The following is a 72,089-nucleotide window of genomic DNA, read 5'->3' as shown; positions in this document are numbered from 1 at the left end:
GTGTCACCTCACTATCAATACTACTCAGCCCTATATAGGGCCTGGCGTACCCGTTACCTCAATATTAGTATCAATACGGTTGTACGGCCCCCAACTCAGTCATTAATTCGCCCAGATCTCAATATGCCAACATCTCACAACATCAGAATCAATATACCGCACGGATTATACCACATACCAAAATCTACTCAAAACCATGTCAGACAAGTAAAGACTCTAACAACATGTAAGAAGTGTACAAAGATGGTGATATTACATGCGACTATAATATCATGACTGAAAAGTGTGACTACGGCTAAGGCAAGCAGTTCAACATAGAAAAAATGGCCCTATCATGTCTCAATAGATAATCACATAACCTAGATATAATTTCTAGCATGAATAATAGCCAATGTAGTCATACAAGTGGAAACAATACGATATCAAATAAGCATGATAGCAAAATCAGGCATTTAATGGCCTAATAACTACATGTATCATGAATAACTATGGTGCACACATATACGCTCATCACCTCGCATATACGTCACCCCCAACACATAACAAATATCATAGTCGACGGGGACATTACCCTCAAACCAAGCTTAGTCAAGATACTTGCCTCATTCGGCTAGTCTTCAACCTCGAATCGCATCAAAAACCTCGATCTAGCCTTCCAATCACACAAATCCAAGCCAGATAACATCCAAGGAAGTCAACAATGCCATAAGAAGCGATCCCAATCCATAAAGCTTCGATCTTTGGAGAAGTTCCCAAAGTCAACCCTGGCCCACATGCCCAAAATCTGAAACCAATATCAAAATCCGATGACTCATAACCTGCAGAGTCCAAATGTGTAATTAGGTTCCCAAACCGAGTCCAAATCGGTACTCAAATTCCTATAATACACTCTCTTAAAGTGTAGGCAACCATTCCCAATTTCTCTTCCTTAGATTTACCAATAAAATGCCAAAATTGAAGATAAAATCATGAATAATAATCCGAGTTAAGAACACTTACCCAAATCAAGTGGGTGAAAATCCCCTCAAAAATCTCCTCAATCTGAGCTCCTAGTCTCAAAATATGAAATAATGATCCAAACCTTTGAAGATATAACCCTGTCAGTCGTCCTCGCATTTGCGCTCATTAAGCCGCAGGTGCGACGTCACTTTTGCAACCTCAACCTCGCTTCTGCAAACTCAGTCCACATGCCAAACATTGCTTCTTCGATAAAACCTCCGCAGGTGTGACCCATCTCACACATTTGCGGTCCTCCCCCTGTGCTGATGACAACCTCGCATCTGCGGTCTAGCCTTCGCAAATGTGGCACCGCATACGTGACAAAAATGCCGCATTTGCGACATTCTCCAAGCATGGCCAACATGCGCTTCTGTGTACAAGGCACCACAGATGCGACTCTCTGCATCTACCCAACCACTCTCGAATGTGTGAATGCACCAAAACCAGTTATGCCCTCATCTCCCAAAATAGTCGAAAATCAACCCGAAATGCACCTGAGTCCCTCGTGATCCCGTCCAATAATACCAACAAGACCAACTACAATACTAACTTATCTAAAGTCTCGAAATGCCACAAATAACATCAAAATCATAAATCAAAGATCAAGTTCGTTCTCTTAACTTCAAGAACTTCCAACTTGCAACCAAACGTCGTATTCATGCCTAACCTATCCAGATTCCAATCAAACTATGCACACATATCCCAAATAAAAAAATGAACCTATTTCAACTTTCAGAACCACAATCCGAACTCGATACTAGCAAAGTCAACTCTCGGTCAAACTTGTAAACTCTCCAATTTTTCAAATTGCCAACTTTTGCCAAGTAGAGTCAAAACCTTTTAGGAACATCCAAATTCAAATACAAACATACGCTCAAGTCCAAAATCATCAAATGAACCTATTGAAACCATCAAATTCTGATTCTGAGTTTGTTTACTTAAAAGTCAACTCTTCCAACTTAAAGCTTTCGAATTAAAAATATTCTTCCAAATCAACTCTGAACCTCTCAAAAGTCAATATCAACTATACGCACAAGTCATTACAAAAATGAGATGTTATAGCTCAAAACGAATAGTCGGGTCATTACAAAAATGGCTCAAAGTCGTCAAAAGTTCTATTCAGATGTTCGACGTTGTGAGTTGACCTTTAAGGAGAGTGACTATATTTTCTTGAAGGTTTCACTAATAAAAGGTGTGTGACGTGTATTGAAAAGAAATAAAAATTAAATCCAAGGTTCATTGGCCTTACAAAAGTTTTAAGAAAATAGGAGAGGTAGCATTGGTTAAAGTGTTATGGTGGAGTCAAGATATTGAGGAAGCAACATAGGAATAGGAGGTGGACATGAAGAAAATATATATCTATTTATTTCAAGAGAATAAAGCTTAGGCTTGAATTTTTTACTAATGTATTTTGTATTTCATATTGTGACTTTCCTGAATCACTTGTGATTTGGTAAGGTATATTAAGATTTGTTGGTATATCGAGATGCATTGTGTTGAATGCGAGTTGTGTGGGGTGTGTGTGTATATATATATATATATATATATATATATATATATATATATATATATATATATATATATATATATATATACACACACACACACACACACACACACACACACACCTAATAAGAGGCCATATGGTGTCGAGGTCTAGGAGGGTTATGGTTGGATCTTTGAACTTGATTACGGCTTCAGCTTGATATTCGAGGAAGAATGTTTGTAAGTGGGGGATATATCCTAATTCAAGCTTAAGAGAATAATTAGTGATATCTCGAAGTACGTGCAGATCCACAAAAGGGTAACAGGATTATTGTGATACTTGGACGTGAAGGTCATGAGAGTTGAAGATCCCCAAGTTGAATGGATAAAGGAATAACTTGGAATGATAGCTAAAAGAGGGAGGAAGGGATTCCAGCACACTTTGTATAGCCTCCTAGCCTCAGCCTTGTGTTATCAAAAACTGAATGTATGTGAAGGGAAGGCTTAAGCTGCGTAGGCTAAGCAAGACTACATAGTCAAGTTGCGTAGGCTACACAAGTTGAGCAACTCTTGACTCATGTTGGATGATGTTGGGCATACTTCTACATGTTTTAAAATTACTTTACCCATATTTTAACTGCTTTTTGGTGCTATTTAATTTAGTGTTAAAAATGTCCAACATATGTTAATTATTATTTTTTGACTAAATAAGTTGTGTGTGATGATTTAGAATATTTGGAGTGCAACAGTATAAAGAAAATATGCCCCAGCTATAGGAGAAGAGGGTGGATGCGTCGCATGCAACCTTGGAAAATAGGCTATTTGGAGCACCCTTAGCAGTGAAGTCTTAAGAAGGCATCCACCTTAGCATCCACACTTGGGCGCAGTAAGGTTGAGGGAACAGAGTGTGATGCTGAGAAATTCAAGTTGAGGCGGACGCGAAGCATCCAGCTTAGCATCAATCCCTGAAGCTGATTCGGAAAAGGTAAAGGAAAACTTTGGCCCACGACTTTTTACGCAATATATAAGCCAAAAACGCCTCTTTTAGGTCATCTAACATACTTGGAAGCGAAAAAACGCCATCACAGAGTACGGGAACCGTGGAATTCGTCTTGAGTTCTTCTTTTTCCCTTCTTTTATTGATTTTTATGTATTCTTGGGAATTAAGTGAGATTGCTACCATGACTATGTGTGGCTAAACTCGTTTATTCTAGGGTTATGGTTTTACATGAATGTTGATATTCGAATATTGATTTGTCGAATTAATTTGTCATATTGGGTTGTTTATTCATATCCTGAGTTTAATTATTTTACTGCCTAGCTAGCAGTGAAATACTATATATGAATCTTGAGTTGAATTTGAAAGAGGTAATTCTTGATTGCAATAGGATTGAATAGAGCGCGATCTCGAACCTAGTCATTGGGAATTGATTTGCGAATACGGATAGAAATATACCTATTTGTCGTGCTTAGCCAATTGTGCAAGAGATTATTAATGCGTTCTTTTTATCTCTAATCTCATAGGAATATAGGGTTTATAATAAACTGAATAGGCGAGTAGAAGTTGTCAAATTTCTACAAGTATTATTGTCCTTGCAGGTTAATAACCCAGATAAATTAATAAGTTGAGTCGATTGAAGAATTCAATAGGATTGTTAACCTGCTATAACCCTGGAATATTATTTCTCATTGAATTAAAATCTTTGTGATAAGTGTTCTAGTTAATTAGTTTTTCTATTAATTGCAATTATCATTAGTAGAATTAACCCAACAAAAATCACCATGAAATTGTTCTTGACTCGATAAATTAGAATTTGCTTGATTTAGTTGATAATTGATCACAAGTCCTCGTGGGAACGATACTCTACTCACTCTTTATTATTTGATTGACCGCATACACTTGCGTGTACGATTTAGGGCAACATATTTTTGGCGTCGTTGTCGGGGACTTCGAAATTAATTGTTTCACCAGACCAAGCTTTTATTACTTATCAAGTCAAGTTTTAATTTTTATTTTTGTATTTTCTAGTTTTAGTATAGTTTAGTATTTTTCTACTTGTGTTAGATGGCATCTTTTAATAAAATTTGGTTGAATATTGGTTATTCTTATTTTGGTGATCCCTGTCCATATTGTGGAGGACCACACTTGTGGCAAAATTATAAAAATAATTCCGAGAGTGAGTTGGAGGTACCATATCAATCTTTTGAGTGCAATATTTGTAATGTGTGTGGTGGTCAAGCTGGACATTGGGACGGTTATCCTAATTCTTATTATCCTTCTCCGAGCTCTTACTATGATTTTTCTAATAATATTTGCGAGTTTGATAGGAGCAATGAAGTAGGGGATGTTGAGCGTGCTTCCCGTATTATGGACATGGTGAGGCAAGTAGCTGAGCAACAAGATGAAAATCAAAAGGCTATAAAAAGAATTAGTGCAACAATAATGATAATGAAGGCCAAGGTGGAGGAATTAGCTGAAAAGAGCGAGTTCCCACAAGAAGATAACTTTGAAGAAGCAGATATAGTGAGCCAATCTTTGCTAGAGGAGCAAGCTCAACTGATGAAATTTCATGAGTTTCTCTGTAATGGTGTTTCAAACATGGCAAAATAGCTGATAGAAGGAAGAACTGAGCTTAGGCAAGAGATAGACCAATTAGGCTCAGATATCCATGACCTGCAGGCTCAATTGAATTAAAAGGTTGAGGCGTTTGATGCCCAACAACCAATTGTTATGGATACTGGCCATCTTGTAGAGCAGAAAGAGGAGTTCCAACCATTCCACCAAATTATTATTGATGATGCCAAGGTTGAGGGAGTGTGCAAAAGTGAGGATGTCAAAAGTGAAGCAATTTTAGAGTTGGAGCGTATTGGACCTCATTCTAACCAAATTTCAACATTGTGTTGGGATGATGACATGGGAATCGATCCTTTAGATCCTATGGAGGAGTCAAGGAATGAAGAACAAAGTGCATAAACTTTAAAATTTTCTAGGCCAAGAAGACAAAACGACATTCCTCACTTAAAGGCCAAGTAGTACAAAATGCGGCATTATTTGCTTGGTTCTTTTATATTCATAGCACCATCCCGGAACCATAATCGCAAGATTGACTCAAATTTGGGGATACACTTCATATCTTCGAGGTGGAAGAAACAGTAGTGAAGTTGGTATAAACGGGCCACCAGTATAAATAAGGCGCTTGTTGGGAGGCAACCCAACTCTACTATTTTTTTTTATTGTGTTATTTTTGTATTTTATAGGAGTAGCAGCATGGAATCAAGCCAGTAGGCTTGTGCAAAAGCGAACAGGTAGTTGGAACTAAGTGTGGGGTACCCACACAAAGGATCATATCTGGGAGAAGTCTGAGTATCCCGTGAGCTGCTAATGCTTCGGTCTTTGGCCTACCATGGAGTCTCTTTTATCCTCTTGTTATTTATAGTATGCATTGAGGACATTGCATAATTTTAAGTGTGGGATTAGGAGATTGTCTAGGTAATATTTTGTGAAATCTTTAGCTTATTTATAGTACTCTTCCGTTGTTTAATTTGTAAAACAAAATCAGAAATATTTTGGACTTTTGCCGACGATAGATTTTGTGGGAAGCTTTCTTGAGGGATTAAAGTCCAATGAAAAAAAAATCTTTTTGATTTTAGTTAGTCTTAGCAGACAATAATCGCTCTTGGGTTTTCTTTGGCACTGGTTCTTTTTCAAGAGATGAATTATTGAACCGGGTACTTTTAATTTTTAGAGTAGTATAGGATATAGAGACTCACACTGAATTCGGCATACTTAATGACTTGTGTCACGACCCAAAATCAATTAAAGATCGTGATGGCGCCGGACACCGCTGTCAAGCAAGCCAAAAATAAATAATTAATTTGGTTCTCATTTTAATATTTTTGAAATCATATTTCCTTCAATTAAATAGTAAAAGATAAAATTTACAGAGTAAATAATAATATTTTTAACAATTTCAATACAGGACAATCCAAATCACCCCAAAACCCGGTGTCACAAGTGCATGAGCCTCAACTAGGAATGTAAAACAAAATACAACATCTGTATGGAATATAAATTCGGATAGGAGATATATAAATACTCTGAAGGAGACTTTGCTGGCTGCGGACTCATAAAGTGAAATGCAACTCACCTAAGTCCCCGCAATAACCGCGCCTCTGCGCCCACAAGGCCACTAGACATATATGCACCTGCACAAAATATGCAGCAAGTGTAGTATGAGTACGTAAATTAATGCGTACCCAGTAAGTATCCCGCCTAACCTCAAAGAAGTAGTGGCGAGGGGTCGACTCCGACACTTACTATGTGCTATAAATAAAATATCAATGATATAATTAGGATTGGATTATGTAGAACGGCTGTAAGCTCAATATCATGAAATAAGTAAACAATTCTTTTGTTCAAAAGAAATTTCCAAATTTATTTTCGTCATTTAACATTTTTTTGTATCTCGGGCCAATGAAAGCAATATCAATTATTATCAATTCCAAAAATATATCATGCGCAAATCATGCCGAGGTTGTACAGCCCGATCCAATATAATATTTAAATTGTGCACTACCGAGGGTCGAACGGCACGAACCATAGATGCATCTACCCGCTACCGAGGCGTTCGGCCCGCTCCACAAAAGAGAAAACACATTAAACAACCAATTCAAGATTTATTAAGGGGCAAATATTCCAAAATTTCAAATTCTCATTTAACTATCAAGTAAATGAAGTTTAACCTTTTTTATAATTCCTTTATCGAGTTTCTAAATGTCTTGAATAATTAAATTAACAAGTAGGACGCAAACATCACAAGTACAACATGATATGGGTCCTAGACTACTCAAACATAAGCATAATAGTAGCTACGCATGGACTCTCGTCACCTCGTATGTACGTAGCCCCACAAACAGTAACACATAATGATTTGATTCACCTATGGGGTTAATTCCATCTTACAAGGTTAGAAAGGAGACTTACCTCGCTCTGAAGTCCCATAATCGGCTCCAAAGCCTTTCCAACAACTCAAGCCGATGCCCATCGCTCCAAAACTAGTCAGTAAATGTGCAAATCCATAAATGTATACTCAAATACTCATTATAATTCAATTTACAAAAAAATTCCAACTCCGCTCGAAAAGTCGATAAAAATCACCCTCGGACCCACGTGCCCGGATTCCAAATATTTTTGAAGACAAACACTACCCATAGCAGTACGAACTCAAATATATAATTTATTCTCAATTTCATTCCCAAATTCATGATCAAAATCCAAGAATACCAATTTTTAGGTTTTTCTTCAAAATCCCAAATTTCTACAAATTTTCATGCTTGCATCCATGTATAAATCTTGTATTTAAGTCACAATACGCGGGAATCACTTACCTTGACATAGATGATGAAAATCCCTCCTTGAAGCTCTCCAAAATCGCCCCAACTAAGTGAAAAGTGAGAGAAGAAGAGCCAAATCCCGCTCTTTAAAACGATTCTGCCCAGCGACTTTTCGCACCTGCGACAAAATCCTCGCAAGTGCGCATTTCCCTTACCTGGCCAAGCTCTGCATCTGCGGACAAAAGGGACCGCTTCTGTGAGCCCATCCATTCCTGTGACTACTGCTCTCGCACCTGCGGTCACGCAGGTGCGCCAAAACTTCCGCACCTGCAGTGGCTGAGCTGCCTCGCACTTTCGCTTCTGCGGCTCGTAGCTCACACCTGCAGATGGCCAAACGCAGGTGCAATTATGACAACAACTAGGAGCTTCAGTTGTTGCTCCCAATTTTCAACTTGGTTTGAGCCTCGTTCGATTGCCACTCGAGGCCTCCGGGGACCCGTTCGAACATACCAACAAGTTTGGAATCATAAAACGGACTCGCTCGAACCCTCAAATCACGCCAAACAACATCGAAATCATGAATCGCACCCCAATTCAAGCTTAATGAAGTTTAGAACTTCAAACTTCTACATTCGATGTCAAAACCTTTCAAATCACCTCCGATTGACCTCAAATTTCGCACACAAGTCACATTCGATATTACGGACCTACTCCAACTTCCGGAATCGGAATCCGACCCTGATATCACAAAGTCCACTCCCGGTCAAACTTTTCAAAAAAAACTTTCAAATTTCTAACTTTCGCCAAATGACCTACGGGCCTCCAAATCCACTTTTAGACGCGCTCCCAATACTAGAATCACCATAAAGAGCTATTCCCAGACTCGGAATCCCAAACGGACATCGACAACATTGAAATGCACTTCAACCCAAATTTATAAAATTCTTCCAAATGCCAACCCTCCAGAATAGGCACTGAAACAGTTCCGGGTCATCCAAAAACCGATCCGGACATACGCCCAAGTCCAAAATTATCATACGAACCTATTGGAACCTTCAAATACCAATTCCGAGGTCGTTTACTCAAAACCACACTTTAGTAAATTCTTCCAACTTAAAGCTTCCGAAATGAGAATTTTCTTTCTAAATCAACTCCGGATTTCCCGAAATTCAATTTCGACCACACGTACAAGTCATAATACCTGAAGTGAAGCTACTCAAGGCCTCAAAACGCCGAACGACGTGCTAGGACTCAAAACGACCGGTCAGATCGTTACAACTTGTTTGATACCAGCAAAGTTAGACCTAGGCATGTGGATTACCAGCAGAGTTAGACCTAGGCATGTGGATAATAACTTTTCTTATGAGTTTTCTAAAACTACTTGTACCGTGAAAAATAAAATAGCTTGTTTTGTAACGCTTAGGCTCATTTTTTGACTCTTGTGCTAAATGTTGTGCCTTGTGCATTAAAATTGTGGCTTAACTCTGTACTTGCTTTGATTGAGAGTTGGAATATATCCATCTTAATTGAATCATGTGCCATTGTGTGGTAACATTTTTGTATAGTTTCATGTAGTACATTTGTGTCTAGAACTTGCCCTGCATGTGAGTTGAAACGAAATCCTAGATTTTTCTTTGTTTGATATGATTTTAGGCATTCTTTGATCCTTTTTGAACTTTAATACTACCACAAATAAAATTATCCCTAGTTAGTCATGTTGAGCCTGTAAACCTTTTGTTTGGTACCCACATTACAAGCCCATACCTTTTTTTTTATTCTTAATCGATATTATGTTGATCATTTTACCTCTTAAAGCACTTAACTTGTAAAATAAGCGCTAGAAGAAGTAGGGAGGAAACTTGGGTGGATTTCAAGTGAAAGCAATGAAAGGAACAAAGGTGCACTTGTTTTGTAAGAAATACACCACTAGTAGAAATCGTAAAAAAAATAAAAAAGAAAGAAAAATCTGAGAGAAGAGAAAACAAATTAGCAAAAGCAATAATACATCTTGTCCTTGCTAGTGAGTGTGAGTCAAAGTAGTGCTTAATGAAAAATGGAATGTTTTGGGGGTGATGTTTGGAGTTGGGTTGAAGAAAGTTGCGCTTAAAGTGATTACTTGACGTGTTAAAGTGCTTAGGAGGGTTAACCACTATTTTCTATAAATATCCTACCCGTTCCTTAGCCCATGTTACAACCATGATAAAGTCCTAATTAATTTTAGACTGAGCAGGCCTACATTAGCAGAGACTTACATAACGGGCAAGCCTATGGTACCTTTTGTGCACATGTGAACTTCTTTGAGAGAGTGAGCGATTTCTTCCACTGTTTGAAGTCCTTAAATTACGTTCGAATTTTATTTGAGTGTGTCAACTATCTCTCTTTGATTTGTGATGAGGGCACATGTTTCATGATGGAAAGGTGACTTTATTAAACTCTTTAGTCAGAGTAAGTAAGTTGGCCTGAAAGTAGTTATGCCAGGGAGTCAGTTTCTGAGGTTGAGATGTCCCGAATTTCCTATTTGATTGTTTTGAACTATTCAATATTGTGCTCGGCATATTTTAAATATGGGGAAGTAAGTTAAAGAATGCATATGCAAAGGTCTAATTGTGGTATCAACCAAAGTCAAGGTATGCTTGTGCTTAAGAAAAAAATTATAGCTTGATAGTGATAAGCTTAATTTTGTTCGGCCTATTACAGGTTGATTTTACTTTGCTCGAGGACGAACAAAGGTTTAAGTGTGGGGTGGTGATGTTGGGCATATTTCTATATGTTTTAATATTACTTTACCCATGTTTTAACCACTTTTTGGTGCTATTTGGTGTTAAAAATGCCCAACATATGTTAAATTTTGGTTTTCGACTAATTAAGTTGTGTGTGATGATTTAGGATGTTTGGAGTGCAAAATTATGAATAAAAGATGCTCCAACTATAGGAGAAGAGGGTGGATGCGTCGCATCCATTGGCATAATGCTACCCATTAAATTTAAAATCACATGATTTTGGTTAAACTGAAATGCTAAAGGAAATGAGTTTGAAATATTTTTTTACATTATTATTTCACTTTCTTGTTCAAACTGTGAATTGATATAAATGCTTCCTTGCTATATCAATATTTTACATGTCGCCTGATCTTTATTTCCTCTCTTGTTCAATTTTTTAGAAAAATGGTTCATGATTCATACTAGGCATGTGGAGCTTAGGCCAGTTGGCCAAATTTATATTTTTGTGTTCAGGCACCGGTCCTAAGTAGTGCTAGCACTGCGGATAGAAAAACTCCACATCTCCAACTAATACTTTTGGTGAGGCTCCAGTCTTACTATCGTGGAGTAACATTTATTTTATACTTTTGAGTCATCGGGGTCTTTCACGGTTGACTATTTTTATTCTGTATCATCAAGATCCCATAGATAAAAGTAGTTTATTCTTTTGGTTGTAAGCTATGGTTACTCATATGACATGCATGAATGAATAATTACCTTTATGTCTTTTGTTTAATGAAAAAAAAATATTTTAAAGGTTAAGTTTCATGCATGGATTTTATTGTTTAAAAATGCTTATGTTTCGAAAGGCTTCTGCATGCATATAAGAGAGGGTATATATATATATAGGTTTGGTTCGCTCGAGTTGAGTAGTATGTTAATGCTAGTCACATGGATCTTGGGTCGTGACAGTATCTTTAAAATAAATGTCTGACCAGAGTACACGTCCCCCCTCTATTTGCCCCTGGCTCATGCTTATATGTTTGCGTACAAAGTTTACATTAAATTGTATATGTATTTATTTGATCAAAATAATTCCACATCTTACTTCTTCTTTGGGTCTAGGCACGTAGGAGGACTATCCATTATGTCAATAGATTTTTGAAAGCAATATAAAAGAGAAAGAGGGGGAAGAATTAAAATTGAGAGAGAGTTGTGTGTGAAAAATAAAGAGCGGAGGCTATTTATAGTTTTTCAAAGGGTAAGGATGTAATTTTTTAAATTTTAAGAGGGGCAATTTTTTAAATTTTGGAGGCCAAAATGGCTGATTTTGCAAAAAAATAGTAGTTGGGCATCAGTGAAGCCAAAATTCTGACCGTTGCCGATGGTCAAAAAATTAAAAAAAATTTAGTCATTGAATCGGCTGGTCTTGATCATGAACCCGGTAAGGAACCAGTAAGGATATGGTAATTCTTTATCAGGATTACTGGTTCCGGTGAATCGGTAAGCAGATTCTAACCAGCACGACCCTCGATTTTCAAGATGAATGGTCCAGCTCTACCCCCATTTACCGGGTCGGTCCAGGCCGGTCTTTTACCGGGTCAACCCGAGTCAGCCCGATCCCTTAGATACCTTTAATTCACACAATATGTACCATGTTAGACATTTGTTGGATATTCACTGCAAACACTATGTTCATTGGTCAGCAGAGTCCACTTTTCTTGTCGATCTAGTTTGTGTTACGAATTTAGCAAAACATGCCACCCACCCAGTCTGATATACTTGCTTTCTCTTCTAGTGTGGCCATGATAGCCTTCACATTCCACTTGATGGCTGAGAAGTTACCTTTACTATTTCTTTTTACCTTTTCACCTTTAGGTTGCATCTTTAATGACATGTCTAGTCAAAACAAAATTATAAATAAAAAATGTCGAAACATAGCCCAAGAATTTGATGATACCTTTCTGCATTATAGATCAAAGTTCAACATAAATATTTGTGCCTTCACAGTTAGTGTAGTGGTACAACACATTGAAGGCTTGATATACAACAAAATTGGCATCGTTATAGAGACATTGTTATACCTTTCCATGAGAGGAAAGAGTCTACTGCCTATGGCATTTAGAGAAAACTGTAACCAATTATCCTAGTACACTCGGTGAACGAACAACAAGAGTTGATGAGGCAACAAATTGGTTGATTGTGTAACGCTATGGTTCCTGAACCAAAATGTCATCGTTATACTCAGTGCTCTTTCATCTCCATCCATAGCTCATTTATTTGAGATGTGACTGACAAGATCTTACAGCACCTTGCATTACCAGTGATACGCGAGAAATTCAGGTGGCTAAAAGGATTTCACTGTTAGTATTTTTTATTCCTTGTCAGCTATTATAACAAAAACATCCTTGACTGACCACCTTCTTCTCTCTGTTTTGGCTGGGGGATTGATGATAGCTTTTTCTGCATTAGCAAGACGGTAACCAATCACAATCTCTCTTCTTTGTCGCGCACGTAGGAGCACTTCGTAGAAACTCAACTCCTCACCCTCACAAAGGTAGAGATCTGCCCCTCTTATTTGCATCTCATTTCCCTGCAATGTCAAAAGGTTTTTATTAGTCATGGACAACAATAATAACTACAGCCTTAATATAGGTCGCAGAATACTAGCATGATAGGAAGGGATTTAGAGGTCGGATCGTTCAAGATGTAAATTTTAAGATTCGGGGATACGGATCCTAGTACGGATACGGGTGCGGGAATCCGGCTGAAAACAATTCAAAAAAATAAAAATATTTAAATTATGAGAAATTTTGTGGAATACTTACGTATAGCTTGTAAAGTGTGGATTCTTTTTTTATTCTCAAGTTGTAGATAAGTAAATGATTGATTTCCTAGATAAGGTCATGTTATTTTCTTCAAATTTACCCTAATTTTGGTTCTGATTTCGGGAATCAAATTATATCTCGCCTCAAATTTTTTGGTCCGTCGTGGTCAAAGTACCCAAAATTATTTGACCAGATCCGGTACAGATCCCATACTCACACCCATACTAGTGTCGTGTCGACACGGGTGCGGCACCTAAACTGCCGTGTCGGAGCAACTTAGACTACTGGGGCAAAATGTGGCTCCTCTAATACTTGAGACCGAGAAAATCAAGAAACCCAGTAAGCATGACTCATGCCAGTTGCCTCACCTCTTCAGCGAAAAGTTCTTCCAATACATCATTTATTTGACGGTCCTCTGCCACCATGGCCAATGCCATGCTAACAAGCTCATTTGACAAAACATAGTCACTTATCTTTGACATAGACAAGAGGTTTTTAGTCCTTGGGTCCAAAATTTCACTGATTATAACTGACTTATCTGAAGCCTGCTGCATCTCCTCTCTCCAGGAGCCTTGGGAGGAGCTACCCCTGTGAATTTTGGAAGCCATAGCTTCTCTATATGGAAGGCGTTTTGCCTGCGAAACCAGAAAAAAGATTTCTGAGTGCAAGATCTGATGTCGCAGCTTTAACAAGATAATACAAAAACATAGCCACTTTACGGGAACAGAAATCATGCATCTAAATGAAACTCAATGGGGCAGATGACTTGATTCTTCCTTGAGAAATTTCAGATCTTTGCAGTTAAATTTGGAAAATTTTCTAATTGTTCAATGGGTAAGAGGACTTCTACTTCCATTCCTAGATCCTGTCAATAGTGTCCTTCATTGACTAAAGTAATATCGGGGTCCAAGGTTACTTATCAAGAGCAAACTACCGGTTCTGTAGAGGGAAGACTCCAAAATTTGCACATGAATGTAGTAATACTGCTGAGAAGAACCCATGCCAGAAAGGATAAAAAGCAGGTGGTTGATGACAAAGACTGACAAATCAGTCATGAATCGTGAGGCAATCTGATCGGTTAGACATGAGGGACAAGGAAAAAGAAAACAAAATCTGGTTGAACTTGGAAACTTGAAATATACTACACATAAAATTTTAGAAAGGTGTAATTTTCCACTTGGTTGGCAATGAGAGGAGCTATACTGAGCTGAAAATTTGAGAAAAAAACAGATTATATGTCAGCTGGTTCTTCATGTGCAAATGTCCAGGTGAAGATGTGGACCACCTAACCCAACATTTGTTCGGTGGCAATTCGCTTATGGTGTGAGATTTTGAATTAGGTTTGGGACGCAATGATGACGCCCCGCACAGTGAACGAGGGACTCTCCAGCTGGAAATTCACAAGGAAAAAATTTTGAAGAGCTTGATATGTTGCTCCACTAGCACTCATATGGGTCCTGTGAACGGAAGGAAATAGGAGACCTTTTGGTGGGATAGAGAAAAAGCTTTTGACGGGATAGAGAACGACTACGTACATTTGAGGAATAGCCTCTCATTCCTAGTTTATTTTTGGTGTACTCATGAGGTTACAGGGTGTGGTGTACTCATGAGGTTACAGGGTGTATAGTAGACTGGATGTCATTCGGAGAGAATCATATTATGTCATATACTAAACAACATGAAACAACATGGATCTAATTTTTTTGTGAAAATCATTGTACAGGAGAGTTTCATCTCTTTCTCTTATGTCAGATTAGAAATTCTACAAGGAGTCCTCCTTATTTCCTTTTCTGTGCCTTCTTGTTAGATTAGCACTAGGATCAAATATAAATAGTGAAGACTTCTAGCAAGAAGAAAAGGCTTCTTGTATTTCTATGATGATTGCTACATCCCATGAACAAGGGAATTTATATAAAGTTCCCACTCAACTTTTTCTTTGATGAAGTGCAATTTCAACACGTCATACTGGATTGGATAATGAGTTATACTGATGGCAGCCTTGTTGTCACAGTATAAGGAAAGTTTTCCCTTTTCGGACCGTCTCAATTCCTCTAGTAACTTTTGCAATCAAAGAAGTTCACAAACACCCTGGGTCAGATCTATTCTGCTCTTGCACTTGATATAGCAACTACACTTTGCTTCTTGCTTCTCCAAATAAGTTCCCTCCAACGAGTATACAGTAACCGAATGTAACTCTTCTGTCATCTAGAGATCCAGCTCAATCAGCATCTATATAGGCTTCTACCGGGAGGTGATCATGTTTGGAGAAAAGCATACCTTTGCCTGGAGCAAACTTCAGATATCATAAAATGTGAAAGACAACTTGCATATGAGAATCTCGGGGATCATGCATTAACCGACTTACCAAGCTGACTGAATAGGCTATATCTGGTCTAGTGGGAAAATGAATAAGTCTTCCAACCAACCTCCGATATCTCTCCTAATCAACAGACTCTCCAACTCATGTGTTGTAACTTGTGATTGTTTTCAATAGGCGATTCTGCTAGTTTGCAATCTATAACTTGCCGAGGGTCTATCGGAAACCACCTCTCTACCTTCTCTACCTGCACAAGGTAGGGGTAAAGTACACTACCCTCTCTTGACTCCACTTGTGGGATTTTATTGGGCATGTTGCTGTTGTTGTTGAGAAATAAAGATACCCTTTTTTGGTCTGGCAAGCTCAATTCCTAAGAAGTACTGCAATTTTCCAAGATCCTTCCTGTACAAACAGCTTCTTCAATCGGACACTCCTTGTTGTCATCTCCTGTCATTACTATGTCATCAAGATAAATTATGAGAAGAGTGACTTTATCGCTTTGATGTCTTATGAAGAGAGTACGATCGGCATTGCTTTGTTGGAAACTAAAGGAGGTCATTGCTTTGCAGAACCTGTTAACTCAAGCTCTAGGGGATTGCTTCAATTCGTATAGGACTTTATTCAGTCTGCACACCTTTCCTGGACTCTGTTCAATATCAAATCCAGGAGGAATCTCCATATACACCTCTTCTTCTGAGTCTCCATGAAGAAATGCATTATTCACATCAAACCATTGTAAGTCCCAATCAAGATTAGTTGCAAACGAGAATTCTAATAGTGTTCATTTTAGCAACAGTGAAATATGTTTATTGATAGTTCACTTCATAAGTCTGAGTAAATCCCTTAGCCACCAATCTTGCTTTGAATCTTTTAATTGAGCCATCAACTTTGTGTTTCACAGTGAAGACCCATTTGCAACCAACAAACTTATTATCTGGTGATGAAGTGACAAATTCCAAAGTTTTATTTTTCGACAAGGCCTTTATTTCTTCAACCATAGCTTGCTACCATTTAGGATCTGCAAAAGCTTCCCTCCTATTCTAGGGAATATATACAAAAGAAATAAACAAGGCAAAGGCTCTATAGGAGGGAAACAAGGAATTAAAAAAACAAAATTAACAAATGATGTTTGGTACAAGATCTGACTCTTTTTTGTAAGAAATAGACAAATCTAACTTATTAAGAAATGTAGAACTCACCAGTAAAAGAGGGTTCAGCTTTGGCAGATTGCATGATGGCTTCTTCTGCTCTATTTTTCCTTGAGTAAGTTTTCAAATCGGGTCTATCCAAACGCCCAATAGTCTCCCTAAATTCTTTCTCCAGTTTCACTTTCCTCATATGGTAGTGGTAGTGGTTTCAACAGTAGAACTTGGCAAAATCATCTCTTCCTCCTTATAGTCTGAATAGGCTATATCTGGTCTAGTGGGAAAATGAATAAGTCTTCCAACCAACCTCCGATATCTCTCCTAATCAACAGACTCTCCAACTCATGTGTTGTAACTTGTGATTGTTTTCAATAGGCGATTCTGCTAGTTTGCAATCTATAACTTGCCGAGGGTCTATCGGAAACCACCTCTCTACCTTCTCTACCTGCACAAGGTAGGGGTAAAGTACACTACCCTCTCTTGACTCCACTTGTGGGATTTTATTGGGCATGTTGCTGTTGTTGTTGAGAAATAAAGATACCCTTTTTTGGTCTGGCAAGCTCAATTCCTAAGAAGTACTGCAATTTTCCAAGATCCTTCCTGTACAAACAGCTTCTTCAATCGGACACTCCTTGTTGTCATCTCCTGTCATTACTATGTCATCAAGATAAATTATGAGAAGAGTGACTTTATCGCTTTGATGTCTTATGAAGAGAGTACGATCGGCATTGCTTTGTTGGAAACTAAAGGAGGTCATTGCTTTGCAGAACCTGTTAACTCAAGCTCTAGGGGATTGCTTCAATTCGTATAGGACTTTATTCAGTCTGCACACCTTTCCTGGACTCTGTTCAATATCAAATCCAGGAGGAATCTCCATATACACCTCTTCTTCTGAGTCTCCATGAAGAAATGCATTATTCACATCAAACCATTGTAAGTCCCAATCAAGATTAGTTGCAAACGAGAATTCTAATAGTGTTCATTTTAGCAACAGTGAAATATGTTTATTGATAGTTCACTTCATAAGTCTGAGTAAATCCCTTAGCCACCAATCTTGCTTTGAATCTTTTAATTGAGCCATCAACTTTGTGTTTCACAGTGAAGACCCATTTGCAACCAACAAACTTATTATCTGGTGATGAAGTGACAAATTCCAAAGTTTTATTTTTCGACAAGGCCTTTATTTCTTCAACCATAGCTTGCTACCATTTAGGATCTGCAAAAGCTTCCCTCCTATTCTAGGGAATATATACAAAAGAAATAAACAAGGCAAAGGCTCTATAGGAGGGAAACAAGGAATTAAAAAAACAAAAATTAACAAATGATGTTTGGTACAAGATCTGACTCTTTTTTGTAAGAAATAGACAAATCTAACTTATTAAGAAATGTAGAACTCACCAGTAAAAGAGGGTTCAGCTTTGGCAGATTGCATGATGGCTTCTTCTGCTCTATTTTTCCTTGAGTAAGTTTTCAAATCGGGTCTATCCAAACGCCCAATAGTCTCCCTAAATTCTTTCTCCAGTTTCACTTTCCTCATATGGTAGTGGTAGTGGTTTCAACAGTAGAACTTGGCAAAATCATCTCTTCCTCCTTATAGTCTGACCTCCCCCCCCCCCCAAACCCCCGAAGAGGTGATGGTGTAATTCTGAATAGAGTTCAGATTCTCGAAAGGTAACATCCATGGCGATAAAAGATCAGGATGATAGCATTTGTACTCTTTTTTGTGTTGGAGAATATCCAATAAAGACATATTTAAGAGCTTTAGGATCAAGTTTTCCAGAGTTCCTAGTGTGAACAAAGCAGACACACCCAAATACCTTCAGAGGAACAATATAATCATTCTTACCCTTTAAGTGGCATTCCATTGATGAGATAGGCAGCTGCTAGAATGCCAACCCCCCATAAAGATTTGGTGGATTCATGGTAAACATAAGATATATCTTGCCACTTCTAATAAATTTCTATTTTTTCTTTCGGCAACCCCATTTTGTGCAACTAGTATGGTTTGATGGATTATCTCATAATACTCCAAATAAGCAGCAAATATTTTATCCGTGTATTCTATGGTATTGTCAGATCACAAGATTTTTATCTTAGCCTCAAATTGAGTACTAATCATCTTATAAAATGATTGAAAGCAGGAGAAAACTTCACTTTTGGTCTTTAACAAATATACCCAAGTCATCCTAGTGCAACAATCAATAAAAGTAACAAATTGTCGACTACCAAACAGAGAAACTATTTGAGTAGGACCCCGTACATCAGATAGAATAGTTGAAAAAGGAATTGTACTTTTATTATCACTCAAAGGATAATAATTTCTAGTATGCTCGGCATACTCACAAGCATCACAAGACAAAGATTCAAACTCGATTTTGAAAAATAAACTTAGGATATAACTTCTTTAAAACAAAAAATAATAGGTTCCCCAACCATCTATGCCACCGTATTATTTTTTGTTTGATATCCTTATTTCCTCCAAAAAGGCTTGACCAAGAGTCTCAAGTTCCATCAGTCAAATTTAAGTTATCATACAATCCACCACTGTCAATCCTCTTCCTTGTTTAAAGATCTTGAAAAACACAATGATAGGAAAGAACTCGACACTATAGTTTAGTTTTTGGTGATGGCACTACCAGATAACAGGTTAACAGGTTAACAGGAAACTCAGGTACAATGAAGAATGGATGATAATGGAATATCGGTGTACAGACAATAGAACTTGTTCTAGAGACAGGAGTTAAGTAGCCATTGGCTATTCTGACATAATCCTTTTTGGGACTAGGAGAGTAGTTTTGAAAGCCTTAAGAGGAGCCGACAGGCAATACCTGACTGCACATAATTGGAAGTGACAACATTAGAAGACTCAATTTTGTTCAAGAGACGGCGAAGATGCCGAACTTCATCTAAAGATAAAGTTTCTCCAAAAGCATTTTACTTGGATGTCTCCACATTTTCTACAATATTAGCCTGACTCTTTGACGGAGCTACACGTTTTCCCTCACGACTTCTAGTGGGTCTACCATGTAGTTTTCAGCATGTTTCCTTTGTATGCCTTGGCTTTCCACAATAATCACAGTGCAGGCGATCTTTTATTAGAGGTGGTTGCCCTTGGTTGCTCAAGAGACACAACTAACCCAAACTTCTCAGTTAGTGTTGAATAAAACATGACCACTCGTCGACTCTCTTCCTGTTGAACATAAGAATATGCATCGTCAAGAGAAGGAGAACAAATTTTACAAGAACTTGAACCCTGATCTGATCATACTCTTGATTCAAACCATCCAGAAAATCATTGACCCTTTCCTTTTCAATCAATTGTTGAAAGAGAACTTCATCATTGATACACTTTGCTTGGAGATCCTGATAGTAGGCAATCTACTGTCATAACCCACTTAACTCGAAAATAGCAATCAGTGATAGTCAACTCACCTTGCTTAGTGGCATGAATTTTATTTTGAATCTCAAAGATCTAGGCATCATTTCCCTTGCGAGAGTAAGTGCGCCTAGTTGAATTCTAGATTCTTTCAGTAGTATCAAGCAATAAATATTTCTTAGAGATTTGGGGGTGCATAGTGCTCAAAAGTTATGTCATAACAAGGGAATTATCATAATCTCAGTGACCATAGTTAAGTCAGCCACAACGGCTACTTTCTTTTCACCAGTAATATACCTTAGCAATTTTTCGGATTTAATAAAAAGCAAACTTGACCAAGCAAGATAAATACCAGCCCCATCTAATTTCACAGCACTGATTTGTGAAAGGGAGTTAGTGTACACTGCCTTTATATCCCCCATAGCGTGAAGAATAATACTCCAAATACCAAAAAATTACAGAATCTTAAGACCCAAAGAACCAGTTTTTCAGAGAAGAAAAACTGGAGATTTCTCGTCGGGAAAAGGAACTCATACACCGGAAAATTACCTCGGGTGCTCTGAAAATTGTGAGACTGGGATGGCTAGCCTCGAAATTGACCAACGAACCCTAATCAAGGAAGACTCATGAAAAATTTCGCCGAAGGTCACTTCACGCGTCAGCGCGTGGTAGTGAGTGTCGCCTAAGCTGGGTGTTCTGGTGGCGCGTGATGGCGCATCTGGCAGTGTTTCTTGCAGCGGCTGACTAGGATTTGGTCGCCGTTATCAGCTGGACACTGGTGGTATTATGTTTTTGACAACACTCACAAAAAGGGTGTTTAATTTCGCCCAACTTCAATAGAGGGAGAAAGCTCGACCTCTTTCTGAGATTAAGCTAGCTCAAGAGGTGAGGATTGCCCAAGCCAGAGACCACCCCATCCCCTTTACCACGGATAAAGCTCTTCTCACCCCCTCCCCCCCCATAATGCCAAGGACTGGACATCTGGAGCGCGGGCAATATAACGGCCCAACATCAGGCTGGGATGGGTCCTGCAGTGATATCATGAAGATCTCTAGCAAGAAGAGACTTCTGTGATGATTGCTACATCCCATGAACAAGGAAATTTATACAAAGTTCCTATTACTAATTAAGGAAACTAAATAAATCAGCACAATTAATATACAATCAATACACCTATCAAATCCCTAAAATCAAACTACAAAATAAAATAAAATCTTCCTAAAAGTAAAACCAATCAACAAATAGTTGAGACATGTATTGTTACACTAGATCAGGATTCTTTTGTAAGCTTCATCGATGAAAAGTGTTGGGCCTGCCTAACACTCGCTTAGGATTTGAGGAGGTAAGGTTCCATATTCCCCTCCTTTATGTATTTATTTTTGGATTTTAATATACAAGGTAGGGGCCAATGCCAAATCCCCAGCACATAAGACAAAACAACAAAACATGAGACATTAATAGAAGTAAAGGGGCACATTTTAACATAAATGTGGCACTGGATAAGATATAAAATAACTCTTCCACAAAGCACCTGAATGTCTCGTATTAACAGTAATGTGGCAAGTGATCTGGAATCAGCCTGAATTGCGGAATCTTCCACTGACTCATCAGCCAAAATTAAGATCTACACATAACCAAAAAATAAATAACAGTGGAAACTTAGAAGGGATGACAAAATATTCACAGAAGAGATAAGATAAGAACAGCAATACAAGTTATAAAAAACACAATATGAGCAGGAGCACCAGCAAACCCCACCCAACTTCCCACCCATTCTAGCAGAAGAGAGTAAAGGATCCAATCCTTCTGAGTGTCGTTAACATCAGCACACAATCACTTCATTTTAAACTGCATCTTTATGCATAGTTAGTGAATCTTACTCACCGAGCCAAATGATTCTAAGGGAAGACTTTCTAGATGTCGTCGTATAACAGCATTACCCTCGCGGTTTACCAGTATTATGTTCACCAGCCGGCTAATATCTAGGCCACCATCTGTTAGCTTCTTTTCTCTTTCCTTCTCGCAAACTTCATTGAACATCCACAACTCTGACCCATGCGCTAAGAAGGCATCCAATACCTAGAATGAACAGCTGAGGTTGTTGGAGTTACAGAGCATCATTTTAAAGATCTTAAATACTTCGTTTTTTTTTCTTGGCTTCTCTCATCAGTCTCTGGAACTCAGAGATGGAATGAGAAAATATTCAGAAATTAGAAAACATGGAAGCAAATATACAGTCTGAAAGGAGGTAGGAAGGTATGGAAAACAAGCGAGGGATCTCTACCGCCATAATCTATAGACAAATGCTTGCATGAGTAAGGAAAGTATACAGTTAGCTCCTCACAAGATTACCAGTATCATATCCTCCATATCTCGTCGCCAACCACAAAACAGAATCCGCTCTGTAGTCTTTGGAATAATTATGTTCTTTGGCAAGTTTCCTCCCTGAACCTGCAGCATTCAGGTGAAATGAAAAGGAATTAGGAGCTTTGATTCAAACTCACCACAATCATATCATCAATGTCTCGTCTCCATCCAGTAAGTAGGATCTTCTGTGGCTTTCTTGTTGGTCGGACAATGTGCATCAAAGATGCTTCTATGACCTGAATAACCAAATTAATTAAACCTTAAAAAGTCTATTCATGCCATGTTCTGCTTGCTTGAATTCCATGCTTGGAATACCCTCTCAATTGCAAAGCAGAAGAGGATTTCCTTCAAGTGATCCACTGAAACAATAAAGTTGTCGAGTTTTTCCTCTCAACTTTTAAGTAAGCTTTTTCATGATTATCATGAACCTAAATAAAAGCTTTTTCTTGTATTCTGAGGTTGGCATTACTAATTTTTTATCCAAGCTCAATTTTCTCAATTTTCCAATCTAATTTAAAGCGGTCCAAAGTCATAACCTAGATTTTGTTGTGTTGATTAGCATGATTCAAAGAGATTTGATTTAGGAGCGTTGATTAGCATGATTTCAGGAGATTTGATTATATTTAGGAGATCCGATTTTATTTGATTTGATTTGATTTGATAGCTGGATTGATTGTACAGATTTATTTCCTTAATTAGCGTTAGGAGCTTTGTATAAATTCTCTTGCTCATGGGATGTAAACACACAGAAATATAAGAAACATTTTCTTCTTCTCAAGATCTACATGGTATCAGAGCCATTCCTGCCTTTTTGAGGTGATTTATCTCCCTCGCATCACTAGGGTTCCGTTTTTATCAAAGAGCTCGAGATCTGGTCAGTTTTATTTTTGGGATTTTCTTTTCTATTAAGGTCGCTGGAACATTCCGAGCCTATCCCTACCAGTTTTGATTTTTCCGTTCACCGGAGCTAAGGTTCGCTCGAGACAGATTTGGTTTCCAGCGAGGCTAATCTAGCGGCTGCCTATCTTACCAACAGAATGCCACTTAAACCCCTCAATTTTCAAAGTCCTCTGGAAGCTTTAAAGGGTAAGAATGAATATATTGTTCCTCCAATGGTGTTTGGATGTGTTTGTTTTGTCCGTGTTAGATAGTTATGTATAAATAATCCTAGCTCCATATCTGGTAGGAGTAGAACATGTATTATATATAGGGCACATTGTATCATTGTTAATAAATCAATAGAATATTTTTCTCCCGTGCGTTCTCACATGGTATCAGAGTTGTGGTGGTGAGACACATTCGGGAACCAGAATACAGCAAAAAGTCACCGTGCCTCAATTTTCCAACGACTTTTCACGGTTGTCTTGCGTCATCTCTCTCCGTCAGTGTTGTGCAAAATCCAACACTACCACAAGATCTGTCATCGTCTGGCGACAAAACCCCAGTCGGCCTCTCCGGCAGCAGCAGCCACACGCACCGTCAGAAGCTAGGCTTCTAGAGTACGACCCTTTCCGACCATTTTTTGAAAAATTTCCTTCAGGATAATTGCTTCTTCTACTAATTCTGACTCTACCCATTCAAGTTTCATCACATTCTGACAACGTTTTTATTTTCCAGCGACTTTGCAGATTCCGGCGACTGTTCCAGTTTCCGGCAGCTACAGTGTATTGTTCTGCTGCTTCTTAACTGTTTCTGTGACCTAACACAATTTTGGACCAACTCTGCCACCAATTTTGTGATTTCATAATTATTTGATCCAATCATGTCTCTCGGAATTGATGCTTTTGGTTTCAAAAACAATGGAGTTGGAAATTCAGCCTTTATGATTACTTTTGAACCCCTACTTGGAAGTTCAAATTATTTATCTTGGGCTTCGTCTGTGGAGTTGTGGTGTAAAGGTCAAGGTGTTCAAGGTCACTTAACCAAAAAGGCTAGTGAGGGAGATGAAAAGGCCAAAGCACAATGGGAAAAGATCGATGCTCAGTTATGTAGTATCTTGTAGCGATCTATTAATTCCAAGTTGATGCCTTTGTTTCGTTCGTTCCAAGCATGTCATTTAGTTTGGGAAAAGGCTCGTACTTTATACACTAATTGACATATCTCGTTTCTATGATGTGATATCGCGGATAACAAATTTGAAGAAACGGGAATTGGATATGTCGACTTACTTGGAACAAGTACAGGCAGTCATGGAGTAATTTGAGAAGTTGATGCCAGTTTCTGCCAGTATTGATAAGCATTAAGAGCAACGACAAAAGATGTTTCTAGTTCTTACACTCGTTGGACTTCCTAATGACCTTGATTCAGTGCGTGACCAAATTTTGGCTAGTCTGTCTGTCCTTACAGTTGATGAACTATTCTCTCGATTACTTAGTCATGCTGCAGCGCCCAGTCACATAGTGATTTCATCACAGACAGCTGACTCCTTTGTTCTCGCATCCCAGACACTGAAAAATCGGGTATCTCATACTATGGAGAATAGACGAGGAAGAGGTCATTTTGGAAGGTCTCGACCCAAGTATTCTTATTGTAATAGACGTGGACACACCCGTGAAGTGTGTTACTCCTTGCATGGTCAACCACATAAAATGCTCATGTTGCTCAAACAAAGACTACAGGTAACCAGAGGTTTTCTTTATCCGAAGGGGAATATAATGAGTTCCTTCAGTATCGAGCAAGTAAGCAAATACCTCCACAAGTAGCCTCTATTGCTCAGACTGATACTTCTGTTGCTGGTAATTCCTTTGCTTGTGTTTCCCGGTCTACTACTCTTGGACCGTGGGTCATGGACTTAGGCGCCTCTGATCATATTTCTGGTAATAGAACACTTTTGTCAAATATTATTTATACAAAGTCTCTTCCCAGTGTTACTTTAGCCAATGGAGTCCAAACAAAAGCAAAAGGAGTTGGACAAGCTAATCCCTTATCCTCTGTCCTCTGTCTGTTAACTCGTGCCCTCCATTGTCGTATATACTTTATTGATGACTCTTTTGTTATGCAAGACCGCAGTACGAGACAGGCGATTGGCACAGGGCGTGAATCACAAGGCCTTTACTACCTTGACTCACTCAATCCTTCCACAGCATGTCCAGTTATAGATTCTCCAGACCTAATTCACAGACGTTTAGGACATCCAAGTTTATCCAAGCTTCAAAAGATGGTGCCTAGTTTATCTAGTTTGTCTACATTAGATTGTGAGTTGTGTCAATTAGGGAACATACCCGAGCCACTTTTTCGCGAAATGTGGAGTCATGCAGAGTCTGTTTTTTCTTTAGTTCATTATGATATATGGGTCCTAGTACAGTCAGTTCAAGCTTAGGATTTCGTTATTTTGTTAGTTTCATTGATGATTACTCAAGATGTACTTGGATTTTCCTAATGAAAGATCGTTCTGAGTTATTTTCTATATTCCAGAGTTTTTATGCTGAAATAAAAAATCAGTTTGGCGTTTCTATTCGTATCTTTCGTAGTGATAATACCTTAGAATATTTATCCTTTCAATTTCAGCAGTTTATGACTTCACAAGGAATTATTCATCAGACATCTTGTCCGTATACCCCTCAGTAGAATAAGGTAGCAGAGAGAGAATAGACACCTTATTGAGACTGCTCGCACACTTCTAATTGAGTCTCATGTTCCGCTGCATTTTTGGGGAGATGCAGTTCTCACGACTTGTTATCTGATTAATAGGATGCCTTCATCTTCCATCCATAGTCAGACTCTGTATTCGGCATTATTTCCTCAGTCACCCTTTTACTCTATTCCCCCTCGTGTGTTTGGGAGCACATGTTTCGTTCATAACTTAGCTCCCGAAAAAAAATAAGTTAGCTCTATGTGCTCTCAAATGTGTCTTCCTTGATTATTCTCGAGTTCAAAAAGGATATCGTTGCTACTTACCTGATCTTCGTAGGTACCGTATGTCAGCCGATGTCACATTTTTTGAGTCTCGACCTTACTTTACCTCTTCTGATCACCTTGATATATCAGAGGCCTTACCTATACAGACTCTTGAGAAGTTTATTATAACTCCTCCTACATCTTCCGCCACAGAAGTCTTACCCATACCGACCATTGAGGAATCTAGAATTGCTCCTCAAGGTCCCCAAACACAGGAACACCTCTTTTGACTTATCATTGGTGTCTGCGTCCAGCATCAGACCCAACTGATTCACGTCCTGCACCTGACCCTGCTCCTACCGCGGGCTTGTCTCCTCTTAGTCAACCAATTGTACTTCGAAAAGGTATACGGACCACACTTAATCCTAATCCCCATTACGTCGGTTTAAGTTATCATCGTTTGTCATCACCCCATTATGCGTTTGTATCTTCTTTGTCCTCTGTTTCCATCCCTAATTCTACAGGTGAAGCAATGTCTCATCCAGGATGGCGACAGGCTATGATTGACGAGATGTCTGCTTTACATACGAGTGGTACTTGGGAGTTTGTTCCTCTTCCTTCAGGTGAATCTACTATTGGTTGTCGTTGGGTTTATGCAATCAAAGTTGGTCCGGATGGCCCGGTTGATCGACTTAAGGCCTGTCATGTTGCTAAAGGATATACTCCGATATTTGGGCTAGATTACAGTAATACTTTCTCTCCCGTTGCTAAAATAGCATTAGTCCGCCTTTTTCTATCCACGGTTGTTGTTCGCCATGGGCCTCTCTATCAGTTAGACATTAAGAATGCTTTTCTTCACGGTGATCCGTGATCTTGAGGATGAAGTTTATATGGAGCAACCACCTGGTTTTGTTGCTCAGGGGGAGTCTAGTGGTCTTGTATGTCGCTTGCGCTGGTCACTTTATGGTCTAAAGCAGTCTCCTCGAGCCTGGTTTGGTAAGTTCAGCACAGTTATTCAGGAGTTTGGCATGACTCATAGTGAAGCTGATCACTCTGTGTTTTATCAACATTCTGCTTCAAATCTCTGTATTTATCTGGTGGTTTATGTTGACGATATTGTTATTACCGGCAATGATCAGGATGGTATTACTAAGTTGAAGCAACATCTCTTTCAACACTTTCAGACTATGGATTTGGGCAGATTAAAGTATTTTCTGGGTATAAAGGTTGCTCAATCTAGCTCCGGTATTGTGATCTCATAACGAAAGTATGCCTTAGACATTGTTGAGGAGACAGGAATGACAGGTTGTAGACCTGTTGACACTCCGATGGATCCGAATTCTAAATTAAATGATAGGTTATAGGCGGCTGGTTGGTAAATTAAACTACCTCACAGTGACTAGACCTGACATTTCCTTTCTTATGAGTGTTGTAAGTCAGTTTATGGATTCTCCCCGTGATAGTCATTGGGATGCGATCGTCCGCATTCTTCGGTATGTAAAGTCAGCTCCAGGCCAGGGGTTATTGTTTGAGGATCGAGGCCATGAGTAGACCGTTGGGTATTCAGATGTTGATTGGACAGGATCACCTTCTGATAGACGTAGAACGTCTGGATATTGTGTTTTGGTTGGAGATAATTTGGTGTCTTGGAAGAGCAAGAAACTGAATGTAGTTGCTCGGTCTAGTGCAGAAGAAGAATATAGAACAATGGCTATGGCAACATGTGAACTAGTTTGGATCGAACAGTTGCTCAAGGAGTGAAAATTTGGTGAAATCAGTCAGATGGAACTTGTGTGTGGTAATCAAGCTGCCCTTCATATTGCGTCAAATCTAGTGTTCCATGAGAGAACTAAACACATTGAGATTGATTGTCACTTCGTCAGAGAAAAGATACTCTCAGGAGACATTGTTACAAAGTTTGTGAAGTCAAATGATCAGCTTGCAGATATTTTCACCAAGTCTCTCACTGGTCCTCGTATTAGTTACATATGTAACAAGCTTTGTGTGTATGATTTGTATGCATCGGCTTGAGGGGGAGTGTTAGATAGTTATGTATAAATAATCCTAGTCTCATATGTAGTAGGAGTAGAACATATAATATATAGGGCTCATTGTATCATTGTTAATCAATAGAATTGCGTTCTCACAGTCCGCACTAGAAATTCTGGGAAACTTGATCCTAGAGTTATAAAGTGTCTTTCATTGGGTATTCTCCGACACATAAAGGTTACAAATATTATCATCCTCCCTCTAGGAGAGCTTTTGTTAGCATGGATATTACCTTTCGAGAATCTGAGCGTTATTTTAGTATTACATCATCACCTCTTTAGGGAGAGAGCAGTAAGGAGGAAGAGGTAATTCCACCTAGTTCCATTACTGGACTTCTTGATGACATTGTCACAGGGGAAAGTAAAATTGGAGAAAGAATTCAAAGGGAGACTATTGGGCATTTGGATAGGCATGATTTGAAAACTTACTCAAGGAGAAATAGAGCAGAAGAAGCCATCATACAATCTACCGAAACTGAACCTTCTTCTACAGGAGAGTTATCTACATTTCCTAATGAGTTAGATGTGCCTATTGCTCACAGAAAAGGAGTCAGATCTTGCACCATCAAACACCCTTTATCTAATTTTGTCTCCCTCCTATAAAGCCTTTGCCTAGTCTATTTCTTTTGTGTCTATTCCCCAGAATTGGAGGGAAGCTTTTGCAGATCCTAAATGGAAGCAAGCTATGATTGAAGAAATGAAGGACTTGTCAAAAAATGAGACTTGAGAACTTGTCACTTCACCACCAGACAAGAAATTGGTTGGCTGTAAATGGGTCTTCACTGTGGAGCACAAAGTTGATGGCTCAATTGAAAGATTCAAAGCAAGATTGGTTGCTAAGGGATTCACTCAGACTTATTAGTGGATTATGATGAGACATTTGCCCCTGTTGCTAAGATGAACACTATTAGAAATCTTTTGTCTTGTGCAGCTAATCTTGATTGGGACTTGCAACAGTTTGATGTGAAGAATGCATTTTTTCATGGAGACTTAGAAGAAGAGGTGTATATGGAGATTCCTCCTGGATTTGATACTGCACAGAGGCAAGGAAAAGTATGCAGATTGAAGAAAGCCTTGTACGGACTGAAGCAATCCCCCAGAGCTTGGTTTGATAGATTCAGCAAAGCAATAAACTCCTTCGGTTACCAACAAATCCCTCTTCATAAGATATCAAACAGATAAACTCACTCTATTCATAGTTTATGTCGATGACATAGTAATGACTGGAAATGACAAAGAGGAGATGGCCCGATTGAAGAAGTTGTTGGCACATGAATTTGAGATCAAGGATCTAGGAAAATTGCAGTACTTTTTGGGAATTGAGGTTGCTAGACCCAAAAGAGGAATCTTTATTTCTCAAAGGAAGTATATTCTGGATCTCTTGAAAGAAACTGGTATGATAGGTTGCAAACCAGCAGAATCGCCCATTGAAAGCAATCATAAGTTACAAAGCGGAGTTGGAGTTATCAGAGGTTGGTTAGAAGACTCATTTATCTCTCCCACACTAGACCAGACATAGCCTATTCAGTTAGCCTGCCTCATATGCAAGTTGTCTTTCACATTTTGCGGTATCTGAAGTCTGCTCCAAGGAAAGAGCTACTTTTTCTCCAAATAGAAGCCTTTACAGACGCGGATTGGGCTGGATCTCTAGATGACAGAAGATCAACATCCGGTTATTGTACGTTCATAGGAGGAAACTTGGTTACTTGGAGAAGCAAGAAGTAAAGTGTAGCTGCTATATCAAGTGCGGAGGCAGAATATAGAGCTATGGCCCAGGGTGTTTGCGAAATGCTTTGGTTACAAAAGCTACTACAGGAATTGAGACTGTCTGAAAAAGGAAAACTTTCCTTGTACTGTGACCTATGTTGCTCGGACTCTCCGAAAATGTCGTCGGGTGCGGCAGCATTTTAGAGAATCCGCGCGACATAGACTGTGACAACAAGGTTGCCATTAGTATAGCTCATAATCCCGTCCAGCATGACCAAACAAAGCATGTGGAAATTGATCACACTTCATCAAAGAAAAAGTTACAACTGGTGTCTTGAGTTTGTTTCATGTGCCATCGGAAAAACAGCTAGCTGATGTGTTTACCAAAGGTCTCAACAAGCGAACTTTCCATACTTTGAGTTGCAAGTTGGGCATGTGCGACATCTTTGCACCAACTTGAGGGGGAGTGTTGATTAGCATAATTCAAGGAGATTTGATTTAAGAGTGTTGATTAGCATGATTTTAGGAGATTTGATTATATTTAGGAGATCTAATTTTATTTTATTTTATTTTGTTTGATAGCTGGATTGATTGTATGGATTTATTTTCTTAATTAGCATTAGGAGTATTGTATAAATTCCCCTGCTCATGGGATGTAAACGCACACAGAAATATAAGAAGCCTTTTCTTCTTCTCAAAATCTACATGTTGACTATAATAAACATAGAATGCAATTCATCTCATCTAAATAGAAGTCAAGCAAAAGGTTCTCGACAGTCAACATATATCTAAATCTGAAGTTGCACCAAAAGACCACCCTTTTTATTGATGAATACGCTATTCATTCACTTTTTCATCATCATTATAATTTGCAATTTGGGTTGACTACGTTTTCAAGCAGAGAAACAAGTGAAGATAGTTATATTAAGAACAGGGTAAGCACCATAGGCAGTGGTGCTGGAGCATATGAGTCATCATCCTCAGCAATAACAAGGACCTCATCTCCTTCTTGCAACAGATAGGAATCATCGGGATTCAGTATTATTTTTCCACCTGATGATGCCACCTTGATGCCACAAGGAATAGCATCAGGAAAACTGATTAGGACTTCTTCAAATTGCATGCCATGAAACTGTGGCCATTTCTTGATGTAGAACTCGCAATTCTCAAATCCAAGGATGTCTTCCCATATCTGCCATTGCCAAGTCCATAGAGAAAAAAATTTGATTCATTGACACAGATAGTATTTCCTCTCCTACTCAATTTAGTAGCTAGGATTAAATTACACATTAGTCACAAAGCAAAGTTGATCATAGCTAAGAAGCTGACCTGTGCAAGGCCTGGCTGTCGAGCACATTGGATCATTAATCGCCCAATTACGTCATGAGCCACCACAGTTTCAACAAGATCTCCACCAACAAGTTTCACAAGAACCTCATTATCAAGATCACTGAGTTCAACCACTATGTGCCCCCGAAGACCTTCCTTTACTCCTGTGAGGCTTAAAACTGTCCTCAGAGCACGGGCATCACTCTACATTATAAAAATTTTATTATTAGCTACTACAATTTTCAATCCTGAAAATGAGTTACTAAAAATAGTTATTGCTCTGACCTGGTCAGCATTCCCATCTTCAGCAAGGACAACTACTGCACGAGCCTTAGAGACCGACACCTACTAAAGATTTATCTAGTGAGTTCAAAAAATTATTTTAACTTACAAATTCTGGAAAACTACAGGAGCATTTTCTAAACAATCAAACCATGAGAAAAGAAGTAGGCTTTTGATGAGAAGCTGTTTAAACTCAGAAGAGTGAAACACTAGCAAAATTTCAGGATAAAGCATTGAGAATCAGATCTCTGAAATAAAAATTACATTCTATACCAATGTAAAACAGGGAACGAAAGGTCTTTTAAGACATAATTTATGTTTGGAAACAAAACTTAATGCATACCTTTTTCAGGTCAGCCAGAATCAAGGGGCTTCCACTTCTACATATGACAGAAGTTCCTCTAAAATCAAACTCCATTTTAGCAATATCAAGTTCCATCTCTTCTTTGTCTCGCTCAGCCATGACTACAACTGTTCCACCCCCCAAACTCTCATTAGCTATTGCGAGTTGATTCAGTAATGATCCCTGGGTATACAGATGTACTCTTAGTGAACAAGGCCGGTACTTCTCTGAGGCACTTTATATTGTCCAAAATATACAGAGCAATTAAGAAATCTCCAGCAAATATCAGTAATACTCAGCTGCACTATGTAAATAAGTTTTTTGCAAGGCCAACTAATCAAAGTTAGATGATAGTTTTCAATTGTGTTCCAATTCCTTACATAATAATGACGACTGTTTTCCTGGTAATCTCGTTATTGTCATGGAGCATGGTCAATAATAGGGAAAGGACAATCAATAAAATTAATGTGGTTGTCTCCAATTGAAAGAAAAACAAGATTGACCAGGACAATAATTGGAGCAATAAAATTAATGTGGTTCTTCTGATTCTACTAAATTCACTAGAAAATTAATATAGAAAGAAAAGGAAAATTCAAACCTTTGGAGCTTCATCTCATTTTCTTGGAGTAATGATAGGGGATATCTTAAGCAATTTAGAGAGGGCTTCTGAACAATGCAAAATAAGTAAACCCCTACTAGGTAGATTGTGATGCAGATCAGGTGCTAAAAACAGTTTGAGGGCAGTTATCTAGGGAAAGGAAAAACATATGAGCTTGTCAAAAAACAGACTAGTAAATTAACAAAACCCACCAGCTTATCACTCCAACCAAGTATAAGTGTGTGATTCTGCTCAACTACTTCACTTCTTCCCTTCCTGAGCGAGTCAAATTTCTCTGAGATTGCATCAGAAACTAGTCCAAGCATCATGGCAAATATCAGCATTCCACCGAAACTAACAGAAACTGACACTAGTCGTGGACCAATGCCCTCAGAATTAGCATGATTTCCTGAATTTGCAACATATGTCCATGATAACCAAAGGCAGTCTGCTATGCTATCATCTGTCACGCCAAAAAGTGCTAAGCCACCAAGAGAAATCAGGAGCAAAGTGGCAATTAACAAGGTTAGTGGTTTAGCATAAGGATGAAACGATAAGAATACATCCACCCGGTAAGCTAGCCGCTTGTTCAGAGATAATTCCTCAGTGGTATTGTCCAACAGTCTTCTAACATTAGAGACATACTCCATATATTTAATAAAAACAAGAGGAAGGGACAACATCATGAGTGAGAGAATCAATGCCGTATTTTTCAAACTTGCACTGGAAATATTATGTTCTGGCGTTGAGTCAATAATGTCAATAGAATCTGAAATGTTGCAGTGTCTCAATCTGGCATTGAGCGTTGAAAACTCATCCTGAATAACAGGAAGGAAAAGAGAAACAGGTAGACAGTTAGGGGACTGATCCAGTAATATATTCCATGTACGTCAGCCAAATTATACTTCTCAAATGCCCAGATTTATAGCATCAATATAATTGCACATGCGAAAAGTTACGAGAAAGTAAATTAAGCAACTTAAGTCAATTAATAACTGAAAAGGGTGAATGCTATATATTCGTACAGTTTCTTTTCATGGATACTACTTGAGTTGGCCTTCGAGGATGATCTGGAAAATAAGAGCTCCACCTAAAGTAGCTATTTCAAGAGTCTTGTTTGACACAAAGTAACTCACAATGAAGAGGCTACAGTGCGTGCAGCAGATGTAGCAAATGCAAGGAAGCAACTGAATAAGACAGTCATTTTTTTTACTTCACTGCCTAGTTATTTGGCCGATATGGAATTCCTAAACTTATATGGACTCCAACCAGTAATGCCTGTAAATTTGAGACAAATACTAAGCTGCTGGAAAGGGCAGAAGATAGAGAAAAGGCGCAAAGAAGCATGGAAAACAATCCAATGGTGTATACTGTGGACATTTGAGTAAAAAGAACTAGCAGGATATTTTAGGGGAAAAAAAGATTGTATCTCTTATGTAAAGTTGAAATGCAGTTAAAATTTGCATATCTAGAGTAAAAGGAATATATAGCAAATGACATTGAAGATATCTTGGAATTTAATGGAGTCCTTGCATAGGAGGAGGGCACCAGGAACTTTTGAACATATTTAGTCCCTTCTTAGCACTATTTGTCTAATAAATTTACCATTTATTTATTATCAAAAAATTGAATGCCAACTTAGATTCAAGTAGAATCATATCTAGTCTAGAGAATGGAAAATGGAAAATTGCATGATTAGAGCTGAACTTTTGAACATGTTCAATTCCTTTTTTTTTTTTAAATGGTAACAGATTTCATTAAAAATTGAACTTAGCACAAAGATAGTGCTAATGGAAACATACCCTAGTTACAAGACTTCCAGAAAGACAAAAACAAGGCAAGACTTGTGTCAGTTACAAGGACCCAATGAGATCAACTAGGACTCTACATCTTGTACTAAAGCTTCTTTACACCAAAAGTGAAACAAAAATATGCAGTTCATTTTGATCTTCTGTTCAGAGTTGGCTAAATCTTCAAAACATCTGGAGTTCCTTTCCAACCAAACTGTCCACCAAATACATGCAGGAATGATGCTCCACCACTTCTTCTGACTTGTTCCAGCTGCTAAGTTGTCCCAAACAAACAAAAGCTCCATGGTATCTCTTGGCATTGCCCAACTTAGACCTTTCATACTCATGAACAACTGCCATAATCTACTGGTGACCTGACAATGAAGGAAGAGATGAATGTTTGTTTCATTGGCCTTACCACATAGGAAACATTTGGAACACAGGAGCATTCCACTCTTCATTAAACTCTCGTGAGTCAAGACGGCCTGTTTGACCACTAGCCAACAAAATACTGCAACTTTAAAAGGAACCTTCAATCTCCAGATTTGCTTCCATAACCAAGGCCCTTGCTGCTGGACTGATCTGTTTAGGCCCTCATATGCAGATTTAACAGTGAAAGCTCCTCTGCAATTGCTATCCCATGTCAGTCTATCCACTTGCTCAACTGGTCCCTTGAAAGTTTCCAGGACCTTAAGGAACTCAATCACTCTGGTTACCTCCCAATCATTGAGAAATCTTCTGAAACTGAAATTCCAACCCTGCTGGCTCCAGGTTTCAGCAATAGTAGCATCAGGTTGATGTGCTAAGCAGTACAAATCAGGGAAATTTTCTTTAAATGGACAATTTCCTATCCAAAATTCTTCCAGAAGGAAGTTTTTGCTCCATTCCCCACCTTTATGCTGGTGTTGCTCATAAAAGTTGGCCATAGAGCTCTAATAGATCTCCACACACTCACTCCATAGGGACTGGCCACTGCACCTGAGCTCCACTGACCTTCAATCCCATATTTTGTGCATATCACCTTCCTCCATGTTCCTCTAGTGAAAATCTCCAAAGCCATTTCATGAGTAGGCTTTTATTGTGTTGCCTCAAATTTCTGATTCCCAAACCACCTTCTCTTCTGCTAGTTGTAAGGGTTTTCCATTTAACTAAATGGTACCCCCGTTTCTCTCTATTGCCTTGCCATATGAAATTCCTCCTCAGAGCATCAATCTTCTTCTCAATGCTTGCTGGTAATGGGAACAGTGACATCATGTAGGTGGGAAGAGAGTCTAACACACTGTTGACCAGTACAACCCTCCCTCCCATAGACAGATAATTATTCTTCCATCTAGAAAACTTCTTTTCACACCTTTCAAGGACACCGTTCCATATCTGTCGAGACTTGCTCTTGCACCCGGTGGTAACCCCAAATAAGTGGTAGGCAAGGATAGGGCTGTGCATAATTTGGTAAATACCGAATTACCGTACCGAAACCGAAAATTTTGGTATATGGTATTCGATATTTTGGTATTCGGTATGGTATTTGGTTTAAGTTTTAAAAAAAAAATTGGTATTAGGTATGGTATTTGGTATTTTAAAATGAAATACCGATACCGTACCGAAATATTTATTATATTACACAATACACATTTTATTAATTATAACATAAATATAAGAAATCTAAAATTTTACTTTCCTTTATTCTCTAAGTTCATCAATCAACTCTAAGCAAGTAACAAGATATTTCTTTAAGGTTTCTCTCTCTAGGTTGGTATTTGCTGGTTTTGGACAAAACTTTTGTCAACAAACATTTTTAGTTTTGTACTTTTGAGTACTTTAATTAAGAATATTATCGTCTATGACTCTATGCACTAGTTAGTATTCAAACCGAATAAACCGAAGTTATCGAACCGAATAAACCGAAACCGAAAGGAGAAAAACCGAACCATACCGAATTTAATTAGGTACGGTATTGGTATAGCATTTAACGAAACCGAATACCGAAAATACCGAACCGAAATGTCTAAATACCGTACCGTACCGACCGACGAACACCCCTAGGCAAGGATCCTACCTCAAATCCCAAGGAGCCAGCTAATCTTTGAGTATCTGTGACATCATTAACAGTGTAGACCAGGAATTTCCTCCGGTTCACATGAAGGCCAGAGACGGCCTCAAAAACAGTCAAAATCAACCTCAGATGTGTCACTTGCTCCACTTTAGCATCACAAAAAATTAATGAATCGTCAGCATACAATGGATTGATTTCCATGCTGCTACTAGCATTGTTGGGCACCTTGAACCCCCTTATCCACCCCTCCATATTAGCCTTCTTGATCATGCAATTCAGACCTTCTATAGCAATAATAAAAAGGAAGGGTGAGAGAGGATCACCCTGCCTTAACCCCTCTGAGATGGGAAAAATCCTTCGGGAGATCCATTGATAAGGATGGAGAATCTGACATTTGTAATACAAAATTGGATCCACTTGATTCCGAAGCCCAAATCTTTGAGCAGCTTCAGAAGAAAACTCCAATTGATGTGATCAAAAGCCTTTTCAATGTCTAGTTTGCACAATATGCCAGGGATCTTCTCTTTGATTGTGGAGTCCACACATTCATTAGCTATTAGAGATGCATCCATAATTTGTCTGCCTTTAATAAAAGCCATTTGTTGCTCATCCACCAGCTTATAAATCACCTTCTTCAATCTCTCTGTCAGGACCTTAGAGATAATCTTATAAAGACTCCCTATTAAGCTTATTGGCATGTAATCCTTCAAGTCTCCTGCCCCCACTAACTTGGGGATAAAGCTAAATAAGTAGCATTGAAGCTCTTTTCAAAATATTCTTGAGAGTGAAAATTATGAAAAATGTTCAAGAGATCCACCTTGATCACCTCCCAACAATGGAGGAAGAAACCCATAGTGTATCCATCTGGACCAGGGGCCTTATCTGCTGCACATGCTCTAAGGCCCTCCAAAATTTCCTGTTCGTCGAACTCTCTTTGTAACCACTGCACCTCAGATTCATTGATCTTAGAGGCATGTGGATAGTTGAAATCTGGCCTCCATTCCTCTGGCTCTTTGTATAGCTGCTGATAAAAGGATAGGATCTCGGCCTTGATTGTATTCAAATCCTCCATCTGTGTACCATTGATGTTGAGTCTGTCAACGGTGTTAAACCTCATGTTTGCATTGGCCACCCTACGGAAGAATTTGGTGTTTCTGTCCCCTTGTTTCAGCCACTGTACCCTGGATTTCTGTCTCCATGAAATCTCTTCATTTTTTGCAATCTCTTCCAGATCCATGGCCAAACTTGCCTTTTGTATAAGTTCATCTTCTGTGAGGTCCCTAATCTCCCGTGCAGCATCAAGATCAAGTAGTTTATTTAGACAATCTGTTTTCCTGGCTTCCAAATTCCCACCTTATGATGATCCCCATTCTTTGTGTTTGCCTTTTAAGAGTTCTAATTTCTGTGCCAAGATAAAATCGGGTCTGCCCTGAATGGTAAAAGAGGACCACCATTGAGCCACCTTGTCTCTAAACCCTTCAACACCCGGCCACCAGTTTTCAAATTTAAAATGTGACTTAGCATTCTCCCAATCTCCACAACCAAGAACAATAGGGGTGTGATCACATGAGACTTTAGAAAGTACTGATTGTCTCATGCTTCTGAAGCTTTCATCCCATTCTAAAGCGAACAAAATTCTATCAATTCTAGATGCTAAATGAGAGTTGTTGCCCTTTGTCCAACTATAAATCCCTCCAAGTAGTGGAGGATCAATAAGTTCCATATCTTCAATAAAGCTAGTAAAATCAATCATGGCTCGATGGAATTGCCATTTCTCCTTTCATCCATGAATATTGTTATGTTGAAATCGCCACAAACAACCCAAGGGCCTGCATAGAGTCCCATGGAAGCAGCAACTTCCCACCAAACATTCCTTCTTTCCAATATTTTATGCGACCCATATACTCCAGTCAAGTGCCACGAGAAGTTATTCATTTGTGACTCAAATGTGCAAGTGATAGTGTAACTCCCAATATTAATCACCTCTCCTTTCCAAACCCTATTGTCCCATAATACAACGATGCCACCCCTACTTCCACTGGCTTCTAAACACCAAACTTGACCCACATATTCACCCAATTTTGTTTCACATACCACTTAATATCCCCCACCAATTTGGTTTCCTGTAAATGTAACGACCCGGCCAGTCGTTTTGAGAGTTGTAGCTCCGTTCCCCCATTTACTGCTCATTGTGAACTTATAGCTATTATGTTTGGGTCCGGAGGGATTTCGGAATGAAATGAAACACTTAGACTCAAGGTTGAAGCTTTAAGTTGAAATGGTTGACCGGATGTTGACTTATGTGTAAACAACTCCGGAATAGAGTTTTGATGGTTCCGATAGCTCCGTTGGGTGATTTTGGGCTGGGTAGCGTATCCGAATTGTGATTTGGAGGTCTGTAGTGGAATTAGGTTTGAAATGGCGAAAATTGAATTTTTGGAAAGTTTGACCAAAAGTGGACTTTGTGGATACCGGGCTCGGATTGAAGTTCCAAGGGTTGGAGTAGGTCCGTGGGGTCATTTATGACTTGTGTGCAAAATTTGGGGGCAATCGGAAGTGATTTGATAGGTTTCGGCGTCGTTTGTAGAAGTTGAAATTCCTTAGCTTCAATAGGCTTGAATTGGGGTACGATTCGTGTTTTTGATGTTGTTTAAGGTGATTTGAGGGCTTGACTAAGTTCGTATCGTATTTTAAGACTTGTTGGTATGTTTGGTTGAGGTCCAGGGGGCCTCGGGTCGATTTCGGATGGTTTTCGGATCAAAGTTTGACTTTGAAAGACAGCTGAAGCTGGGACTCTGCTGGTGTAACCGCACATGCGGAGCTTTAATCGCAGGTGCGAGCTGTGTTGCGCAGATGCGACTTTTGGAGGAGTGTGCAGTGGTCGCAGGTGCATGGGAATTACCGCATCGATGTGACCGCAGATTTGGCAGTGGGATCGCAGAAGCGGAAATCGAAATGGGAGTTGGTCCGCAGAAGCGGCTTGGTGGCTCGCAGAAGCGAGTCCGCAGGAGCGGAGTCAAGGGCCGCAGGAGCGGAGGAAGCCGCAGAAGCGGGAGTGTGGTCACTTCTGCGACACCGCAGAAGCGGGTAAGTGGCCGTAGAAGCGAGAATGCTGGGCATATTATTTAAAAACGAGGGTTCGCGATTTTGCTTCATTTTAAACATTTCAAGCTCGGGTTTGGGCGATTCTTGAGAGGATTTTCGAGGGATTTCTTGAGGTAAGTCCCTTGTGCTCATTTTTTATCAATAATCTTGTTTCCCCATTGAATTTCGCACCTAGTTTGTGTGTATTTAAGGTGGAATTTAGGGCTACGAATTTGGAGAGTTTGATTTGGGGATTTGCGTGACGATTTGGAGTCGGATTTTGGTAATTTTGGTATGGTTAGACTCGTGGATGAATGGGCTTTCGAGTTTTGTAACTTTTATCAAATTTCGAGACGTGGGCCGGGGGCCGTCTTTTGAGCCGATTTTTGACTTTTGATTAATAACTTAGTATTTTTCTTCTGGAATTGATTCCTTTAGCCCGTGTTGATTATATCGAATTGTTTATGGCTAGATTCGAGGCATTCGGAGGCCGTTTCGCGAGGCAAAGGTGTGTTGGAGTAGAGATTTGCTCGGATTAAGGTAAGTAACAGTTCTAAATTTGGTTCCGAGGGTATGAAACCCCGTATTATGTGTCATGTGTTTGGTTTTAAGGTGACGCACATGCTAGGTGACGGGCGTGTGGGCGTGCACCGTAGAAATTGTGACTGGGTCAATTCCATGGAACTGTGTAGTTAAATAATCTGTTGTTATCCGTACCTTCTCCACGTATTAGAGAAATTGAACTGCAAATCATGTTAGAAATCATGTTTAGACCATGTGTTGACACTATAAGGACCCACAGAGGTCGTGTACATGTTGAATTATCTGCTAAATTGTTGTTTTGTACTCACTCACAGCTTTACTTGCATATTACATCTCAGTCTCTATTGTTAATTATTGATGCATTATATCATTGCTGTTTGGGCTGATTATCATGATTTCTGAGAACCCGAGAGACTGGAGAGGTTGATGACTGAGTGAGGCCGAGGGCCTGATTGTGAGGATATTTATGGGATCGAGTTGCACGCCGCAGCATGTTTCATTGATTTATGCCATGATTGGCTTGTTATAGCGTTTGGGCTGAAGGAGCCCCTCCAGAGTCTGTACACACCCCTAGTGAGCGCAGGTACCTACTGAGTGCGAGTGCCGAGCGATTGAGAGGAATGAGTGACTGTGAGAAATGAGTGATTGTGAGGTTGGAGTGAATATGCATTTGACTTTCATTTTTGTTGCACTTCAGTTGTCATATATCACCGTCTTGCAAATTTCTGAAAGATATTATACTCTATTTCACTTGAACTTGACATGGATTAATTGTTATGGCCTAAATTATCGAACTTGAAAGCATGCCTACTTTCCTATGTTGAAATTACTGTAATTGAACTATAACTGTGAAGTTCGTCACTACTTTCAGTCCTTTATTTAGTCTTGTTACTTACTGAGTTGGTTTTACTCATGCTACACCCTGCACTTCGTGTGCAGATCCAAGAGTTTCTGGACACAGTGGGTGTTGATTCCTTCGTGCAGTTGATCTTTTGGGAGGGTTCAAGGTGACTGCCCGGAGCTTCGCAGACCTTGTCTCTCCTTCCCTATCTTTTCGTTTTATGTATTTAGTTTCAAGACTATTATAGACAGTACTCTCAGATTTGTGATGTTTAGACGCTCATATTTATGGGATTGAGCTGCACGCGCAGCATGTTTCATTGATTTATGCCATGATTGGCTTGTGCTTGGGCTGAAGGAGCCCCTCCAGAGTCTGTACACACCCCTAGTGAGCGCAGGTACCTACTGAGTGCGAGTGCCGAGTGCTGAGCGATTGAGAGGAATGAGTGATTGTGAGGAATGAGTGATTGTGAGGTTGGAGTGAATGGGAGGACTGAGCGATTGTTGCTCTGAGAGGATGCATTTGACTTTCATTTCTGTTGCACTTCAGCTGTCATATATCACCGTCTTGCAAATTTCTGAAAGATATTATACTCTGTTTCACTTGAACTTGACATGGATTAACTGTTATGGCCTAAATTGTCGAACTTGAAAGCATGCCTACTTTCCTATGTTGAAATTACTGTAATTGAACTATAACTGTGAACCTCGTCACTACTTTCAGTCCTTTATTTAGTCTTGTTACTTATTGAGTTGGTTGTACTCACGCTACACCCTGCACTTCGTGTGCAGATCCAGGTGTTTCCGGACACGGTGGGTGTTAATTCCTTCGTGCAATTGATCTTTTGGGAGGGTTCAAGGTAGCTGCCCGGCACTTCGCAGACCTTGTCTCTCCTTCCCTATCTTACCGTTTTATGTATTTAGTTTCAGACTATTATAGACAGTACTCCTAGATTTGTGATGTTTAGACGCTCATGTACTCAGTGACATCCCGATGATGGGAATTTCTGTATTGGTTTTGACTTTCTATCCATTTTTAGAGTTTTGTTGATTAAAACATGTGTTATTCTTATTTTCTATTTAAAAAATGTGGAAGTATTTTGAAGTGCCGGCTTGCCTAGTACCACGTTAGGCGCCATCACAATAGGCTGAGTTTGGGGTCGTGACAAGTTGGTATCAGAGCCTAGGTTACATAGGTCTCACGAGTCATGAGCAGGTTTAGTAGAGTCTTGCGGATCGGTACGGAGACGTCAGTACTTATCTTCAAGAGGCTGCTGAACCCTTAGGAAACTTCACATTCTTGTATTCTTGTCGTGCGGATTTGTGGATTCCGGTAACTAAACTTCTGTATTCTATTCTCTCACAGATGGTGAGGACAGGTGCTACCGGTCAGGACGACCAGCCACCAGTACCACCAGCTAGGGCCACGAGAGGCCGAGGTCGCGGTAGGGGCAGAGGTGCAGCTCTTACAGCAGCTAGAGCAGCACCTGCAAATCCACCAGTTGCTCCAGCTCAGGAGCAGGTACCAGATACGGTTGAGCCAGTGGGGCCAGCTCAGGCACCAGTTGTGCCCATTGTGATTCCAGGCTTTCAGGAGGGCCTTGGCTCAGATTTTGACGATGTGCACCAGCCCAGCTCAGGCGGTCTCTGTTCCGGCCGCAGCAGTCACATCTCAGGCCGGGGAGATACTCAGACACTCACCGCCCGTACTCCAGAGCAAGTGATGCAGGGACTTCAGACGCCGAGGGTACTACCAGCCCAGCCGGTTGCAGCTGCTCAGGCCCAGGTGGTCCCCGTTATGACTGACGATGAGCAGAGGAGACTAGAGAGAATTTTGAGAGGCTCCAGCCTCCATCATTTAGCGGGGCTGAGTTAGAGGATGCTCAGGCTTCTTGGATAAGTACCCGCGGATTCTTCGCACGGCTGGTATTCTAGAGACCAGTGGGGTCTCGTTCACTACTTTTCAGTTCACTGGGGCTGCCTTCAGATGATGGGAGGCTTATGAGAGGCGCAGGCCAGTCGGTGCAGCACCACTTTCATGGTAGGAGTTCTCCGTTCTCTTCTTGGAGAAGTTCGTGCCGAAGTCTCGCAAGGAGGAGCTGCGCAAACAGTGTGAGCAGCTACGTCAGGAGGGCATGTCGAGATGAGGTTTTCTGAGTTGGCTCGTCACACAGTTTGGTTGATTCCTACTGATAGGGAGAGGATTAGGAGGTTCATTGATGGCCTCACATATCAGGTGTGGTTGCTTATGACTCGGGAGAGGGTATCTGGTGCTACTTTCGACAAGGTGGTTGATATTGCTCGGCAGATAGAGATGGTCCGTAGTCAGGAGCGTGGGGAAAGGGAGGCTAAGAGGCCTCGTGGATCAGGTAGTTTCAGCGGTGTTCCTTCTGGGGTCAGTTCTACCACGGCAGGGGTCGTCCTTATAGGCACGCTCAGACGGCTCGTCCAGCTCACCGTGGTGCATCATCCAGCCATGGTTCATACAGTGCTCATCAGGGTCAGTCATCTCTCAGTGCCCTTCCTGCTCAGAGTTCGTCCCGTGCTCCGTCGATTCAGGGTTCATCTATGCCAGGTCCTTCTAGCAGTTATCCCGGTACTCGGGGCTCCCTTCAGTCCCCACCACCAGCACCGGGGAGTTGCTTCGAGTGCGGGGAGTTTGGGCATATGTGGAGGCAGTGTCCTCGTCCGGGAGGTCCAGTGCAGCAGAGGAGTCAGGCTGCGACTTCAGCACCAGTTACTTCACCACTCGCCCAGCCAGCTCGGGGTGGGGCTCAGTCAGCTAGGGGTCGCCCAAGAGGGGGAGGCCGATCAAGTGGCGGCCAGGCTCGATTCTATTCTATTACTGCCAGACCAGATGTTGTTGCTTCAGATGCAGTGATCACGGGTATTTGTCTCAGTATACCACAGGGATGCCTCTGTATTATTTGACCCTGGTTCCACTTATTCGTATGCATCATCGTATTTTGCTCATTATCTGGATATGCTCTGTGAGTCCCTAGTTTCATCTGTTCATGTATCTACGCCAGTGGGCGATAATATTATTGTGGACCGTGTATATCGGTCGTGTGTAGTGACTATTGGGGGAATGGAGACTAGAGTTGATCTCTTATTGCTTAGAATGGTTGATTTCGACGTGATCTTGGGTATGGATTGGTTGTCTCCATGTTATGCTGTTCTGGATTGTCACGCTAAGACCGTGACGTTGGCGATACCGGGGTTGCCAAGGATTGAGTGGAAAGGTTCTCTAGACTATGTTCCCAGCAGAGTGATTTCATATTTGAAGGCCCAGCGGATGGTTGGGAAGGGTTGTTTATCTTATTTGGCCTCTGTGAGGGATGTTGGTGTTGATACTCCTACTATTGATTCTATTCCGGTGGTGCGAGATTTTCCGGATGTGTTTCCTGCAGACCTGTCGGGCATGCCGCCCGACAGGGATATTGACTTTGGTATTGACTTGGTGCCGGGCACTCAGCCCATTTCTATTCCATCGTATCGTATGGCACCAGCTGAGTTGAAGGAATTGAAAGAGCAGTTTCAGGAACTTCTTAATGAGGGATTTATTAGGCTCAGTGTGTCGCCTTGGGGTGCACCGATTCTGTTTGTGAAGAAGAAGGATGGTACTATGCGGATGTGCATCGACTATAGGCAGCTGAACAAAGTAACAATCAAGAACAAGTATCCTTTGCCGCATATTGATGATCTATTTGACCAGCTTCAGGGAGCGAGGGTGTTCTCCAAGATTGATTTGAGGTTTGGGTATCACCAGTTGAAGATTCAGGACTCAGACATTCTAAAGACAGCATTCAGGACCCGTTATGGTCATTATGAGTTTCTTGTGATGTCTTTTGGGCTGACCAACGCCTGTACTCTCGTAGCCAGGAGGAGCATGCCCAGCATTTGAGGATTGTGTTGCAGCAGTTGAGGGAGGAGAAGCTTTATGCCAAGTTCTCCAAATGTGAGTTTTGGCTTAGTTCAGTGGCGTTCTTGGGGCACGTGGTGTCCAGTGAAGGGATTCAAGTGGATCCAAAGAAGATAGAAGCGGTTCAGAATTGGCCCAGACCGCCCTCAACTACGGAGATTCGGAGCTTTCTTGGCTTGGCCGGTTATTATCGTCGCTTCGTGGAGGGTTTTTCGTCTATTGCATCGCCCTTGACTAAATTGGCCTAGAAGGGTGCCCCTTTCAGGTGGTCGTATGAGTGTGAGAAGAGCTTTCAGAAGCTCAAGACTGCCTTGACCACAGCTCCAGTTCTAGTTTTGCCTTCAGCTTCAGGTTCTTATACAGTGTATTGTGATGCTTCTCGAATCGGTATTGGGTGTGTCTTGATGCAGGAGGGTAGAGTGATCGCTTATGCTTCGCGTCAGTTGAAGCCCCATGAGAAGAACTACCCTGTTCATGATTTGGAGATGGCTGCCATCGTTCATGCATTAAAGATTTGGAGGCATTATCTCTACGGTGTGTCTTGTGAGGTATTTACGGATCATCAGAGCCTCCAGCACTTATTCAAATAAAAGGATCTAAATTTGAGGCAGCGGAGATGGTTGGAGCTGCTAAAGGACTATGATATCACTATTTTGTATCATCCCGGGAAGGCCAATGTGGTGGCCGATGCCTTGAGTAGAAAGGCGGTGAGTATAGGTAGCCTTGCATTCATTCATGTTGGTGAGAGACCTCTTGCAGTTGATGTTCAGGCCTTGGCCAACTAGTTCGTGAGATTAGATGCCTCGGAGCCCAGTCGGGTTCTAGCTTATGTGATTTCTCGGTCTTCCTTATATGATCGCATCAGAGAGTGCCAGTATGATGATCCCAATTTGCTTGTCCTTAAGGACACGGTTCAGCACGGTGATGCCAGAGATGTTACTATTGGGGATGATGGGGTATTGAGGATGCATGGTCGAATTTGTGTGCCTAATGTTGATGGGCTACGTGAGTTGATTCTTGAGGAGGCCCACAGTTCGCGGTATTCCATTCATCCGGGTGCCGCGAAGATGTACCAGGATTTGAGGCAGCACTATTGGTGAAGGAGAATGAAGAAGGATATAGTGGGGTTTGTGGCTCGGTGCCTCAACTGTCAGCAGGTAAAGTATAAGCATCAGAGACCGGGAGGATTGCTTCAGAGGTTAGAGATTCCAGAGTGGAAATGGGAGCGGATCACCATGTATTTTGTAGTTGGGCTCCCACGGACTTCGAGGAAGTTCGATGCTATTTGGGTGATTGTGGATCGGCTGACCAAGTCCGCGCACTTCATTCCAATTGGTACTACTTATTATTCAAAGCGGTTGGCTGGGATTTACATCTGCGAGATCGTTCGCCTTCACGGTGTGCCAGTGTCCATCATTTCAGATCGTAGCACGCAGTTTACATCACAGTTTTGGATAGCCGTGCAGCAAGAGTTGGGCACCCAGGTTGAGTTGAGTACAGCATTTCACCCTCAGACGGACGGGCAGTCCGAGCGCACTATTCAGATATTGGAGGACATGCTATGCGTTTGTGTCATTGATTTTGGGGGTTCTTGGGATCAGTTTTTGCCGCTCGCGGATTTTGCCTACAACAACAGCTACCAGTCGAGCATTCAGATGGCTCCGTATGAGGCTTTGTATAGAGACGGTGTAGATCTCCGGTGGGTTGATTTGAGCCGGGTGAGGCTAGGCTATTGGGTACTAATTAGGTTCAAGATGCTTTAGACAAGGTTAAATTGATTCAGGATCGGCTTCGCACGGCGCAGTCTAGACAGAAGAGTTACACCGACTAGAAGGTTCGTGATATTGCTTTCATGGTTGGGGAAAAGGTATTGCTCAAGGTTTCACCCATGAAGGGTGTTATGAGATTCGGGAAGAAGGGCAAGTTAAACCCTCAGTATATTGGGCCGTTTGAGGTACTTCAGAGGATTGGAGAGGTGGCTTACAAGCTTGCCTTGCCACCTAGTTTGTCGAGTGTGCATCCAGTAATTCATGTTTCTATGCTCCGGAAGTATGTCGGCGATCCGTCTCATGTTTCAGATTTCAGCACGGTTCAGTTGGATGGTGATTTGACTTATGATGTGGAGCCGGTGGCCATTTTGGATCGGCAGGTTCGGAAGTTGAGGTCAAAGGACATAACTTCGGTGAAGGTGCAGTGGAGAGGTCAACCAGTTGAGGAAGCTACTTGGGAAACCGAGCGGGAGATACGGAGCAGATATCCACAACTATTTGAGACTCCAGGTACCTTTCTAGACCAGTTCGAGCACGAACATTTGTTTAAGAGGGGAGGATGTAACGACCCGGCCGGTCGTTTTGAGAGTTGCAGCCCCGTTCCCCCATTTACTGCTCATTGTGTACTTTATAGCTGTTATGTGACTTGCCGGGGTAGTCGGTTCGGGTCCAGAGGGATTTCGGAATGAAATGAGACACTTAGTCTCAAGGTTGAAGCTTAGGTTGAAATGGTTGACCAGATGTTGACTTATGTGTAAACAATTCCGGAATGGAATTTTGATGGTTCCGTTAGCTCCGTTGGGTGATTTTGGGCTTAGGAGCGTGTCCGGATTGTGATTTGGAGGTCCGTAGTGGAATTAGGTTTGAAATGGCGAAAATTGGATTTTTGGAAAGTTTGACCGAAAGTGGATGTTAGTTTACAGCATGTATATAGTGTAGTATTGTCCCACATTGGTAGAGGAGTAGTATGTCCTTGTATAGTATACCTATAAATAAGGACCTCTTGTATTGTATTGTTTATCCAATATCAATAACATATTTTCTCCCGTGCCTTCTCACATGGTATCAGAGCAATTGTGAGATACTTATCGCTGTGCATAAATTCCAGCGATTCCGGGAAAGAGAAATCAGTACTTTTGTAAAGCTGTTTTCTATCTGCTTCATTTCTGTCAGTGTTGTGCAAAATCCAACACTACCACAAGAGTCGTCACAGTCCGGCGACCAAACCCCAGTGAAAAGCTCCGGCAGCAGCCTCCTTACGCGCCTCCACGCGCCACCAGAAGCTCACGCGCGTGAGCTCACGCGCCGGCGCGTACGACCACTTCCGTCCATTTTTTGAAAATCTTCCTTCAGAACAATTGGGTCGCCTGGTAATTCCGATCCTACCCCTACTGTTTTCATTTCATTCCGACAACTTTGAGTTTTTTCCGGCAGCTACAGTACTATTCCGACAGCTACAGTAGATTCCGGCAGCTACAATATTTCAGTATTTTGTTTCTGTGTTTCCGTACACTGTTTCAGTGGATTACAGTTGATTCTTTCTCTTATTTGGTAATAATTTGCAACAATGTCTTTGGGATTTTATGCTTTTGGGTCTAGAAACATGAGTTCTGGAAGCTCTAGTGCTATTATTACCTCGGAACCTTTAATGGGAGGTTCAAACTACTTAGCTTGGGCTTCATCTGTCGAGTTATGGTGTAGAGGTCAAGGTGTTCAAGATCATCTAATCAAACAGTCTAGCGATGGAGATGAAAAGGCAATAGCACTTTGAGCAAAAATCGATGCTCAGTTATGTAGCATCTTGTGGCGATCTATTAATTCCAAGTTGATGCCTTTGTTTCGTCCATTCCAGACATGTTATTTGGTTCGGGCAAAGGCACGCACCTTATACACTAATGACATATCTCGCTTCTATGATGTGATATCGCGGATGACAAACTTAAAGAAGCAGGAATTGGATATGTCTACTTACTTGGGTCAAGTTCAGGCAGTCACGGAGGAATTTGAGAAGTTGATGCCAGTTTCTGCTAGTGTGGAAAAACAAAAAGAGCAGCGACAGAAGATGTTTCTCGTTCTTACCCTCGCTGGACTTCCTAATGATCTTGATTCAGTACGCGACCAGATTTTGGCTAGTCCGTCTGTCCCGGCAGTTGATGAATTATTCTCTCGATTACTCCGCCTTGCTGCAGCACCAAGTCCACCAGTGATCTCATCACAGATACTTGATTCCTCTGTTCTTGCATCCCAGACAATGGATGTTCGGGCATCTCAAACTATGGAGCATAGACGAGGAGGAGGTCGTTTTGGAAGATCTAGACCCAAGTGTTCTTATTGTCACAAACTTGGACACACTCGTGAAATGTGTTATTCCTTACATGGTCGTCCACCCAAAAATGCTTACATTGCTCAGACCGAGACTCCAGGTAACCAAGGATTTTCTTTATCTAAAGAAGAATATAATGAGCTCCTTCAGTATCGAGCAAGTAAGCAGACATCTCCACAAGTAGCCTCAGTTGCTCAGACTGATACTTCTGTTACTGGTAATTCTTTTGCTTGTGTTTCCCAGTCTAGCACTCTTGGCCCATGGGTCATGGACTCCGGCGCTTCTGATCACATCTCTGGTAATATATCACTTTTGTCAAATATTGTATATTCACAGTCTTTTCCCACTGTTACTTTAGCCAATGGATGTCAAACTAAGGCAAAAGGAGTTGGACAAGCTAATCCCTTGTCTTCTATCACCCTAGATTCCGTTCTTTATGTCCCTGGCTGTCCTTTTAGTCTTACATCTGTTAGTCGTTTGACTCATGCCCTCCATTGTGGTATATATTTTATTGACGATTCTTTTATTATGCAGGACCGCAGTACGGGACAGACAATTGGTACAGGACGTGAATCAGAAGGCCTTTACTACCTTAACTCACTCAGTCCTTCCACAACATGTCTAGTTACAGATCCTCCAGATCTAATCCACAGACGTTTAGGACATCCGAGTTTATCCAAACTTCAGAAGATGGTGCCTAACTTATCTAGTTTGTCTACATTAGATTGTGAGTCGTGTCAACTTGGGAAACATACCCGAGCCTCCTTTTCGCGTAGTGTTGAGAGTCATGCAGCGTCTGTCTTCTCCTTAGTTCATTCTGATATATGGGGTCCTAGTAGAGTCAGTTCATCCTTGGGATTTCGTTATTTTGTCAGTTTCATTGATGATTATTCAAGATGTACTTGGCTTTTCTTAATGAAAGATCGTTCTGAGTTATTTTCTCTATTCCAGAGTTTCTGTGCTGAAATCAAAAACCAATTTGGTGTTTCTATTCGCATTTTTCGCAGTGATATGCCTTAGAATATTTATCTTCTCAATTTCAGCAGTTTATGACTTCTCAAGGAATTATGCATCAGACATCTTGTCCTTATACCCCTCAGCAAAATGGGGTTGCTGAAAGAAAGAATAGGCACCTTATTGAGACTGCTCGCACACTTCTAATTGAATCTCGTGTTCCGTTACGTTTTTGGGGCGATGCAATTCTCACAGCTTGTTATTTGATTAATCGGATGCCTTTATCTCCCATCAAGAATCAGATTCCGCATTCAGTATTGTTTCCCCAGTCACCCTTATACTCTCTTCCACCTCGTATTTTTGGGAGCACGTGTTTTGTTCATAACTTAGCCCCTGGGAAAGATAAGTTAGCTTCCCGTGCTCTCAAGTGTGTCTTTCTTGGTTATTCTCGTGTTCAGAAGGGATATCGTTGTTATTCTCCAGATCTTCGTAGGTACCTTATGTCAGCTGACGTCAAATTTTTTGAGTCTAAACCTTTCTTTACCTCTGCTGACCACCATGATATATCTGAGGTCTTACCTATACCGACCTTTGAGGAGCTTACTATAGCTCCTCCTCCACCTTCGACCACAGAGGTTTCATCCATACTAACCGTTGAGGAGTCTAGTGTTGTTCCCCCTAGTTCCCCAGCCACAGGAACACCACGCTTGACTTATCATCGTCGTTTGCGTCCTCCATCAGGCCCAACTGGTTCTCGTCCTGCACCTGACCCTGCTCCTGCTGCGGACCCTGCTCCTAGTACACCGATTGCACTTCGCAAAGGTATACGGACCACACTTAACCCTAATCCTCATTATGTCGGTTTGAGCTATCATCGTCTGTCATCTCCCCATTATACTTTTATATCTTCTTTGTCCTCGGTTTCCATCCCTAAATCTACAGGTGAAGCGTTGTCTCATCCAGGATGGCGACAGGCTATGAGTGACGAGATGTCTGCTTTACATACAAGTGATACTTGGGAGCTTGTTCCTCTTTCCTCAGGTAAATCTACTGTTGGTTGTCGTTGGGTTTATGCAGTCAAAGTTGGTCCCGATGGACAGATTGATCGACTTAAGGCCCGTCTTGTTGCCAAAGGATATACTCAGATATTTGGGCTCGATTACAGTGATACCTTCTCTCCCGTGGCTAAAGTGGCTTCAGTCCGCCTTTTTCTATCCATGGCTGTGGTTCGTCATTGGCCCCTCTATCAGCTGGACATTAAAAATGCCTTTCTTCACGGTGATCTTGAGGATTAGGTTTATATGGAGCAACCACCTGATTTTGTTGCTCAGGGGGAGTCTAGTGGCCTTGTATGTCGGTTGCGCCGGTCCCTCTATGGTCTAAAGCAGTCTCCTCGAGCCTGGTTTGGTAAGTTCAGCACGGTTATCCAGGAGTTTGGCATGACTCGTAGTGAAGCTGATCACTCTGTGTTTTATCGGCACTCTGCTTCAAGTCTCTGTATTTATCTGGTAGTCTATGTTGATGATATTGTTATTACTGGCAATGATCAGGATGGTATTACCAATCTGAAGCAGCATCTCTTCCAGCACTTCCAAACTAAGGATCTAGGCAGATTGAAGTACTTTCTAGGTATTGAGGTTGCCCAGCCTAGCTCAGGTATTGTTATTTCTCAAAGAAAATATGTTTTAGACATTCTTGAGGAGACGGGGATGATAGGTTGCAGACCTGTTGACACTCCGATGGATCCGAATTCTAAACTTATGCTAGGACAGGGGGGAGCCACATAGCGATCCTGCAAGCTATAGGCGGCTGGTTGGAAAATTAAATTATCTCACAGTGACTAGACCCAACATTTCTTATCCTGTGAGTGTTGTAAGTCAGTTTATGAATTCTCCATGTGATAGTCATTGGGATGCAGTTGTCCGCATTATTCGATATATAAAATCGGCTCCAGGCAAAGGGTTACTCTTTGAGGATCGAGGTCATGAGCAGATCATTGGATACTCAGATGCTGATTGGGCAGGATCACCTTCTGATAGACGTTCTACGTCTGGATATTGTGTTTTAGTAGGAGGAAATTTGGTGTCCTGGAAGAGTAAGAAACAGAATGTAGTTGCTCGGTCTAGTGCAGAAGCAGAATATCGAGCAATGGCTATGGCAACATGTGAGCTAGTCTGGACCAAACAATTGCTCAAGGATTTGAAATTTGGTGAAATCAGTCGGATGGAACTTGTGTGCGATAATCAAGCTGCACTTCATATTGCATCAAATCCGGTGTTCCATGAGAGAACTAAACACATTGAGATTGATTGTCACTTCGTCAGAGAAAAGATACTTTCAGGAGAGATTGCTACAAAGTTTGTGAGGTCGAATGATCAACTTGCAGATATTTTCACCAAGTCTCTCACTGGTCCTCGTATTGGTTATATATGTAACAAGCTCGGTACATATGATTTGTATGCACCGGCTTGAGGGGGAGTGTTAGTTTACAGCATGTATATAGTGTAGTATTGTCCCACATTGGTAGAGGAGTAGTATGTCCTTGTATAGTATAGCTATAAATAAGGACCTTTTGTATTGTATTGTTTATCCAATATCAATAACATATTTTCTCTCGTGCCTTCTCACAGTGGACTTTGTGGATAACGGGTTCGGATTGGAGTTTCGGGGGCTGGAGTAGGTCTGTGCTGTCATTTGTGACTTGTGTGCAAAATTTAGGGTCAATCGGACGTGATTTGATAGGTTTCATCGTCGTTTGTAGAAGTTGGAATTCCTTAGCTTCAATAGGCTTGAATTGGGGTGCAATTCGTGTTTTTGATGTCGTTTAAGGTGATTTGAGGGCTCGACTAAGTTCGTATCGTGTTTTAGGACTTGTTGGTATATTGGTTGAGGTCCCGGGGGCCTCGGGTTGATTTCGGATGGTTTTCGGATCAAAGTTTGAGTTTGAAAGACTGCTGAAGCTGGGACTCTGCTGGTGTAACCGCACCTGCGAAGCTTTGATCGCAGGTGCGGGCTGTGTTGCGCAATTGCGACTTTTGGAGGGGAGTGTGCAGTGGTCGCAGGACCGCACCTGCGTAACCGCAGATGCGGCTGTGGGATCGCAAAAGCGGAAATGGAAATGGGAGTTGGGTCCGCAGAAGCGACTTGGTGGCTCGTAGAAGCGAGTCCGCAGGAGCGGAGTCGGGGGCCGCAGGAGCGGAGGAAGCCGCAGAAGCGGGAGTGTGGTCGCTTCTGCGACACCGCAGAAGCGGGTAAAAGGCCGCAGAAGCGAGAATGCTGGGCAGATTATTTAAAAACGAAGGTTAGCGATTTTGCTTCATTTTAAACATTTCAAGCTCGGGTTTGGGCGATTCTTGAGAGGATTTTCGAGGGATTTCTTGAGGTAAGTCCCTTGTGCTCATTTTTTATCAATAATCTTGTTTCCCCATTGAATTTCGCACCTAGTTTGTGTGTATTTAAGGTGGAATTTAGGGCTAGGGATTTGGAGAGTTTGATTTGGGGATTTGAGTGACGATTTGGAGTCGGATTTTGGTAATTTTGGTATGGTTAGACTCGTGGATGAATGGGCTTTCGGGTTTTGTGACTTTTATCAAATTTTTAGACGTGGGCCCGGGGGCCTGCTTTTGAGCCAATTTTTGACTTTTGATTAATAACTTAGTATTTTTCTTCTGGAATTGATTCCTTTAGCCCGTGTTGATTATATCGAATTGTTTATGGCTAGATTCGAGGCATTCGGAGGCCGTTTCGCGAGGCAAAGGTGTGTTGGAGTAGAGATTTGCTCGGATTGAGGTAAGTAACAGTTCTAAATTTGGCTCTGAGGGTATGAAACCCCGTATTATGTGTCGTGTGTTTGGTTTTAAGGTGACGCACATGCTAGGTGACGGGCGTGTGGGCGTGCACCGTAGAAATTGTGACTGGGTCAATTCCATGAAACTGTGTAGTTAAATAATTTGTTGTTATCCATACATTCTCCACGTATTAGAGAAATTGAACTGCAAATCATGTTAAAAATCATGTTTAGACCATGTGTTGACACTATAGGGACCCACAGAGGTCGTGTACATGTTGAATTATCTGCTAAATTGTTGTTTTGTACTCAGTCACAGCTTTACTTGCATATTACATCTCAATCTCTATTGTTTATTATTGATGCATTATATCATTATTGTTTGGGCTGATTATAATGATTTCTGAGAGCCCGAGAGACTGGAGAGGTTGATGACCTTTATACAACTCTACCTTGGTAATTAAGTTCCGCTTTAGTTGGTGTGAAATGAGCTACTGAGTAAGCCGAGGGCCTGATTGTGAGGATATTTATGGGATCGAGTTGCACGCCGCAGCATGTTTCATTGATTTATGCCATGATTGGCTTGTTATAGCGCTTGGGCTGAAGGAGCCCCTCCAGAGTCTGTACACACCCCTAGTGAGCGCAGGTACCTACTGAGTGCGAGTGCCGAATCCCGAATGCCGAGCGATTGAGAGGAATGAGTGATTGTGAGAAATGAGTGATTCTGAGGTTGGAGTGAATGGGAGGACTGAGCGACTGTTGCTCTGAGAGGATGCATTTGACTTTCATTTTTGTTGCACTTCAGCTGTCATATATCACCGTCTTGCAAATTTCTGAAAGATATTATACTCTGTTTCACTTGAACTTGACATGGATTAACTGTTATGGCCTAAATTGTCGAACTTGAAAGCATGCCTACTTTCCTATGTTGAAATTACTGTAATTGAACTATAACTGTGAAGCTCGTCACTATTTTCAGTCCTTTATTTAGTCTTGTTACTTACTGAGTTGGTTGTACTCATGCTACACCCTGCACTTCGTGTGCAGATCCAGGTGTTTCAGTGTTGATTACTTCGTGCAGTTGATCTTTTGGGAGGGTTCAAGGTAGCGGCGCTTCGCAGACCTTGTATCTCCTTCCCTATCTTTTCGTTTTATGTATTTACTTTCAGACTATTATAGACAATACTCCCAGATTTGTGATGTTTAGACGCTCATGTACTCAGTGAGACCCCGATGATGGGAATTTCTGTATTGGTTTTGACTTTCTATCCATTTTTAGAGTTTTGTTGATTAAAACCTGTGTTATTCTTATTTTTCATTTAAAACATGTGGAAGTATTTTGAAGTGTCGGTTTGCCTAGTACCACGTTAGGCGCCATCACGACAGGCTGAGTTTTGGGTCGTGACAGTAAACAATAAATATCCGCCTTCCATTTCTCTATTAACATTTTGACTACAGATCTCGTCTCTTCGATTCAATCCCCTAACATTCCAGGATAAGATTTTTAATTTCATTGAAAACCATTGCTGATGGATTTCCCCTTTTCCTTTGAGCTTGATTCTGAAAAGTTCATGTTGAAAACTAGATTTTGGACCTCCACACCCCCCTTCTTCCTAATTGGAGTAGATACTGTTTTCATAGCAGTCTCCAATCTTTTCTCTTGCCTACGCCTATCAATTTTCATGAAGAGTGATAGTGCTTCTTCTTCACACCCCTGAAAATTTACCCCATAAGACTTGCTCATCTTTAAAATATTTTTATGAACCCATAAGGAGCATCTGACTCAGCTTTGAGAAAGTGAGTGTCCAAAGGATCAGCTTCGTCCACCAACCAATTTTCCTGATCATTAAAATCAAATATCTGCAGGGGATTCATGGCACTAAAAGAGAAAGGAGTGAAATCCCCCATCATAATTGTTTCCCTGTCATCTTTTATAAGAAGAGAGAGAGAGAGTTAGAGTCCGCAGGTGCGGATGATTTTACGCAGAAGCTGATGCGCACCTACGGTGAAGGAGCGCAGAAGCGAAGGAGCTGGCCTTGGGGGAGAGCCGCACCTGCGAGTAATCCTCCGCAGAAACGGAGGAGCAGAAGCGGCAAAAGGACCGCAGGTGATTTCTTCGCTTCTGCGGAAGCGCACCTGCGTGCCTTGTCCGCAGGTGCGGTTACACCAGGATTCAGCATGCCAATTCTGGGCAGCTACTGCTTTGGTTTGTTCCAAAGTTCAGAATCCCTTAGCACCTGGTTTGAAGTAATCTCATCCATCAATGGATCTCCACTTATATCTGTATCGAGAATATCAAATTTGTTTGAAAGCTAGACCTTATTCCCCATTTCTGGGCTTTTTGAAAGACCCAGATTGAACTTTGTAAGTTGAACTCCTTGGCCCAGTTCAGTAGGGCCCCCTTTAATTACAGGCCCCATGATAGTATCTTCCCTTATTTTCAAATTTGAGTCTGAACCAGCTGTCCCTTGAACCTTGTGCACCAACCCCTCATCTGTAGACCCAGCTATAAGTCTACTCCCCACGAACCCTCCTTCTAGCTTTTCATCTTTGCTAGTAAAATTCTAGCTCGCCGAAGCCTCACACCACACCGGAATAGTGTAGACTACACCATTTTTTTCAAGCTCGATAGATTTAGGGATCTGCTCTAAAGGACCCTTGACTTTTAATGCGGACCCACTTTAGATGATTTCTCAAGGTGGTTTCTTCTTCAGTTTCGATCCAACCCCCACATTTGTCCCCAATTTGTATGAAGATGTCTTGATACCAGAGATGAAGAGGAACTCCAGAAGTCTCACCCATACCCAATCGAGAGTAGCGCCGGCAGGGAGACATCCAGTCGTTGGCGTCCACCAGTCAAAATTCATCAGCAGATTTCTCCATTTCCATTCTCCTACTCTGATGTGTTCTGCCAATTTCCCTGAGGGAAATTCGAAAAGGAATTTGGAGCCATGCATTCCATACATTTGTACCCCTGGGATTGAGCTCCATTTACTGTTAGCCCATCTTCGAATGTCAGATAGAGTTGGAAGTTCTTTAGAAGCTTTGAAGCTTCCAACCAGGCATCTGGAGAACACGTCGTAATCCGAGATTTCAAGCCCTACTACCGTGATGCGATTAGTGCTGGGAGCAATAGCAGATGTTGAGGATCCTTTCGCTTTCCATTTGTCAGTTCTGAAAGCCTCCAAATAAGCATGATTTTCATCTGACTTGGGAGGAATTTGCTTCACTGGGATTCTCAACCTTTGAATGACTGGGACCTCCCTATTTATGAACCTTTCAATCTTAAGAGCAAAATCTCTCCACCCTCCATTAAATGTTATTTCTGGCAAAATGATTACGGCCCTGCGCTCCCCCTGAACTGCTACAATACTAATGAATTTGCCATAATCGCTGTATTTTTTAGCGCAGAAAAAGGTGTACATGTGATCTTCCATCTCCTAAGGTCATTTCCCCTTCCTTCAAATGCAATGTGCAGTAATCCACAAATCCACAGCATGACTTTCCTGCTTAAAGTCATTTTCCTCATGTAGTTTGACTTACGCTCCACCCACTCAAACCAAACCTCATCTAGACCTTTGATTTCTATGATATCAAAGGATTTCCCACCACTATTGAAATAAATTCTATTAACCATGAATTAAAATATGATATAAAAACGAACAAAGTTTCTAAAGCAATTACTGATGAATGATTGACGAAAACTAAGCTGAAAACAACAAGAAGAGCCATCGGAAAAAGGAAATTCACCGGAAAGAGTTTTTAGGCTCTTTCCTTGAAATTCATGCCTGGGAGCATTTTTTTACTTTATTTTTATTTATTTTGAACATGTTCAATTCCTACCTGGTGTTTCCTTCCCCTTTCCTTCCTGGGGTTATTCTGGCAGTCCAATAAATAATAGATCACCCCTTCCGCCTCAAAAAATAATGATGGGGCTTGAAGTGAGGTAAAAATATCTATTTATGGTTGACCTTGGCCAGTATTGCCTTTGATTTTTGGAAAATAAGATTTACATATATAGAAATCTTATAGTAGTACAGACCAAATTTAGAAAAAGAAAAACTAAAATGCATAAAAGACGTTTAAGAAAACCGGAGTCGAGGAAAAACGTTTGAACTTTTCAAATAATAACAGTGAGGTACAAATGGAATCAACATGGTCATTGTAACTTTTTAGCCTTTGGAAGAAGTAGTAATTTTATCATTGTATCAACGTCGTATAACTTCCACACGAACTTGCTAACGTACTTACATACACAATTATATGCATGTCAGAAATCTTGATATTGGAAGTTACCTGCAAATCACTAACTTGATATTGCAGAGAAAAGTTTTTGTGTAGAAGAGATGTAAAGCAAACCACCACCATCTGCACCCAAAATATATACCAAAATCGTAATTTACATACTCAACCCCAATTAAGGAAGCATTTATTTTGCAAAAATGTTGAATTGTTTTCCATATTTTACAAAAATGTAAAAAAGAACAGGCAACATATTTTGTTTTATCAAAAAGAATTGGGAAAAATTTCTCAACCAATAAACATTAGAGAAAAGGTTTACAGTTTCTTAATGGGTTTGGTTGAAAAAATAAAACAGGGAAAAAAAATTCAAAACGGAAATATCTCAACCTTTTTCTAAAACTAACGCCACAGAACTATTTTCTTTCTAGTACATGCAGTTCAAACAAAACTACTCAAACGAAGAAGAAAAAATGGCAATGTTCTCAATAAACAATAATCTTGTAAAAATTAGCCAATGTGGAGAGAGAGAGAGGTTACTGCAATAACGCACGCCATTCGCCAACGAACAAAGTCGGTATATTTCTTATGAGCCGACGTTGTCGTTTTGTTCCCGGAGCTTGGACATTCCTCTGACTGGATGAGAACGGCATCGTTAGACTTTCCGCCGATTTCATCTGTGGTAGCACCAGCAGAGTTCTGAATCCGGTGCCGGTGACTAATACGGCGTCGTAGAGTTCGGGGTACAGCCAGAGGAGAAGTAAAATTCTGAAAGGATGTCGTTGTTCGAGGGTAAGGAGAAGAGAATCTCCGGGCCGGACTTCGGGGAACGTTGAACGATTGTGAAGGGAAAAACCAATCTCGGTTGCTCGTTGACGGCGACTCCGTGTTCAAGGTCATTTTAGTAATTGGAATCAAAAGTAACCGGGTTTTCAGTAGCCTATTATATTAGTAGTCCTTTTGGTTTTCTCGACAATCGTGTTGTTGGGTTTTATTAGTAAATGAAAATATTAGATTGTGAATGTCCATTCAAAAGATTATTCATTTAATACTCTGTTGAAGTTTATCTACAAACAGGTGATGCAATCAGATTGCAAGTAGCTCATGCAGACAGCTTACAAGCAGCTGATGCAGGCAGGTTGTAAGGAACTTAATGAAATGATTTGCAACAGCTTCTTATTAAACATGCACTTTACAAGCAGTTCATGCAGATAGCTTACGAACAACTAAAGAAAAGCATTGCAGCTGCTTCCTTTCTTCTATAAATATAGGAGTTTTCAGTTCATTATGAACATAACTTTGAAAGTTGAATAAAATATCAATCTCCCCCTATACTTATCTTCAATTTATTTTTTTATAGTCTTTATTTTATAACACGTTATCAGCACGAGACTCTGCCATTTTGAGCACTTACATTGAATTTAATTTCTATTTCAGTATTCATCTCCGATGTAAGGCGACACTCTTATGTCCGTGGTCAGATCTTGTTCATTCCGAGCATCATAAGGCAGATTTTATCCTTGAGGTGTGTTCATCTCCAATGTAAGGCGACACTCTTATGTCCGTGGTCAGATCTTGTTCATTCCGAGCATCATAAGGCAGATTATATCCTTGAGGTGGTGAGTTTTTCTTCTTGGCAGTAGTGATGTAGATATTACTTACATATGGAGTGGCCAAATTTGCGTAATTTAATTTGAGCCTTTTGCTTATATTTTTAAAAAAAAATCATCGCTTGCTTGGTTATATGTTACGTATACGGTACCTATTTTGGTATTTATTTTTATCCTTATTATCTTAATAAAAGATTACAAAGTGGATAACATTGTTAGATCCACTTAAACTCTAGCAGAGTTTGCAAGAAATATACAACCACCAGAAGTGGTTATATTTCGTATATCTCATTGTAACTAAATTTTGTTCACCAGAAGTGGTATATGCCTATGACCACCAGAAGTGATAATTTAAGCTTTCTATGGTTACAATTAAAGATAAGCTAGAGAAATATTCTCTATATTACATGCACACCTTGATTTTGCTCATGAAGTAGTAAATATTTTAAAAAAGGTTGAAGCATCACAATTTGATGTGATTAATGCGCGTTCAGATAATTATGTTCGATTTCCTGAAGGATAAGAATTTTTGATAAATATTAATCTATTCCCTGAAGTGAATGTGATAGTATTAATAAAGTCGTAAATATGAACGCGCTCTTGTTGTAAATATATTACAATTCACCTCCAGAAGAGTTAATATGATTGAGAGAATATATACTCAATATTTTATATTTTAAATTTGCTCCTGAAGAAGTAACACAATTGAAATTTCCTCCTAAATTAGGAAAATATTTTGAAGCAGCATTTTTATGTGCTTAAACAAAATAATGAGCTATTCAAAGTTATTTTTGAAGCAACAAAAATAACATTTTCATTCCCTGGAATGAATGAAGAAATACCACAACTCACCTCCTGAAGAGGTAGAATAATAGAGGATATAAATATTATTTTTGTAGCATAAAGACCAGTGCCACATGCACTTGTTGCACATAAAATATCTTGGATAATTTTATTAAGTATCATTCTAAGGCAAAAGCATTCTTGTAGAATGCTTTCTACTACAACCACATTAATATATTATGGTTAGTTATTGAGTTCCCCGAAAGAAATAACAACTCGTGTATCTTTCCTTAAAAGATGCAATGACTATGTGGTTGCCGTATTGATACAAAATATTCATATGTTAATGATATTTCTCCTTGAGGGAGATATTTGTCACAAAGTTAGTGGTAGAAATATTAAAATTCTTAATTTTCGTCATTTATAAATTTAGAATTAACTTTATATTGTTCATTTGATTATGATTTTCTCCCATGACACCAGAAGTGTCTGAGCAATATTTGGTAGTACAACAAAAGCTCTTAAAGAGCTAACTGTTTGTCTAGAAGACACATGACATAAGTAGTGTCTGAATAATATTTGATTGTGGAGAATAAATGGAAGGCTCCCGAAGAGCTTATTTGTCATTATTGTGGTCAAAACATATGTTATGATAAATCGAAGTTTACTAATACATATGACTATCATACCGAGACTACAAATGATTGAAAGATTGAAAATCTTCATGTTTCCACAATCATATGGGGTAAATATGTATGTGAGAAGATACATGCCTTATTCTTCAAATTTGTACTACATCATGTATCACAATATACCAGAAGTTTACTAATGCAAAAGTAGTTACAGTAAATCAGAAATTTACTGATACAAAAATAGCCACAGTAAATCAGAAGTTTACTTATGCAAAAGTTTATGTCATAGTAAACCAGAAGTTTACTTAGAGATAGCACGTGCCATGATAAACTTGAAGTTTTCATTTGCCATTTTTAAATGAGCTATTTGAGAATTCATATTGGCATATACGGAAGAACTAGAAGATTCTTCAAGAATTCTCTTGTGTTGCTTGTTCTCATAATAACTTGATTATACCAGCTAAAGTTGGGACTAAAATTCCGAATTCTGGAATATATAAAAGGTGAAAATGGGCCTATTCACCTATCATGTGAACCACTTATAGATGCATATATAAGATGGTTACATGTATGTTTATTGTCAACCTGCAGTTTGGCATTTGAAATTGTCTTTCTCAATTAAGAGCATGATTTTCAGATTATGAAATCAAGATAGTTCATCTTGGTGATGCTGGTTTATATCCAATTTAGTTTAGCATTGAATACCTCATATTAATGGCTAAACTATTGCTTATGAGAACAAAGCCTTATGTTTTGGTCTAAGATTTTCTAAATTGCATACAGCAGCACTTGTATGCATCAGACCAACAAAATATGATAAGTCCTCCCCTCACAATTGGTTTAGGATCAAAAACCAAATATTTTTACTATCAAATAACTTTTGATGTATGGTATATGATTAATTTCTCTACTACAATGCACAAAGATATGTTTCCCAAAGAAGATTGGGGATATGAGTTAGTTTTTCTAACATTTGGGGGATGGAATAAAACAGCTGAAAAATATGCTATATGAATCGAATTATCATTAATATGATCCTCGCTTAGAAGATAATTCAAGTCAATGCCAGAAACATTTGCTGATCCAAAGTTAAATATCATATTTCAGCTGCAAATGCTCTTATTAAAATTAAAGTCTCTGAAGGATAGAGTTTACTGTACGCATGAAGTGTGGTAGACCAATCGGTTCCAAAGGTAACAATCCTTGAAAAGAATAGGAGCAAATGATCAAAATGATCATAATAAGGAGGAAATAAGCTCTGGAAGAGCCCACGACATAACATTTCATGAAACTCCAGAAGAAGTTCAAGTACCTGAAAATAAAAAAAGTGATGAGATCTCAACAAGTTATATCGCTTGCGAACTGATACGAAATGATCATCGACGATATATTTGATACAATATAGTGCACAATATTATAAAAGATTGTGAGGATCGGAACTGTAGTCCATACACCTGAAGATGTCATGCCATTTAAATGTAAGTCATAACCTATATGACTCATTTGATGAAATTTACATGAAAATCCCTGAAGGATTTAAAATGCCTGAAGCATATTCAAAATCTCGGGAAATATACTCAATCAGATTACAAAGATCTTTGTACGGTTTAAAACAATCTGGGCGCATGTGGTATAATCGCCTCAGTGAATATTTGTTGAAAGAGGGTTACATAAATGATGTTATTTGTCCATGTATTTTTATAAAGAAAATGGCATTAGAATTTGTTATACTTGCTGTTTATGTTGATGACATAAATCTTGTTGGAACTCCAGAAGAGCTCCAAAAGGCAATTGAATATCTTAAGAAAGAATTTGAGATGAAAGATCTTGGAAAGACAAAACTTTGTCTTGGTCTGCAAATTGAACATTTAGCAGACGAGATCTTTATCCATCAATCTACCTATACATAAAGGGTCTTAAAACGTTTTTACATGGACAAAGCGCACCCATTGAGTACACCAATGATTGTTCGATCACTTGAAGTGAATAAGGACCCATTCCGACCTCCAGAAGAGGATGAAGAACTCCTTGGTCCTGAAATACCCTATCTCAGTGCAATTGGTGCACTTATGTATCTTGCTAATGCTACAAGGCCTAACATAACAAGCACTGCTCGGGGTCCATGAGACCCTCATGAATTATAAAGTATCAGGGTCAACATAGGAGGATTTTTCCATGCATAAGGATTTACTCTAAGCCTTTATTAACTAAATTTTTTTAATCTTCATAGGATTATCACAAAATAAAATTGACTTTACTCCTTAGCTTTTTATTACCATCATTTGTTATGATTTTTATCTTTTTTGTTCTATATCGATATACACTAATGACTTTCTTAATCGTTTTGTATGCATGTTTCGAATTGGGCCTGTTGAGTCCCTTTGGGATTCAGGCCCAAGTTCCAAATCCAGATTGCTCCCTTTCCTTGTTTTTTTGGAGTCCGTTGTTGTTAAGCCAAAATCCGTTGGGCTTGGTTTACCTACCAGCCCAATGGTTAAAGAGTCCAGCTCTCTTTCCTTCTATCCTGAATGATAATTGTTTGTTATTTATCATTCTATGTGTGTATCTTTGAAAAACTAACTTTGTTATTAGAATACTTTTGATATTTTGCTTGTTTAGGAACATAGGCAAACTGAGACTCATAGGTAAAAATTAAATTAGAAGTTTTACTTTAGATATACTAATGATTGATCATTAATAATTTCTAACGAATCGTTTCAACAAAACAAACAGTTTACTTATGTTCATATCACTAACAACTTTCATTGATTTTCAAGCTTTTGGTATATTTAAATACGAAAACCAATTCCCTTTGAAAAATCATCGAATGAGCCATGTAAAATACAAGCATTATTTTCAAAGGAGAATAAAAGCAATCACACCTAGCCATTTACAGGAAACAACGAATGGGCTTGAAATCTAAGGCATTTCAACAAATAAGTTATACCCCATTTCCAACTTAAAGTATATACACTTTAAAAGAAATGATTTTTTGCTCTAAAAATTTGTAAATTTACAAACAAATAACATCTCTCTTTCAAAAAAATAAAATATACTACCTCTCCCAAAATAATGAGTTTTCAGACAAGCTTTAAAATATTTTTTCTAAATCTTACTTAGCAATTTCATTCACCAACTAAACAGAATATAGGCTTCTCTTTTCCCAAACCTAGCCTAAGTTTAAGGATCTACCTCAGGTAGATTTTAAGTGATGTCTCACACCTTCCCCTTAGAAAAACTAAAACCCTTACCCAAATATCACCGGTTAGCAGACCATTAGGATAATAACCTTACAAACTTATAGGCAACCTAATATACCTTAAATATTATATGGAGACTCTCTTTTATAAATATTAGAAGTCATGGTAGGCTATAATATCGTGTTTTAGTCACTTATTGCACTCTAATTCACTGTACTTTATTTGTGTTTGAACTTTAATTGATAGTGTTTTCCACTTATTGTGTATTTTATGACTTGTAGGAGTGATTCCGAGTTATGTACATATTGTGGAGCTAATTCGAGCTATTTGGAGCTTTGAAGTCTGAGTAAAAGTCCAAGGGATTAAGCTGGGAACATGTTTGGGGGTCGAGGACCAAGTATGGACGTCAAAACGTAAGCAAAAAGCAACACTCTGAGAATTTTGCACTACTGCGGCGCGTGGTGTGGCGCAGCAGTGCAAATTCTGTTGCTTGACAGATGTTGAGCTCTCTGGATTTCCCCACTAATCCCCCATACGGTGCGTCGCCGCATGCAGCGTTCATGTGCAATGTTTACAGAGTGAAAATCCTATTTCGGCTAGGAAAAAGTGGTTTCGTCTGGGTCCGACCCTACTTAGTATAAATACATGGAAAAATATTAATTTCTGGACTTTTGACATACTTTGGACCTAAGGAGGCTAAGGAGGAGTTGGAAGAACACAAGCACAAGGAATTCCTCATTCCTTCCTCACACAAGACCCGAGTTTGGATTGAATTTATATTTTCCTATACTTTAATTTTATTTGTGATGAATTGCTTTTAGGGTATGGTGGATTTGATGTATTGATGATTGTTTGTGGGTTGTAACTCTAATTTTATATATTGAATCGTTTTTGGATGAATTAATTATTTCATATATAGTCACTTGTTCATGTAATCGAGAGAGGCATAACTTGTGATATCTTTGCATTATATTGTTGGTTGAGTCCATAGATTCTTCTAAGTAATCAAAAGAGGCTAGTTGAATCATTGATTAAACCTAGTTAGGAGAACAATCGAAAGAGATTTTTCTAAAGACCAATCCACTACGTATTTTTGCATATCTTCACGTGCTTAAATTGGATCATCTTGTGAGGTTAAGACTTAATCGAGAGAGGAGTTTTTGCTAAACGTTGAACAAATAATTGAGTGAATTCGAGAGACTCACTTGAACATTAGAAGTAAATCATCTAGAGTTATATCCCGAATAATTATCTTGTACCTATCCTATCAAAACCCTATCTTCTCCCATTGACAACCTTTTTTACTTATTCGTTGTTTCGATTGCCATTAGTCAATGGTTTTAGATTCTTAGTTAATTTTAGTTAAACGTCTTATAAATCTCAACTGTTGATCATCTTGGATAGCAACCAAGCTAGAATTTACGAGAACACTGTTTAAATCCAATTCCTATGGATACGATATTATACTATAATATATTTGATTAGCGAGCAGAATTTAAGTGTATATTTTGCGCTCGTCAAATTTTGGCACCGTTTTCGGGGATTGGCAATCAATAGTGTTTGAAATAGTTTGTAGTGCTAATTCAGGAATTTTTTCTTTTTATTTCTATTTTCTCTTTTTACATTTGGTGTTCGTTGATTGTGCGCAGGTTACATGTTTAGATTAGTGCATGACTCGAGCTTCTACGAAAGAAGTGCCACCATATGAGCTCGAGATAGAAAAACAACTGTGACAGCTGAGGAAGAAAAGAGATCTAACCGAGACATCAGAAAAGGTTGGGCAATCCTCAACCAAAGAACTTATGAGTGGAAATGCTGATGATAATGTAAATTTGGTTGCAAGAGAGGCTGCCCAACAACGAGAAAAAGTTGCACGGGATGCTGAGGAAGCAGTTATTAGAGATGCACAGATTATCTATGAAGAAGAGAGAGGTCGGAGAAATGCTCAAAATCAACCCTTGGCTGCAGACCAGTTCAGAAATATAGCTCCCATGCCTAGGAGATCACTGATTGATTGTGCTAGACTGGTCTACAATCAAGGCTTATTAAGTGTTAGACCACCTCCAATTGTAGCTAACAATTTTGAGTTGAAGCAAGGGTTGCTTCAAACCATTCAGAATTGTTGTGTTTTCAGAGGAAAGATGAACGAAGATCCAAACACGCATCTAATGGACTTCGAGGAGATTATGAACACCTTTCAATATAATGGGGTGTCACAAGATGCAGTGTACTTAAGGGCATTCCCCTTTTCACTTAAAGATGATGCAAAGCAGTGGCTTCAAAGCTTGCCCACATGATCGATTAGAACATGGGAGGAGATGACCAGAAAATACCTTGATAAATATTTCTCCTCAGCTAAGACGGGCAAGTTTAGAAGAGAAATCCATAACTTTTTCCAAAAAGAGACTGAAACTATTTTTGAAGCATGGCAGAGGTTTAAGGAGATTGTTAGAACATTGAGCAATGCAGTTGAAGGCCCTTTGATGAAGAAGACCCTAGAGGAGATAGTTGTAATTCTTGATGAGCTATCTGAAGATGTCAATTAGTGGACCTCTGAGAGTGCTGAAAGAAGATGATCAACCAGTGTTCACCAAGTTGATGCTAACACATCTATACAGGTACAACTTGATGTTATGGCAAAAGAAATACGAAAGCTCACCTTAGCCTCGATACAAAATGAGACTCATGCAGCCTGTGATATATGCGGAAGAAGACACCCTACTCATAAGTGTCAAGCCTTAACTGAGGAAGTGAATATTTTTGGAAATTATAATTTTAGTGCAATAGGTCAGAAGCACCCCGATTTTTCATGGAGTTCACTTGTGGGTACCGCTAATGCATGGCAACAAAACAACCCCAGATGTCAGGGACAAGGAGCTTCTGGTTTTATAAATCAGTCGAGGCAGCAGTTTCAGCCTCAACAACCTAATCAACCTGGTCTAGAAGATCTCATGAAGGCCTTCATTGTGAAAACTGATGAAAAATTTGAAGTACAAGGGGCAGCAATTCAAAATTTAAATAAGCAAGTGGGATAGATTACAACAATATTATCTGAAAAGGTTCCAGGCACTCTCCCTGCTGATACTTAAAGAAATCCCAAAGAAACAATGAATATTGTAACCTTGAGAAGTGGGCAAGTGTTAAAAGACTCCACCCCTATCCAAAAATATGTGATACTTGAAAAAGAGAGTGGGGAGCAGCTGAAAAGTTATGAAGAAGGACCAGCTGAAAAGTTATGAAGAAGAAGAAGAAGAAGAAGAAGAAGAAGAAGAAGAAGAAGGGACCAATGAAAGCTCAGAAAACGAAAAAGGAAGGAAAATTGAGAAGGGAGGAACATAAGGAGAGCAATCATATGCCTGCGCTACCTTTCCCTCAAAAGCTATGTACAAAAAAGCTGGACAAGTAGTTTGAGAGAGTTCTGGATGTGCTAAATAGGTTCATGTAAACTTATCACTCACAGAAGTGCTCTCACAAATGCCTTCTTATGTTAAACTCTTGAAAGAGATCCTTACGAAGAAGATGAAAGTAGATGAGACCTCAGTGGTCAAGTTCACAGAGCATTGCAGTGCAAAATTACAAAATAAACTCCCATAAAAGTGTGGAGATCCAGGGACTTTTACTATACCTTGCTCATTAAGAACTATCAATTTTGATAAATCTTTATGTGATTATGTTGCCTCAATTAATTTAATGCCTCTATCTATTTATAGGAAATTGGAGAAGGAGATTTGAGAGATAAGGTCTGCACCAATGTCGTTGCAGCTGGAAGACCAAACGACTTTAATACCCGAGGGGATAATGGAAGATGTGTTAGTTCGGGTGGATAAGTTCGTATTTCATGTGAATTTTATAGTGGTGAATATGGAAGCAAACAAGGAGGTCCCCCTCATCCTAGGAAGACCATTCTTAGCGACGGGCAGAGCGATATTAAATATACATGAGACAAAACTCATGCTTAGAGTGGGTGAGAAGATTGTGACTTTCAAGATGGATGTAGAAAAAGGGGTGCAAAAAAGAAAACCAGCTGCAAGTGTTGAGTGGAAAGTAAAGGGCTCGAAAGAGAAGGCTACAGTGAGCGAGAAAGATAAGTGTGGGGTGTACCCCAAAAAGGCTGAGAAGAAGCTATCTTCATGGATGTGTGCATTAGTTCGGGTGCGAGGAATGGAGCCCGACTTCAACTCAGACCCCGACTAGATATTCAGGGAATTTTCCTTTACCTTATGCTTTTTAATTGTGTGCCATAGGGACATGCCACAACTTAAAGACAAAAAGATTTTCTTTTGTTAGGTAGTGTAACAAGTCCCCCTTGGTTTTTCTTTGTGTCGCAGTTCTTTTCCAAGGGTTTTGTTTGAACCGGGTGTAGTTAGTAGTAGTTTTATTTTTTTTAGGAGTAGGAAACCTTGTGCTGTGATTTGAATTGAAAGCAATATATCTTGACTTTATTATGCCTTGAGAATAGTGAGTGTTTTAGTGTGACGCTTCGGCTCAGTTTTTGACTCTTGTATAAGTACCTTAAAGTATATGATCTTAACTTGCTTAATTGCTTTGACTAGAGTATCTTGATAGTCCAATCCTGAGTGAGTTATGTGCCATGTGGGTGTGCGGTTTTATGTAATCTGTGTATTGCATTTGATGTCGAGAACTAGCCCTGTGTATTTGCAAAACAAAATAGTAGTTTTATTCAGTCTAGGAAGTAATATAGGCATTTATTTGTTGAGCCAGATATATGCTTTTACCCACCTAATTGTTATGTATCGTAGTTAATCCTTTTTCAGCATGTATTCCCGTTTCTTTGGCAACCACATTACAAGTCCTACCCATTTGTTTGAATTGACCATCTATTTGAACCTTGTACCTCTCGTGAGCACTTGAATTTGTTACGAACTTTGTAAAAGTTGAAGTGTGGGGTATTTGGTTTGGCTTTTGAGTGAAAATATTGAACTAAGGAGAAAGGTGCACTGTTTTGAAAAAGTAAGAGCCACTTGAATTAAAAAAAAAAGGAAAAATAGTTGTATTGTTGTGAAAAATATTCCTTTATAATGGTGACTCTTGATGTATTTATGCTTAAAGAAGTAGGGAGTTAATGTATATTGATGTGAAGGTGGAGTTATGGTTTGACATAAGCGTGGGGTTTTGAACGTTAATTGTATGTATTAAAGAGCTTAGAGAGGTGTAGTCAATCTTATATCCAACGGTATCCTACTCATCCTGCAACCTACATTACAACCAATTAAAGTCCTACTTGATCCTTGACTGAATGATCTCAATTAGTAGAGTACTACACTGCGGGCAAGCCTATGGTATGTCTTTTGTGGCACATGAAATGTTGTTTCTGAGAGTGAGTGAGTTCTTTCTATCTTGATTTCCTAATTGTTCTTAAATCTCATTGTGTGTGGAACTACTCTCTATTGTTGTGTGAGGGCACTAGATTCATAAAGAAAAGGTAATATCGTTGACCTTTGTGTTAGAGTAAATGAGCGGGTTGTGAAAAATGCATGGTGCTTTGGAGTAAAATCTTGAGGCGATGATGTTACGGGATTGTGCTTAGTCTATTTTAAATAGTCTTGGTGTGATGAGTTATGAGTTGTTGAAAAAGGTCATGTCTATATGAAGTGTAGCTTGATTGCTCGAGGACGAGCAATGGTTTAAGTGCGGGGTGTTGATGGCAGGCTATAATTTCGTATTTTAGTCGCTTATTGCACTTTAATTCACAGCACTTTATTTGTGTTTGAGCTTTAATTGATAGTGTTTTGCACTTATTGTGTGTTGTATGCCTTGTAGGAGTAATTCCGAGAAAGCAAGATGTCGTTTGGTAAAATGAAAATGGCACCATTATGAGAAGACGGTTGTGTAAATGTTTGACACCGACACACAAAAGATTGGTTATTCACAACCGACCATGACTACAAAAAGTGGCCAATACAATTTATATCCGCCTGTTACAATTTGTCGGAGCAATCTCCCATGAAATTTGCAATGAGTCTAGACTTAATGATGTCAATATTTTCTCTCAACTCAATGAAGTAACCGTCTTCCCCTCCAATATGGATTTGACTGTCAAACAAACTAATTTGTGGGAACATTGAGATGATTTTACCAAGCATATGACAATTTTAATTGTGGCAGTGCATGAAAGCAACAAATACGCCTACGAATTTTTCAAAATTGGAATAAATGGTCCACTGTTTTAAATTTTTGTCGCAGTTTATTCCATGACTTCTTACAGATTTTCCAGAAATGAAGACGGAACCATTTGTTGAGGTAGACATAAAAGCTTTCTTTGTAGCACGCATAGTATAATGTGTTTTGTCATCAAATAATTTTGTAGGAAGATCTCAATCCCAGGGTGATGATAGAATAAGAAAACAGCAAAATCTACTTTCTTTACTTTCCTCATTATTAATTAATATGTCACTTGTGATTTTTGGAATCTTGTTTCTACAAATGTTGGAATAAATGTTGGTTATGTGCTGATCTCAAATATTTAAAGATTGAAATACCTTTTATATGTACTTCATTCATGTCTTCTAAAGAGAAAAATAAAATATTAATATTTTAGGCATTATACTTAGCAACAATATGATTATTCAGATGGCAAGCACTCTTATTATTACGTTGCAAAGTCTTGTGAGAAAGGAAAAAGAAAAATAAGTCTATGATAAGTATCTTTGGAATTTGATATCAAAACCAACAAAAAAAATGTATTGCCGTATCTCGACATAGTAATGGTGTACATTTACCGACTCCTACTTTAATCAAAAATCATATTGTCAAATTTGGAAAACTAGGATGAATGATGCAGAAATAACACGTATAGCAAGAACATTGTTGTAGTCATTGAATGCATGTTTTCTTTAGGTACAACCTTATCTCCACTTCCCTCCTACTCCCACCTCAAAAGAAAATCGGTAATAGTTTTATATATACCCAAAGAGCACAAACACAACACTGTCTAAAAGTCCATCAGCGAACTCCATCTCCTTTCTTTCCATTTCAGGGCTTGGACGATGTCAAGCATACTAAGCTTATCGAGCTTTTTAAACATAAGTTAATTTTAAATATATGGATTGTTTATCTACATTATCTTCAATATTGCTTAAAGCTTGAAGTTTGTGATGGAGAACAATGTCCGTGTTATACATTTTAATTTGATGCTGCAAAATATTTATTAGCTAGGTTGCAATGTCATCTCTGAGAAGGTCAGAACTTACTCAAAGTTTTGTTTTATTAATTGATATTATTTTTATAAAATGGTGTACGATCCTATGATAAGGTCATAACATCATTCATTTACTCAAAGTTATTTTAATAATATTAATATTATTCTACATAACTGGATATACACGTGCAACGCGCGTGAAGAAACTAGTATTATTAAAAAGGACAGGAAAAAACCTCCACATTAAGCCAAGTGACAATCTCACAATAGGCAACTTGGCATGTAGGGCAAAGTTATTAAGGTCAGGTAATAATTAGTCTCTTTATGAGTTTAAATTTTAAAAAAGTTAAATTATGCATTATGTGTTGTTAATAATTAGTTGCTCTTTTTGAATTTGAATTTAAACATTCTTAACTATTTTTTTTACGGAAACAATAATTGTTATATAGTTTAAAATTTATTTATTCTGAAATTTATTCTATTTTAAACTAAAAAGTTACCACCACATAATATAACTTCGTATATTATATTAAAAGAATAATAGTGAAGCATGAGTTCATCCCAAGTGTCATATGGAGAAAATGATACTTCACACTTTAAAGATAAAATTTAACTAGATTTTATGATAAAATCTAATCTATATCTATATTACAAATTTGTATACACAACTTGTAATACTAAGAGTGTATTTGTAATTGAAAGCTAAA

The 72,089-nt window shown here is 39.6% G+C and overlaps 1 protein-coding gene across 6 annotated transcripts; it reads right to left on the bottom strand.

Annotated features, from left to right (window-relative positions):
• Positions 1-12,466: 12,466 nt before the first annotated feature.
• On the bottom strand, positions 12,467-58,970 carry LOC107778701 (ion channel CASTOR). 6 transcript variants are annotated; one of them, XM_075241536.1, is made up of 12 exons: positions 58,539-58,967; positions 58,056-58,127; positions 32,907-33,512; positions 32,097-32,279; positions 31,757-31,816; positions 31,472-31,675; positions 31,086-31,334; positions 22,536-22,634; positions 22,068-22,262; positions 21,715-21,807; positions 13,714-13,980; positions 12,467-13,110 (listed from the first exon to the last, which is right to left on the bottom strand). In XM_075241536.1, the coding sequence occupies exons 1-12, from the start codon at positions 58,896-58,898 to the stop codon at positions 12,892-12,894; spliced, it is 2,607 nt and encodes an 868-aa protein (XP_075097637.1). In that variant the 5' UTR covers positions 58,899-58,967; the 3' UTR covers positions 12,467-12,891. The 6 variants fall into 6 exon arrangements, with proteins under 6 accessions (XP_075097637.1, XP_075097641.1, XP_075097639.1 ...); XM_075241540.1 differs by having other exon boundaries at positions 58,552-58,680; XM_075241538.1 differs by lacking the exon at positions 13,714-13,980 and having other exon boundaries at positions 58,539-58,968.
• Positions 58,971-72,089: the final 13,119 nt, after the last annotated feature.

This window comes from Nicotiana tabacum, chromosome 21 (genome assembly GCF_000715075.1).
Source record: "Nicotiana tabacum cultivar K326 chromosome 21, ASM71507v2, whole genome shotgun sequence".
NCBI lineage: Eukaryota > Viridiplantae > Streptophyta > Magnoliopsida > Solanales > Solanaceae > Nicotiana > Nicotiana tabacum.
Note: the sequence above shows the minus strand (reverse complement) of the source record. Positions and strands in the feature narration are given on the sequence as shown.

Excerpts from the sequence above, each read along its gene's own strand:
- LOC107778701 (XM_075241536.1), bottom strand. The coding sequence starts at position 58,898 with ATGACCTTGAACACGGAGTCGCCGTCAACGAGCAACCGAGATTGGTTT. Across the intron at positions 32,280-32,906 it reads TTGGTTGGAGTGATAAGCTG|GGATCATTACTGAATCAACT; the intron begins GTGGGTTTTGTT and ends CTGTATACCCAG. Across the intron at positions 31,335-31,471 it reads GACAGCCAGGCCTTGCACAG|ATATGGGAAGACATCCTTGG; the intron begins GTCAGCTTCTTA and ends TGGCAATGGCAG.